Here is a 72089-nt window from a genome sequence, read left to right on the forward strand (position 1 = left end):
AAGAAAACTAAATATACTCTTAAAAGAATGATGATGAAATTTGAGATTAAAAGTTATAATATTTTTTTATCCTTTTGTAAAGTAGTTCCATATAATTTTTCTGTTGGAAAAAAATTACAACATGAGATATAGATCTAAAGTAAAAAAAATGATATGGAGAGTAAAAATTGAAGAAAGCTAAAAAGAAGGTTAGAGTTCAATTCTTAAAATTTGTAATTTCATTTTCCCTAAATCTCCTAGGTTAGGTCTATTTTGTACAAAAAAAAAAATTGATACTTATAAAAAATTTAGAGAAATTAAAATTTAATTAATATTAAATTTATATGATTGTGATTTAAAACTTTTGACAAGTTTCCTAATTTTAAAAATTTATAAGCAATGATATTTTGGTATAATAAACAAATAAATACCAATGTGATTTAAACATCTTTTAAATTATAATGCATAAATTAAGTAACAAAATCATAAAAAATTCATAATTTTAATTTAGAGATCAATTTAAATGCATTTAATATAAATATATATACATGTATTATAATTTTTGGGGGCTCTTGTTACCCGCCACCCATAGTTTTACTTTTACTTTAGCATGAATAAAGTTTTAATTTGTGGAAAATAAAAATTAAGTGACCGAAATAGAAGTTTAACACTCCTCTTTAATTTTTGGAAATGATTTTTCAAAGTTACATGACAGAAATAGAGGTTTCCAAAAAATTAAGTGATAAAATGAATAATTTATCCACTTTTTTTATATTGACATTGGCCCGAGCTAGTTAGGCCTAATGGAAATTAAGTTCTTTTGAAAAATTAACTTGCTTGACTCCGCAATGTTATTTCATACTCCATACATGATTCATATGAAAGCGAATTTCATGTTTGAACAGAGTTTGATTTCATTGGAAATTATAAGCTCCGATGCTTGGATTTCCAAACAAGACGCGTTATTGTCTCACTGCAAATTTTTCAAAAGTGGAGTTACAGACTGATTTTCATGATTAGTCCATTCAAGTTGGCTTCAATTATAAAGAATGGGAATGCAAAATTTTACTAAATGGTGTTAGAGATAGTCTAATTTTCATGACATTCAAGTTGCCTCCAACTATAAAGAATTGGAATTTAGTAATGATTAAAGAGAGAGAGAGAGAGAGAGAGAGAGAGAGAGAGAGAGAGAGAGGAGACCTTGACTTGCCAAGCCTAGAATTGTGGAATTGACTATTGATGCTAATGCATCTTGCTTTGCTCTTATCCTTCTTTTGTTTTAAGCTAAGGAATGGAATAAAATAAGTAGTTATTCTTATTTGCAACCGTGAATGCAATTAGATGTGTCGTCGAGTTACCGTTAATCCAAAAAAAAAAAAAACTTCCAATTTTTTAATTTTACTAATATGTATCTTAATTTTGTTCATTCATATCAATTTATAATATTTTGATTTTATGATTGCTTGATTAATTATAATATGAAGCATTCGAACTTTTGATTTATTGATTAATGCTTTTATTTTTTACTTAAAAATAAAGATAACCTTTTTTAATTAAAAAATTAAAAAATGATAGCCATAAAAAGTCTTTGTTTTAAATGATATATATTTGACTAACACCTTAATCCAAATGAACACTTTAGAAAATAGTCATCTTTAGCACCATGAATGAGTGGATTTGGTAAATAATTTTATTCCACTGAATCATATCATATTCCATAACATTCCACAATTGCACCAATAAATCATAAAAGTATGTTCCATCCTAGTGACTTCTTGCCACATTCTTAGTTGAATCTTTAAGAAAGGGACCAATCAATATCTTTTTTTTTTTGGGTTCACCAAAGACCAAACAATATCTACCATGATTAATCGCACTTGTTATAAGAAAAGGAACTTTTGTATTCTAATGAAATACTTCGTATAAGAGTTTATATTTACATGATATTTTCACTAGTCTAGATAGCATGAAGTTGATTATTTAATAATCATGTCGTAATTTTAAATTTTAATAATTACATCAACGCTCATCTTTAAATTTAAAAAGGTATAAGTAGATTTTAACTTAGAATAAACCTTTTTTATTTATAGTTGTGAATCCATGACAATATATTAGTAAATGAAAGATAATTTAATAAAAAATAAGTGATAATTTAGTAGTTACTTATTAATAACTTAAAAAGTGAATGATAATTTAATAATAAATTAGTCATAATTAATAATAGATCAATATAAGTTCAATAGTAATTAATTGATAGTAGTAAATAATATAATTTAGTAGTTAATCATTAGAAACTTAAAAGTAAATCAATATAATTTATTAGTAAATAATTGATAATTTAATAGTAAATTATGGATAATTTAATATAAATAAGTGATAACTTGATAGTAATTATAGATAATTTAGTAATAAATCAGTGATAATTTTATAGTAAACAATCGAAAATTAAATAGTAAATCGATTATAACATAGTAGTAAATACATAATAATATAATAGTAAATTATTGATCATTTAGTAGTGAATTATTGATAACATAATAGTAAATCACTAATAGTATAGCAGTTTACTAATAACTTAATTGTAAATCAGTGATAATTTAACAATAAATTAGTTAATCATTGATAATTTTATAGTAAATCATTGATAAATTAATAATAAATCAATTATAACTTCATAATAAACTACCAATAACTTTTTGGTAAATCACAAATTATTTGATAGTAAATCATTTAACTTAGTGGTAAATCATTGATAATTAGTAATAAATCATTAATAACTTAGTAGTAAAAAAATGATAACTTAATTGTCAATATTTAATAGTTTTTTTATAGTTGAAATTATCAAGGATTGAAGCCTAATCTAGAAAAAATGAAGGCAATAACTTTTATCTTGGGGCTAGGATAAGCCTACCATTAATTTATTTAATAAAATTTTAATAAAAAATTTTAAATTTGAATAAAGTAATAATGTTATTATACAAAAAAAAATTATCTCATATATTGTTAGTTGACATTTTATAATCCACGTTACATAGTTGTAAATGTACGACAACATATTAATAAGTTAAAGATATGTTAATAAAAATAAGTGATAATTTAATAATTAATCTCTAATAATTTAGTAATAAATCAATCACAATATAATAATAAATTAGGTATAACTTAATAATAAATCAATTTCAGTTTCATAGTAACTAATTGGTAAATTTAGTAGAAAATCATAAATAATTTAGTAGCAAATCACTAATAATTTAATAGTTAATCATTATAAACTTAAAAGTAAATAAGTATAATTTAGTAGTAAATTATTGATAACTTAATAATTAATTAGTAATAATTTAATAGTAAATCATGGACAATTTAATATAAATAAGTGATAACTTGAAAGTGAATCATGAGATAATTTGCTAATAAATCTAGAATAATTTTGTGGTGAATAATAAAAAATTAAGTAGTAAATTCATAATATAGTAGTAAATGCATAATAAATATAATATTGAATCATTGATAATTTAATAATAAATTATTGATAACTTAGTAGTAAATCATTAATAATATAATAGTAAATTACTAATAACTTAGTTACAAATCAGAAATAATTTAATAGTAAATTAGTTAGTTATTGATAATTTTAAAGTAAATAAATGATAAAGTAATAGTAAATCAATTATAACTTTATAATACACCATCAGTAACTTAGTAGGAAATTAACAACAATTTAGTAGGAAACTATTAAAAACTTATTGGTAAATTATTCATAAATTAATAGAAAATTAATGCTAATTTAATAGTAAATTATTGACAACTTAATAATAAATAACTGATAACATAATAGTAAATCAATAATAACTTAATTATCAATTATTGATAATTTTTTTATATTTAAGGTTATACAAAAATTAAACCTTAGTTATTAACAGAAATTAGACCTGATAATTTAAAATATAACACTATTACATGACGCAAACACGATATGAAAATAGGACACAAAAGTGACGACTTAAAATTTTAATAATAACTATATATGGGTTTAATAAAACTAAAAAAATATACTTCATGTTTTTATTTCAACATAAATTATGACACAATTTTTGTGTAAAACATAATACGAATACACAAATTTTATATGATAAAAATACACAAATCGCCAAGTCTAGTAAAAATGAAGCTAGAACTTTTATATTGGAATTTTAAGATAAACCCATCATTAACCTATTCAATAAAAAATTAGTAAAAAGTTTTAAATTTGAATGAAGTAATAATGTAATTATATAAAAAGAAATTATCTTATATTATAATGAAACCCGTGCTTTACAATGAGAATCCGTTGTTAAATATATAATGACACAAATTTTATAATGGATTACCGAAAGTATATTATAGGTTACCAAAATTATATATATGAAAGGTTATCAAAGTTACATCAAGGTGTTATCAAAATTTTCTTAAATATTATCAAAATTATATTAATGATTACTAAAATTATGTAATAAGTTACCAAACTAATTGAAGGTTACCAAAATTGTATCAAAAGTTATCAAAATTTTATCAAAGGTTTCCAAACTTCTAAGAAAGGTTACCAAAACATATCAAAGGTGGTCAAAATCAAAAGGATTAATGTCATAAATGGCACCTAAATTATATTAAAATGTTAAATGTAGTACCTGAACTCTAAAATTTTTTAATTTAACACCTAAACTATGAATCTACTAACTCCTATGGTGCTTACTCTTAATGTGGCTAGCTTCAAATAATAACAAATTATAGATAAATAATTCTCTAAGTACTACATTAATTTATAGATTCATAAATTCAAGTATCATATTAAAGATTCTTAAAGTTTAGTACATATTGAACATTTCACTATAGTTTAGGGACCATTCATTATATTAATCCAAATCAAAATTACATTAAAAGTTATCAAATTTTGCTCATTGGATATCAAAATGAAATGAAATTATCAATATTTATCATTATTATCATCAAAAAATTATTTCTTAAATAAAATTTTTAAAGATAAAATTTCTTTTACATCACGTACATGCTGAAAATAATATAATAGTATATTCATTGACAAAATCAATAAACAATTCAATCAAAAACAAAGGAAAAGTTCAATTAAGTCCAAATACCGTAAGATTCGATTATGAGATCGAAAGGTTCCAAGACCTCAATCCTCGTGAACAAAGTATAATTTTTGAAAAACAATGTCGTCGGCTTGGTTTTTAACGCGTACTTGTCTCATTAATTTTTCCTTTTTTAAATTATGTCAGCCACTTTTGTAAGAGTGTGATGTTAATGACACCGACATTGACCTGAGCTGGTTAGGCCTAATAGAAATTAAGCCCTTTTGAAAAATTAACTCGGTTGACCCCGTAATGTTTTTTCATACTTCATACATGATTCATATGAAAGTGAATTTCGTGTTTGAATAGAGTTTTAGTTCGTTGAAAATTATAACCTCTGGTGCATGGTTTTCCAAACAAGACGCGTTATTGTCTCACTACAAATTTTTCTTTCATGGTGCGAGGGATAGTGTAATTTTCATGATTAGTTTATTTCAATGCAGGATTTAAGATTTTTTTTTTAAGTGTCTACTTATAATTTATATAGAAAGCTGTTAACAGATTTGTCAATTTTATCGATGGAAAAATATATGTCCAGAGAATTTCTTTTTCAAATTTTCTTGTTTTATAATTTTTAAAAATGTCCAGGAACACTTTAACTAAACATGTGGATCCATCCCTAATTTATTCAAGCTAGCTTCAATTATAAAGATTTGAATTGCAAATTTTTCCAAAGTGGAATTACAGACTGATTTTCATGATTAGTCCATTCAAGTTGGCTTCAATTATAAAGAATTGGAATGCAAAATTTTTCTAAATGGTGTTGGAGATAGTCTAATTTTGATGATTAGTTCATTCGAGTTGCCTTCAACTATAAGGAATTAAAATTTAGTAATGATCAGAGAAAGAGAGGAGACCTTGACTTGCCAGACCTGGAATTGTGGAATTGACTATTGATGCTCATGCATCTTGCTTTTCTCTTATACATTCTTTTGTTTTAAGCCATGGAATGGAATAAAACAATTTGCTCTTCTTATTTGCAACCGTGAATGTAATTAGATGTGTCCTTGAGTTACTGTCAATTCAGAAAAAACCTTCAATTTTTTTAATTTTACTAGTAAGCATCTTAATTTTGTTCATTCATATTAATTATATAATATTTTAATTTTATGATAGCTTGATTAATTATAATAAGAAGCATTCGAACATTGGATTTATTGATTAATGCTTTTATTTTTTACTTAAAAATAGAGAAAATCATTTTTAATAAAAATTTTAAAAATGATAGCCATAAAAAGTCTTTGTTTCAATGGTATATATTTGACTATTACCTTTCCCCAAATGAGCACTTTAGAGAATATTCATCTTTAGCATAATAAACGAGTGGATTTTGGGTAGATAATTTATTCTACCGAATTATGTCAAATTCCATAACATTCCACAATTGCACCAATAAATTAAAAATTATGTACCATCCTCGTGGCTTCCTGCCAAATTCTTAATCGAATCATTAAGACAGCGACCAATCAATATCTTTTTTTTTTTTTTTGGTGCACCAAAGTCCAAACAATATCTACCATTATTAATTGCACTTGTTATAGGAAAAGGAATTTTTGTATTCTATGTCAAATGTTTGTATAAGAGCTTATATTTACAAGATTTTTTCACTAAACTAGATAGAATGAAGCTGATTAATTAATAATCCAATCGTAATTTTAAATTATAATAATTACATTAACACTCATCCTTAAATTTAAAGAGGTACAATATATTTTAACTTGAATTTTTTAACTAACTCTTAAACTCGACAAATAAGATATATTTCAGTAAAAAATCAATAGTTTGGTTTGAAGAAGATATAGAAGTCATATGACCAGTCCCTCATATAACATGATAAATCAAATGTAGTAGCATGCCTATGAATGAAAACAAGCATTTAGGATTACTAGTAATTTGAGTTTCATTACATGCTATTTTTTTTTCCGCAACAGTAATCCTGGTCAAGATGCTATTAGAAGCATCTGTACTTATATGTAACTTACGAAGAAAAAGCTCCAAATACTCCACCATAATTTTGTAGAAACTCGATCATGTAGGCATATGGTCACTCAATCCTAGCAAGCTTTTGTTCACTGCATCCTAAATTGAAAGCATCTCTGACTTCTCACAATGACTGCCTCAACTTCCAATGAGTAAATGGCTTTAGCCATCCATGAATCCATGAAGTCATTGCACCCCAAAGTAACATTTTAAAACAGAAATAACCAGCTAGATCAAGCAACTCTAAAGTTAGGTGGCACTGACACCCCAAATCAACTCCTCATAGGATGAGAAAAAAATCAAACACAACCTAAGTTACAATCTTTGTTTGGTGCATTGGATAATAAATAAGATAAAACGATAATTATCATATATCATATTTGATTTGTATGAAAAAAAAAAAGATAAAATTGTAAGGAAAATTAATCATTCTCAATGGCAAACGGTAGTTAGGGCAAGAGCCTTTCCCCAAATTTGAAAACCCCCTAATAGCATTTATTTTTATGTTAAATGAATTTAAATTGGCTTCCAATATTATTAGTTAATTTTATTTATTTATTTCTATAATCTAAATTTATGTATTATCATTTAAGAAGAGTTAAAATCACACTCTATTTATCTATTTATTGTAATCACAATCACTATTCACAAACTTTTAAAATCAATAAATTTATCACAAATATAAGTCATAATCATGTAGACAGAAAGAAAACACAAATTGACATTTTTTCTAACTTTTTCAACATGACTCCAAGTCTTCAACACTATCAAAACCTCTTTACTTTTGTTTTTATCAAGTACCGACTATAACTCATTTTAGTCTTCAACTTTTCTTACTAAATTAAAATTGATGATATGATTTGTTTCCTAATATATATATATATATATATATATATATATATATATATATACAGTGTGAGGATCAACCGGGAAAGTTTCGGAATTATTTAGTAGATCTCAGATTGGTCCAATTAAAAGTTTCTTTCTTTCTTTTTTTTTTTTTTTCCGTTTTCTCTTATATTTTTTTTGGGAATTATTTAAGAGTTTATATTTGAAGCACAGAATATTTAAGAGCAAATTTTAAATTTGCTCTGTGTGGCTATATGTGATTTAAAAACATTGTGCAGGTGTATCAAATATAAAATCTATATATATATATATATATATCTGTGTGTGTGTGTGTGTTTGAGAATGTACAAAGATTAACAAAAAGAGTTATGGTATTTACTAGATGGGCATTTGTTTGGGTTTTGAGCTTGTGTTGTCTGTACAATAGTTAGAACTTATATATGACTAACTCCAAGATGGGACCAAAATTTGGGCTTTTGATCCTACACATTCAAGAAGTTGGTTAAAACTAGGATCAATTACACGAGGTATTTGGGCCAAAAAAATTTACACGTGATATTTGAATTATAATCAAAATTTCGATTTGATATATAAAGTTTAAAAATTCATGATTAAACAATGCTATTTTGCCTTTGTCTATCAATTTGAATATCAATGCTGGGTTCATTGTTAGCACTGTTTTGGATGTTGCCATAATGCCTGAGATACAAGGCAATCAGAAATATTTATTAAATAAGAATGAGACTACATTGGTTATTCCTAAATTAACTTACGTACTTTGAGCTATATGAGTACAACTTTCTAAGCTTTATTAATCTATAAGAACTTTAGGAGATTAGTTTAAATATATTAAATTATAAAAAAATAACAATAATAATAATAATGATAATAATAATAAAAAATTAAAAATTTTGTATTCAGTCATAATTATTAAAAATTTTATAATTATCATTTACTAATTTAAAAATACTATATTTGATACACACTGTCAATGTATGATGTTATACACTATCAATAAACCATATAATGACACTTCATTAAAAAAATTAATTTTATATATTTAAGATTAAGTGCATTTATTTTTTATAAATTTAAAATTGTAAAATTAATTTTTATGAAGTGTCATTGTGCATATTATATAGTATTTATACACTAATAATACATTAAATATAAATTTTTTATATATTGATTAAATATGTTTTTAACGACGACTCAACTTTTGTCATATCTACTTAAAATATTCTAATATAATTGTTTGATTAATACACCGTTAAGTGTGAGTGTTGATCACATGGTGGCATAATTGAACTGTTTGTTCACGGGATGAACCAGCTTCCCTTCATTAACCATTCAATTCATCAAATAAAAGCCATTAAAACAGTCATTCTCCACAGAAAATGGCCTTAACATGAAAGTTTGATTAACGTATATATATTTAAGCATTCCAAACTAAGACACATGTCATGCTTGTTAAAGCTCTTTGAACCTATTAATTAACACAGTTAAAAGAAATAGTAATTAATAAATATATATAATGGCCAAAAATATATAAATAATAAATCATACAAAAAAAATTTGATCTCCAACCGGAAAAACTGCAAAAGATTTCGCTATTAATTAATTTGCTAAAAGTACAAATTGAAGAACAATAATATTTCACTCCTTGTTCGGAACATCTTATTCTATTCTCATACCATAAAATTTTTTATTTCTTCCCCATTGAGTCCCTTGTGTAATAATCATTTAATATTTACACAATTTTAAAATTATAATTATATTTTCACTTTCAAACTGCTATATAATCTTTTTATGTCATAAAAATTTTTATATATTTGAGATTATCGAATATTAAATTATTATCACTTTAAAAAAATTAATATTTTATTAATAAATAGGAACTATTTTGTTTCGAAGATATCCACAAAATAATTCGTGTTATTCAAATGTTCACAACTGAGAAGTATTAGATTTTCTTTTAGATTAGTCTTGAACCCGTAATGACTGTAGAGAATTTTACTAATTCAAATTTAATATTTTTAAATTAAAGCTTTAATCTCTCATTGAATAGTACAACATAAAGAAAAAGAACGTCCAAAGTTTAGGTGCAAATGACAATTTATTGGCATTCACTTTCAACCTGCAAAAGAATTTGGTCGGCTAAAACAGTCAGTAACCTTTTTCATTTTCATTAAAGAGTAACATCATCCGTGCTGATTTGTCAGCTTTTTCATCACTAAGAAAATTATTTTTAATTAATTATAATTAATTATTAAGCATAGAATGGATGGGCAAATAAGTTAATTAATTTAATAAATATGTAGGAATAAAAAGTTGATAGACTATTATATTTATATATTTATTATTCTAAATAATATATCAATAAAGTGATGAACTCCTTTTTTTTTTTTATGATTTTAAGTATAAAAATATTAAAAAAAGAAGTTGCACAAAGAAAATTTAAAGGTTTTATGGATTCTGGATGTAGTAATGGGATCAACTAGACAAACAAAAATTTAGGGGTTTTATGGATTCTAGATGTAGTAATGTGCAGTAAATTTTCTAAGGAGCAAAGAAGCAATTGCAGGTGAAGTATTTTTATTCTAACTTAAAATGTCAATTATCTTTGGAATTTCATTTGATGTTTTGAGGAATGTTTAATATATGATATTTTAGAAGTTTTCTGCTTATTCAGCTTTAGATGTTAGATATTCTCCCCTCTAATGCAAGAAATCCTCTCTCTCTTCCCCCCTTACACCCCGGGTGGAGGTGGATGGGGGGGATTAGATGGGAAGGATTCTCTTTCTATAAATTCCTTGAAATAGTCAGGGCTTATTCCCTTCTTGTGCTCTTATTTCTTTCCCTCCTTTTTCATATATTCAGTAGTATTTCATACATTGGATGATTGATTGTCTGACGATTTCATTGCAGGAATCAAATAGATTACTCACTGAAGAAAGGGGTTACATTAAGCTAAAAAATGTGCATAGGAAGCTTCGAGCAAGGCAACAATATATGATGTTACAAGTTTCATTGCTCTATCCTGTAAAAATCTTGGTTGGATCCACACGAGCAAGAACTTGAATCCTATCCAAGCAGTAGTACACTAGGTAATGTGCTAATAGTTTCGGGTTATGGATATTATGGAGTTTTGGATATCTTTTACTTACATTATATTTAATTGAATGTTCTGTATCTAAGTTCCTTTTGTTGATGCTGATGCCAAGTTCCTTTTGTTGTTGTCTTCACCACGGATTTCTTCTGTATCTAAGCCCATTAACCAAGGATTCTTGATGATTTTAGGTATGTATCTCACCATGCTTCCTTTTACAAAGATGAGTTTTTTCACTGACAAAAAGGAGATTCAGAGATCTGCAACTGCCTTAGGATATGTTGCACATGTGAGTTCTATTCCTTTGGTTAATATAAAGTTATCCTTTATTACTGAATTTGTTTTCTGATAATATCAAGCTATAGGCATCAAGTTTTGTATATACCACCTACAATCCCTTTTTACTTAAGGATGCTGCTGTTATTGTATATTCCTTAGATGGAAATATAGTATCTTGGGAAGATTCTTGATAGCTTGTTTCTCTTGCTGAGGCAATAATTTTAATTATACCTAATTATTCTTTCTTGTTTCTCCCTAATTCCTCATTTACAGGCTGTTTCACTAATTGCATCCTTTTTACGAGTTCCCTTACGTTATCCTCTGCGCTTGGGTGGTTCCCGCTCATATATTAACGACCATGCACCTTCAGTAGAGCCTGCATCTTCTGATTTGTCATGGAATACATTACTTTCTGCAAATGTAAAGCCTGCAGAATTTCCATTGTTTTTAGAAGGTCAAGACACAACAAAAGCAGCATATGCAGTATTCTTGTTGAACAAGTTGAGTTTTCAAATTTTATCTTTTTTTTGGAGAATTATTCTCCTTTTGCATTTCTTTTATGTATGTTATTGGATTCAAACCTCTTCAAAGTTTGCTTGTCCTTTACTGTTACTTAAGATGCTGTTCATCCACAGCTTTGAAAAGGAGTGCTTTTTTGTTTTCGGCCTTTACAAGTCATATTATGTTGTTGGCAGTGGCTAATCAAGCTTCATCATCATGGTTAAAAAATCTGTAGATTTTGTATTTAATTTCATCCGGTTCCATGGAATAGGCTCTTAAGACAATCTATAAATGTCACCAGCCATATCAGAGTGTAACATGAAATCCTTATTTTTAAATATGAGATGAGATGAAGGATTATCTACAGATTTGAAAAATGTGATAATAGCCACACCTTTCGTCTAAAAGAAATCTGGCACTCAAATCCCATTCCCCATAACTCACCTAAACATCTAAATGGAAAAGGTAATGACCAAACTTTTGTCTTTCAAGTTTCTGGCCCTTTCTCTTTCTCTTCCCTTGTTTCCTTACCCTGAAAATTTTTTCCAGAAGTTTATTCTTTTCTTTCCTTGTGTTTTTAATGCCTTAGGAAGAACTGCTCACTTATAATCCACTTACATTATTGTAATAAGTTTACACAGCTTCTAACTTTCTACGTGGTTTATCTTTTACTAAGTTTACTGTTGGATCTAATAATCTAATTCTTGCACATCAACGAATGTTAATTCGCTTAGTCCTTATTCTTAAATGTCCAATAGAGGATTATCGACTAATTAGGAAAAATCATGATGATAGTCACACCTTACATCCAATAGCACTCAAAATCTCCTGTCTCCTAAATTATCAAAAGGCTAATTAGGAAAGATACTGGCAAAATATTTGAGTTTCCAATTTTTGGTACCTTCTCTTTATCCTCTTATGTCCCCTTCTCTTCAAAATTTTAATCTTTGTTTTGTCATATAAAATGATTCTCTTCCCAACTACTTAATAGGAAATACTCCCCAATCCACTTGTAATTGTTACATTAGTGTATCAAGTGTGAACTACCATGTAACATTCTGCTTGTTTACTTGTTTTACCATTGTATATCTTCTAGCTGTTCTAATATCTGTAACATTTTAATGAAAGAAATTGCCATTTTATGGTAACTAACTACTGAAGTTTTTATGATGTTATTAATCAACTTCAAATATAGCAACCATTAAACCTGAACACTTAGAAGGGAGTTCAGTCAATCATTGGCAGACCAGTTTAAGTTGCTTGGCTCCATGGTCTATTTATATTTTACTGAAAATGGTAAGGCCAAATATCATTTTAGGTTAAAAGGGGTTTGTAAGGAAGAACAAAAGTAGAGAAAGAGTGGATACTTCTCAAATGAGACTAACACATACTAACCTTATAATTATCTGTTAAGGAATCTTGAAATATTAATGTTAAATTTTGTTATCTGAGCATGGAAGGCCAACATACTGCAAATGGGTTAGAAATGTATATTTGTGACCAACTTCATATTCATATGAATGTATGGGTGCGTGACAAATCTCAATGGGTTAAGCTAGCATTCATCCTTGTCTTAATTTGTTGTACTAATGTTTTAAGAGTTAGTCAATGTTCCTTTTTGCAAAATGTTTCTTGATTTAAATCAATTGGTTTATGCAATTATAAGCGACATTTAACAGATATGAGATTCAGATTTTAGTACCTACAAGTTCTTTCTCTATTTTTAGGCTACAGGTTTTTTTTTTTGTACAAAAAAATGTTTGTTGAGATGCATGACATTTTAATTATATATCTATATATATATTCAAATATTCATTTTGAAATGAATTCACAAAAGTCTTCCCTGTGTTTGCAGGATATAGAGCAACTTTTGAATTTCATCGGCATCAAGAGCTTAGGACCGCGACATGTGCTCGCAAATTTGAAGGAGCTTATGAGGACTGTCCAATCTTCAGAATTTATGAATTCATGAATTTTGATTTACTAAGGTAAACTTAATTAGTTAATTACAGTGTAAATGGACAACTTATAATTCTTCTCACACGACCCGGGTGCAAATTTTTGACCAAGCACCTTTCATAAAGCCTTAAAAAAGAATCGCAGTTTGGTTGTTACAAAATCAAGCCTAGAGTTGATTTCTAAGGAGCAGATTGTTTGATGTTACAGTAAAAATTCAGGTTCGGATGGTTCCATTTCTGGATTTGTTTTAATATATGTTTTTTTGGTGAGAATATAAGTTGAGAAGATAGGGAAATTATATTGTTGTGTATAAATGTTACATGACAAAGAAGTTCTAAAAACCGAACTAAAATTTGCAAGACAAACCTTTTGGTATAAAATGATAGTTTAATTTCTAATCGAATTTCATTGGAGTTGGATTTTAAGGGTCAGGTTTTACTTGACTTGATCTGGATTTTTTTTTTGGGCAACAATGGATTGTTTTTACGGTAATAAATATTTTTTATTTAAATTTAAAATTCAAATATTTTAGAACATATAAAAATTATTAATATAAAAATAATTTTTAATATTTTTAAACAGTAAAAATGATTGATTAGGACATAAATAGATGGGTCAGATGGATCCTAAACTTAAAAGTAAATTTGTCATTTTAAAATACGATACAACAAAAAGATATAAAAATAATATAATTTAAATTTTTTAAAAAAATTAAAAATAAATTTAATAAAATTAAAAATTTATATTTTATGTTTTCGTAAAACTGTAATATATTATTTTCATATAAAATACGATATGAATATAATATTTTACATAATACAATAACATGAAATATCAATTCTACTTAAAAGTGTCAATCAAATTTTATTTTATTTGATCCAACTTATTCATGCACAACTTTATTTGTAAGAGAATGTTATATTTGTAAAAAATAGCCTCTTTTCGTAAGGTATTGTTATTTTTGTAAAAAATGGATCAAATCGATTGTATTGAGAAGAGGAAAGGCTAGAATACCACTGAAACCCAAATCTTTTGGAATGTTCAACTCAATATTCATCACTTACCTGAGTTTGGTTCTCAAAACCATCTCTTGGAAAGTGCCACTGTTGGATTTTGCAAACTCCCCTCTTCGCCAATTCCATTCCAATCGACCCAGCAATTGACCAAGGGTCTGCAAAACTTAGTTGAGAGAGTTGAGACACCATCACGCAAGCCTCGCAACTGAAAATACAGATCACAACTTGAAGTTGTTATCACTACATTATTCTTTTGCAGTAGTTTGCTCGGCTTATGACCTGTCGATGTTGGTGGATATCCACGTTGCAACACCATATATACAGGCATTTCAGGTTAAATGATTTCCAAAACCTGTAACATACATGTAATGACCATATTATTCTCAACTGAATTCTCTTTTACCAACTGGACAACATAAAAAGAATATCAATAACATAACTGGCTTTTCCTTTTTCCCTTTTCTTTTAACTAACAGAAAAAAGAACATAAGACATGAGTTGAACTTCAACCCTATTTAAAATTCATAGACTACAAGGATAGCATACTGTGTTGGTAAAGTTCATACCGCCTACTTTCAACTAAGGTCAATAATTAAAAAATTATTATTATTATTACAAAGTACAATTACCCTAAGCTAAACGGTAGAGGGATCAAGATAAATGCCAGCCAGCTTATCAACAATCATTTACATTGATACCAAATAAAAAAAAATAAAAACAGACCCTGAAAAAGGATAAAGGAAGAAGGTAATAATTCATCATTGACGATCAAGCACACATAACAAAGGCTAAAAGGTTTAGAATAAACACAGCCACAGGTGAATTTTTGCATTCATAGTGGTAAGCTCACTCTTCTCTCATTTTTTATTCTACCTCAAATCTTCTAAGCTGCTTTGCCTCTATCACCTCAATTTTTTAGAAGGTTTTAGAAAATAACCTTGCCATTCTAAGCAAACAAAATAATTGAGTTCTCTATTTAGCTTAGTTCCCACATAAGGAGAGCAAATGTTGGAAGACTTCAGTTAGCACGGCTAAGTAACACTTCACCAGGAGATTTCAATTCCGGGAAGCGCTACATGGATTTTATCACTTCTAAATCCAGGGAGGGAAGGACAGGGAATTCAGAGAGCCACATTATAATTTGATATTCTACTTGCAATAAGCCTTTTATCCTAGCATCATGGTACCACTTTGGTATTGGATCCTCCAGAAAAACCAAAGGTAAACCTTGACGATAAGAAAATAATTAATGATACCAAAATAGATTGATGCCTTAAATGGGAATAAGGATCCAGTGAAGTAGGCGTGGAAGAGGGGTATTATAGTAATTTTGATTAAATATAATAAGGAGTATTTTTGTAATTATAATAGCATGACATAATAGTAATTTTGGTATTTCTGTAATTATGGTAGAAGGGCATTGTCATAATTTTGACTAATTATAAGAAAAAAAGGTATTTTCTTAATTATAATGTAAAAGCATTATAATAAATTTAGATACATATCAAAATCACATCAAATAAACAAAGTGGTGTTATAACAATTTCTACGGGAATTATTTTAATATGTTATTTAACATTTAATAAGAATTTAATAGGGTTATTATAGTGAATTTAAAACAAAATTTCACATGTCAAATTTTTATTAAGCAACGGCCAAGGTATTTTAGTAATTTAGAATGTAGTTAATTTTATATGATGTTAAAATTTCATATGTAATTTAATAATGATATTATAGTAATTTTTAAATAAAATATCACATGTCAAATTTTTATAAACCAATTGTAATGATATTTTAGTACTTTAATATGTGATTAATTTTATGTTATGTTAAAAATTAATATATAATTTAATAGATGTGTTATAGTAATTTTGAAACAAAATACCACATGTTAACTTCTTATGAAGTACTCATAAAAGCATTTCCATTTGAAAGGCATTATAGTAATTTTTTGCCATTTGTGGTAGGGGTATTTTTGTAATTTTATTAAGAACCATACTTTAATAATTTTAGTCAATTATACTATGAGAGGTATTTTTGTAATTATTGTAAGAGAGTATTGTAATAATTTTAATTAATTATAAAAAGATAAGTATTTTTGTAATTATGATATAAATGTATTATAGTAAATTTAGATACATATCGATATCACATCAAATAAACAAAGGGTTGTTATACTAATTATCAAAAAGATTGTTTTAATATATGTTATTAATTTTGAAACAAAGTATCACATGTCAACTTTCTATTAAGCATTCATAAAAACATTTTTGTAATTACGGTGAAAGAGTATTATAGTAATTTTGATCAATTATGAGAAATGTATTTTTATAATTATGTCAGGAAGGTATTATAGTAATTTAAGTCAATAATAAGAGAATTGATATTTTTGTAATTTAATAATAAAAAGAACATTTTTATAATTAAGGTACGAGGATATTATAATAAATAATTATAAAAGAATATGTATTTTTTTTTATTATGGTATGAGAGTATAATAATTAATTTAATAGAAGAATTTTCTATAATTATGATATGGAGTATTATAGTAAATAATTATAAAAGAAAAAGATATTTTTTAATTATGGTATGAAGGCAAAATAATCAATTTGGTTATATGTCAAATTCTTATCAAACCAAGAGAGGGGTAGTTTGATCATTTTTTAGGGGTTTATTTTCTATATATGAATAGATTTTTAAGTTAAATATTAAAAACTAAATATTTGAATTTTAAAATTTTTTAATAATTTAAATTATAAATTTATTAATTAATTTGATATTTACTTTTAATCTTATAAGTTTTAAATAATGACATGTGATTAATAAATAGCATATCATATTAATTAAAAAAATTATAATTCAAATATCCAATTAAAAATTTTTTAAATCAAATCACATAAAACATTTTAATCTTCCTCTTTTACTACTAAATTATTTTCATTAAAAATTAAAATAAGACTTTTGTAAAAAAAACACATCAAAATTATCAAATCAATGTGAAAGAATATATTTTTAAAATTATCTAAAAATAAATCCAATTAAAATTTTGAAAATATTTTTGATTATTTTAAAAGAATAAAATAAAATAAGTTTAAATTATATTCTTTGTTAATAAATAAATAAATGTATTTTCACTAAATTTAATGGTAAAAGTTTTACATTTAACAAATTTTAAGTTATAAAAAAAAGTAGTACTATAAATAAAAATTAACCATGCAAAGCATGAATTCAAAAATTTTAATTATTTTTTAAAAATTTTTATAGTAATAATCAAGTATTATATCATATAATTAATTAAATAATTAATTATTACATCATAATCAAATTACAATCATAAAATAATTAATTAACAAACTATACTAAGTCCTTGTCCGAGTAGCTAACACCCTATATTTATTATTGCTTTGAAAGATTATGCATTTAATTTCTTTATTTGATGGGATTTTCTTGCTATGAGATATATCAACTTATTATTATTATTTTTATTTTGGAATATTTTGTAACCCTATAAAAAAATAAATGCATTTTGCGATCATTTTCATCGATCAATGCTGAATTGGCTCATTTTGTAAAGTAATACTAATTTCCAAAAGACAGTGCTTCCTTCCAAACAAAACAAATACCAAAAACAGAGTTCCAACGGAGACAAAAAGCTCTGTTGAAAGTGCAAAATCATCAAAATACTCGTTCTAAGCAATCTGAGTAACCAAATCCACAACTTTTTCTACAACCATTTTAACAGAATAATCAGCTAAAAGAAATCCCTCATTTAAAAGATCAAATCACCAAATTTCTTTTGACAACAAAAATAAACTTTTTCCAAATCTTCACTACAATCAAACTAAAGGCAAATCATAAGATCTCCTATGACACCTAAACACATCTTTTGAAGATGTATAACTCAAGAAAATTGCCTACAACTGAGTAGCGACAAGTTGTGATGCAACTCTCAATGAAAGAAAACCATGCTTGTCGCCAATATGGATTTATGTATAGAACAACAAAAATTACCAATAAAACAATTACATATGAAACCAGAAAGCTCACACAAAAAACATATGTGTCCATGAAACTACCTTCTCTTTCATCATCTGCTGTAGTTGGTACTATTGTTGGTGAGTCAGTTTTAGAGCAGTTATTTTGCAGTGGAGGCCCACAAAGAAGAGGGTTTTCCTCGTAACTGCTTTCATCAAAGGTCCCAAACTGAGCTTTTGGTTCTGGAGTACTACCTGACAAGTTATTGTGTGCCACACTGAAAACCTCTAGAAAGTTCAACTCAACCAACTGTATAGGGATTCTCCCACTCAAGTTGTTGTAAGAAAGGTCCAAACTCTCAATTTGCTTAAGTTGTGAAAAGGATGAAGGTATAACTCCGACTAAGTTATTGTGTGATAAGTTTAACGAACGGATTTCACTCAGGTTTCCCAGTTCCACTGGGATTTGCCCAGTTAACCTGTTACAAGATAAATCAATTCCAGACATGTACTTAAGAATGTCACCACCGTATGAGTAGGACACACTCTTTGTTGTAAACTCTATCCATTCTTCCATGCAGCTACGAGGATGAATATGTGATAAATCAAACCAAATGTCTATTGGTACTAGTGGATCCTGTATTCGATTTGATATATACAAATGATCATCTACGACAGACTTCTCCTCTTTCATTGCCAGAGTTAAATTGCCCAAACAAGAAGGTATAGGACCAGAAAACATATTTCCAGAAAGATCTATGATGCTCAATGAATACAACTTGCATAATTGAACTGGAATTTCACCGTTTAAATGATTATCTTTCAAAAGAAGGACGCTTAAAGTAGAAAATGTGCCAATCTTTTTTGGAATATTACCGGTCAAATTATTCCCTCTAAGATCTAATGTCACTAATGTAGAGCTATCAAAAACAAGTGTCAATGGACCACTTAGTCTGTTTCTCTTCAGGTGGACATGTCTCAAATATGGTGGATTGAAACAAGAAGGAATAGAGCCAGATAAATTGTTTTCAGAAAGCTCCAAAAATTCAAGCTCATACAAGTTGCACAATTCCATTGGAATAGAACCTTCGAAATGATTGTTGGACAAAGCCAATCTCTTCAAATGCGATACATTCCCTATCCATCTTGGGAGCTTTCCATTAAAACTGTTATTACTGAGATCAATATCCTCTAGTGATGAATATGACAAATTAGTAGCAGAGACATCAATATCAGGAATCTCTCCGGCAAAATTATTGCCATCCAAATACAAATTTGACAACTTGTTTGTGTTGAACATCATAGGAACAATCTTTCCACTTAGGTTGTTATTTGATAGCCTAAGAATATCTAATGAACTTCCCATGATCAACTCTTCTGGTAATCTTCCAGACAAATGATTGTCCGATAGGTCTAAAAATGATAAAGTGTCCATGCCACTTAAACAAGGAGGGATATTACCTTCAAAGGCATTCTTAGATAAGAATAACGATTCCAAATTTGGAAAAGTTGAACATATATTTGTCGGAATTTGGCCTTGTAATTTGTTATTAGATATGTCAATTATAGACACATTAGGATTAGGAAGTTGTGGTAACAAGAGAGGACCGGTGAAAGAATTGCCCAACAAGAAGAGATGTTCTAATTTTGTGTTATTTTCTAACAACCATAACGGGACTGTTTCACTGAAATAGTTATAGGAAAGATCAACATATCTCAAGTCATATTGGTAATAAAGGAACTTAGGAGGTTGTAGGCTAAGTCCTTTATCTGTTGTACACTTTGACAAGCTGAAAACATTTAGTTGAAACTTTGGAATTGAAGTATGAAAGGAATTAGGTTCCATTACTATATTGTTTTCATCAGCCAAGAGAACCTTGAGATTTGGAAGGTTTGCAAGTGATAGGAATGGCATTGAAATTTGACAACGATTTTTTGAAAGGGTGACAGATCTAAGTGATGAAAGATTTGCTAAAGAAGTCAAATTTCCAGTAAATTGATTGTAGGAGATATCTAACTCAAGAAGAGATGTCAAGTTACCCAAACAATAAGGAAGTATCCCCTCAAATGCATTCCCTTTGATGTCCAACTTTTCAAGGTTCTTTAAATCACACCAACCTGAAAATTTTATAAATTCATGGAAGAAATTCTAATTAAATTTTAATTTCCATGTCAAATTATATAGGAGATATTAGATAAAAGAAATAGAATAAAGGATTATTAGAAAGAGATGTATTCCGTAAGTTATATTGGAGAAATTATGGAGTCTTTAATTTACCTTGATTAGGCAAGGAACCCATAAGTCCACAGCTAGATAAAGACAAAGTTTTAAGAGAAGTAAATACTCCAATGCTTTGTAAAATGTTGTTGTTGAGATAAGAACCGTCTAGAAATATTTCCTCCACATTGCTCCACACATGCAATTCTGAGTAATCATAGCATAGGAGGCATTATTAGATGTTAATCAACAAACATCTACTAATTTTTAATCCTTTTGGAATAAATTAATGACTTACCTTGATCTTGAGTAGCCATAGTCTTGTTTAAGTAATTCCATTGTAGATAGAAGGTCTTAACCGATGGGAATGCCTCTACTAATTTTAGTAGTAATGGAATGCTTCCATTGGTAAAAATCCCATTTAGACGAAGAACTTTTAACTTTTTCAAACTCTTATGCTCTGTAAATAAAAAAAATAAATGAGTGAAAATTTTCATTTTTGTAGATAAGATTATATATTCAAGATTAATGCAAAATGAATTTTTAATAGAGAAGAATATTGAATCGTTAAATATTTTTAATATAAATTTTAATATACGAAACAATCAAAAAGATGAAAATCAAACAAAACGGTAACATGAAAAGGCAAAATTTTTTAAACGATAATAAGAATACGTAGTAATCTAAAATAGAATGACAAAAGGCAAACAAGTCCAACTCTAAGACACAACAAGGTAATACAAACAAAAAGGGAAATATTTGATATGTCGTTGCAACACTTCTTAAAGAAAGCAATTATCTAATGCAAATATATATCATTTTCTAATTAGTAATCAAATTAGAATGAATTTCTTCCTTTAAAAAATCGGACATTAATTTTAATGAGAGCATTTCACCTACAACCATTATAATACAATTAAATAGCCACAATTCAAAATTACGTGAGGTCTAACAAAATTTTATATGGAGGTCACATTTATAAATAATCGATTCTTACATACTTCTTTATTATAGTTAGAGAATTGTAGCATTGTAATAAAAAGCATATAATAAATAATTAATTTCTTCCTTTAAAAATTTGAGCATTAAATTTTAATATGCTGAATTTTTTGGTCATTAAAACATCTACATCATTATAAACCTCATAAATAAAAATAGAAAATTTATTTAAATCCATACCTTTACAGCTCACAAATTCATTCAAATCATTATAACTCATATCCAGTTCCTCTAAGTTGGTAAAAGCACCTAAGCCTGGAAAAAAAGTAATGAATAAACTTCATTAAATCATCTAAATATATGAAATGTATTTTTTTTAGAGTATTTATAATAGAGTTGAAATTTTGGTTGAAAAGTAATAATTAATTAGATTATGACTTAAATCAAGCTTTTAGAAATTGGTCAATTTTAACTATCTCCCTATATCTATAAATAATTTACATAATTTTATCATTAAAGAAAAGAAATAGATGAACTTATTTGTTATGTCATCTTGAAACATGAATTAAGATCTTCTTAACAAATTCAAAATTTTTGCAAAAAAAAAAGAAATTTACCTCTGATATCTATTGATCCATTTAACCGATTGTAGCTTACATCCAAAGACTTCAAATTTGAAAGCCCGCTAAGTGATGCAAATATGCTGTCATTAATGAGATTATTACTCAACTCAAATTCTTCTAAATGGGTCAAGTTCAGCTGTCTCCCACTATCTACATAAGGTTTACATAATTTCATCACTAAAACAAGATTTACACAATATTTAATTAAATATAACAACTTAACTAATTAATCAAATATAAATGCATACCTTGTAAGGATTGAAGGCTTTCGATTTTGTTGGAGTATAAATACAACTTCTTCAAATTCATCAAGTTATTCAATTCTATGTCCAAGTTCAATTCAAATAATGATTATGTTAGCTTGGTCATTCAAATAATCTTTTATTGAATATTTTTATTGACTTTATAAAGAAATAAACGGCAAAATAAATCTAAAGCTTTAAGTGAAGAAGAAAAATCCTGAAATGTGATATGAGATTGTACTCATTTGATGAGTTTAAAGGTTCTAAAAAGAATTGAAAAAAAAAAAGGCTGCAATAGCTTTACCTTTAATATCTATTGAGCCATGCAATTGGTTCTCCCCCATATCTAAGGACTTTAGACTTGAAAACTCCCGAGGGAAGAAAAATGTGTTGTTCTTGAAAAGATTACCCCTCAAATCAAGCTCCGCCAAATTGGTCAGCCTCAGTTGTGTCTCGTTTCCTATATAAAAATATAAAATTCTATTGTTTGCTATTATCAATGAGAAATTTTATATGTTAATCACATAATTAAGAATTTAGTTAAGTAAATTAAAATATATATTTATACCTTGCTTTGATGGTCGGAAGCTTTCAATTTTATTGTCGCTTAAATCCAAGTTCTTCAAATTTGTCAGATTATTCAATCCTACTCAATGCCAATGAGTAATTAATATTACGTATAAAAGCAAATGATATGCAATACCTTTTCCTGAAACAACAATTGATTTAAACGTAAAAAAAGGGTAAACCAAGTTTATCGTGAATGTGAATAGTTCCTTCCAAGTGATTTCTCATCAAACTTAAAGTCTTTAAAGATAAAAGACCATTGATATAAAACAATATGTTATTTTTCAAAGAGTTGTATCCTAAATCAAGAGTTTCCAAATTATTGAGTCTTGAAAGCCATTGGAAGCCTGTAATGAAAAAGATTAATATTTTAATTACTATATATCATTCATAATCACTATTGGATTAATTTTAATTCTACCATTTGCTTGACTTGATCCATTAACACAAATACTCAGGAAACTTCAGGAAACAAAAATTAAAAAGAAAAAAACTACAAAATGGTTTCTCAACTGTTTCTAATTCAGTCATGTATCGGTTTTCTCACTTCAATAATAAATACTTGGTTTGGTTGTCTTTATCTTACATAGAGTTGGATTCGAATTTCTTATCCCAATCAAAAATCGAAATGACTGACTGTTTAATAAGTGACATCCTCCTTCATAACTAGGTGTAGCTTGATTTTTTTTTTTTTTGCCCAATAGGTGTAGCTTGATTCTTAAACTAATGGCTTTTTTCCTACTGGATATTATGAACAAGAAATGTTTTTTTGCAACCAAAAGTTGTCATATTAGCAACTGCAACTATCCAAGAGACAAAAGGTACAATTAGCATCTTAACTGGGTTTCATTTCACATTTTGAAAATAATATAATATTTGTTAACTTAATTAATGTAATTATATAAGCAAACATGATAATATTAAGAATTATGATATTATAATTAACACAATAAGAATTACAATACGATGATTGTAATTAAAAAGCCTCCATCGAGTAACATGTGCTATGCGGAAATCATTGGTAAAGACAGTCCTTGTGAGGGAAAGGCTAGAACTGGTTGCCCAACCAACTATGATCTCGAGGAAGCCACATGGATAGAGTTGGCAACCTCCTGTACTGGATATGTTAAAGCTCATTGTGGATGCAGTGTATAGGTTCAGAGAACAGGAAGCTGGGCTAGGTGCTGTTCTTAGAGATTCAAACAGTAACGTGGTTTTTTCGGAGTGACTTGGGTAAATTGGACTGAAAGTTCCCTTCATACAAAGGTAAGAGCGATCCTTTGGGGACTGCAACTAGCTTTTGAACAGGGTACAGAGCATGTGATAGTGGAGAGTGATTCTATGCCGACAATACAAGAAATTGAAAACACACATGGCTCGATTTGGTCGGGGGGTAATTGGCTTATGGGTGAGGTGGTGTAACTTTGAGGTGTTTTGTCTTCAGTTATATACTTTGGGTGGTGTTTTGTCAGTTTGGTTTGAATGCATAGATCTATTTGCTTTGATGAATTAGCTTTATGCTGGCTTTGTAACCTTTTGATTAATTAATAAATCCCTTTGACTCAGCAAAAAAAAATTTTGATGAGTTTAAGGCTTCTAAAAAAAATTTTAAAAAAAGTTTGAAAAGCTTTACCTTTAATATCTATTGCGCCTTGCAATTGGTTCCAACTCAAATACAAAGACTTTAGACTTGAAAGCCCCCGAAAGAAAGAAAATATGTTGTTCCTGAAACGATTACCGCTCAAATCAAGTTCCTTCAAATTGGTTAACCTTAGTTGTGTCTCGTTTCCTGTACAAAAATATATAATTTTATTAGATATTATTATCAATCAAAAATTTTATACGCTAATCACATAAGTAAGATCTTGGTTGAGTGAATTGAAATATATATTTATACCTTGCTTTGATGGTCGGAAGCTTTCAATTCTATTGTTGCTTAAATCCAAGTTCTTCAAGTTTGTCAAATTATTCAATTCTATTCAACCTCAACAAGTAATTAATTATATTATATATAAAATCAAATAATATGCAAGAGCTTTCCTTGAAACAACAATTGACTTTAATATCAATTAGAGGTAAAATGAGTTTACCGTGAATATGAACGGTTCCTTCCAAGTGATTTTCACTTAATCTTAAAGTCTTTAAAGATGAAAGACCATTCATATGAAACACTATATCATTTTTCAAAGAATTGCCCCATAAATCAAGAGTTTCCAAATTACCAAGTCTTGAGAGCCATTGGAAACCTGTAATAAACACAAGTTAATATTTTAATTACTGTTTATCATTCATAATCATAATTAGAGCAATTTTAACTCTACCGTTTGCATGAGTTGATCCTGTGAACAAGTTTCCTGCTAGATATAAATCCTTGAGAGATGAAAGTTGACTCAAAGATAATAAAATTGTATCATTGAGGTAATTGAAACTTAAGTCAAGGATCTCCAAATTTAGCTTTGCAAAACCTGCAAGAGAGTTCTTTTAAATATATAGTAAGGACTTAGTGGCTTTTCATCAATAAAACAAAAATAGAATTAAATATGAAATTGTAAAAATGAAAAAGTGATAAATGAATTTTCATATTGCAAATTAACATTGAAATAATTAAAGATGAAAAGGCAAAAGGGACCTTCACATTCAACAAAACCAGCGATGTTATTCCCTGTCAAATAAAGATGTTTCAGTTCCTTGAAAGGAAGAAACAAAGAGGCATTAAGATACCATCTTTCGTCGTCGAACCATCTTGTATTATTAAGAGAGAGTCCTATGACTCGCTTGGAGGAGGAGGAGGAGGAGGTGTTGCACTCGACCCTATCCCATTTACAGCAATCTGAACCCTTGATCTCATCAACCCAGCTGTTCAGATCGTTGTGAGAATTGAAGAAAGGTTTGAGTTGCAAGAGAGCAATCCTCTCATCCTCCCAACATGCATCAGTACTATACCATCTGCACCCTTCTAACAACAACAACAACACACTCAACCACAACCATTTGGGTTCCATCATCTCTTTTTCTTTATATATGATCTCTATAATTTCAATTCTCTCTCAACTGCTACTTCTAAATATATAACGATAAGCCTTGCATCAAGCTTAATATATATAGACAATCAAGGTGGTCCTCGATTGTTTAGACTCTGTGTTGTAGGAAAGAAAAAAAGGGAAAGTAAAAAAAATATTAAAACTTTTTTCCCCTCATCCTTTCCTTCTTACCAAAAGGAGTGTTAGTCTCTTTCTTTGTCTTTGGATGATCAGTGGTAAATTCTACTATTCTTGGAATTGAAACTTGAATAAACTAGTTACGGAAATCACTCTCTCTCGAAAGTAGCCGACATAATTTAGAAAAAAATTTTTGCAATAAGACAATGACTTTTATTTTCCACAAATTAAAAATTTGTTGATGCTATATATAAATGAGGTTTTGTCTCAATAATAAGAAAGAGGGATTGGAAGCATTAGATTTTATGATCGAATCTCATTGTATATATATTGGATTTAATTTAAATTTTCTATAAATATACTATTTTTTTTATTATTCAATTGTTCTGGTTATTATTTTTTTTTTACCAATGATCAACCTTGATAAAAAAAAATCATTCATTTCACAATCATTCTCTTAGTTGTTATAATTGGAGTACTTGTTAAACCCAGCTGCTTTCTAGGCTATTAGTCAAAAGATTTGGATTCAATCCTAAATATGATTTTTTAGGCTTGAGTTCAACTTGAGAATTTTATTATATTAATGAATAATATATTTTAATTAAATTTTAATTTTGAAGTATTAATATAAAATATTTTTAACATTTTAATAACAAATTTAATTGAAATTAGTAAATTAGTTTGGGAACATTTCACCTATAATTTTTTTATTACAATATTATAATTATTTGATTACATTAAAAAATTATATATGGGTGCACCACTTATAAGTTTGAGTTTTATACAAAATTTTGATAAATCTCACGTAATTTCAAATGATGATTAGTTACAATAATGATTGTAAATGATACAATTGATTTTCATTTTTTTATTTTGTATTTAATACTTTAGCCCATAGCATGACTTGTACATGAAATCGTGGAATTTGGGTTAAAAATTCTTTCCACGTTTTCCATGTGACTTCCTGTTACATTCTATTTTTTATTGGAAAGAAGAAACTTTTATTGTGGGTTCCATTTGATTTCTATTTTTTTTAAAGGCATTTCATATCTACTTTTAAATCAATGAGATTATAATATCAGATATAGCATTGTTTGAAAAGATCTTCAAAATGGCGTCAACCTTTAAATTCACATCGTCTTCATATCCACGATATTTAATTGGAACACATACTTGGATTCTTGAAGTACCTATATGAATATAAATTTTAAATTGAATAATATGGTAAATAATAATACTTAAAAAATAATTTTTTTCTTTAATTTTTAGTTTTTCAAAATACTTTCTTTAATATCAAATTGCACTTTTGGCTTTTATACATAAAAAAAAAATTCTAAAAAGTGAAAAAAAATAAAATAAAAATAGGAAAAACCAAATTAAAAAGTACCTATTGGTCTTTTAAAAGCAACTGCAATGTTGGTTGTTGGCCAAACCCAAAAAAAAAGTTATTGAGAAATTAACTCCAACTTGCTTGACACTTCAGTCATATCTTCAGCATTAATTTTACTTTAGCGTGAATAACGTTTTAAGTCGTGGAAAATAAAAAGTCTTGTGCTTCGTTTTACACACAAAGGCATGTACTTTATCTCATTGCAAAAATTTTGTACAGTACGTCAGCCACTTTCAAGAAAATGTGATTTTAGTAATAAATTAGTTTATTCAAGTCTCAATTCTTGAAATTTATCATCGACGAGAGAAGACAATGAAAGACACTGACTCTCCTTTTAGATAAAAAGGAAAGGTGACCAAGCAGAGTCTACACAAGGACCTTGACTTGCCAAAGTTTTTAAAGTTTAGTTCAGAGTGATTGTGGTATTATATTGTAAAATAATTTATTTTTTAATTTTATTTTAGAATATATTAAAATATTATAATATTAGTAAAATATATTATTTATATTTTAATGATAAATAAAAATGAATTGCAGAGCCCACAAAACCGAAGATTTTTAGGTTTCAACCAAACTCGGCCCCTTTTAGTCCATAGACACCTTTATTTTTTTTTTAAATTTTCAAATAATATATTTTTAGAGAATTAAGAAAGCCAATTATTTTTGCAGCTCCACAGTTTTACTTTATTTTTAAAATTTAAATATTTGATATTATATTGGTATTTTAAAAATCTAAAGATCATATTGAATATTTTACTATAATTTAAAAATCATTCATAATATTAATCATTTTTATAATTTGCCACCATAAATTAGATGTTGTCTATGTAAAATGCTATAAATGCTTTTATGATATTTTGTTATTAGACTATACTTAGTTTCATGTAAAATACTAAAATTCATGTACTCATGTCGTGGTTTATATGAAAATTACATATCATAATTCATATCGATATGAAAATATAAAATATATATTTTTTATTTTGTTAGACTTATATATAATTATTGCTAAAATTTTACAATAAAACATATATGTACCTTTGCGTGTAAACCAAGCAATAGAGTTTTATTTTCCACAAATTTAAACTTTGTTCATACCATAAATGAAGTTTTGTCCCAATAATAACAAAGATTGATTGGAAGCATTAGATTTTATAATCGAATCTCATGTATGTTGGTTTATATCGATTTGTTTATTGATTTTTCTATAAATAAACTATTTTTTATTATTCAATTATTTTTATTATCATTATTTTTTTACCAATGATCAATCTTGATTAAAAATCATTCATTTCACAATCATTCTCTTAGTTGTCATAGTTGGAGTACTTGTTAATTATTAGGTGTTATAGACCCAATTACTATCTAGGATATTGGTCAAAGACTTTGATCCAATCCTAAATATGTTTTTTTCTGCTTAAGTAGATCTGTTCTAAAGCTAGGCTATCCTCCTAGGTCTAAAAGCTCATCAAAATTTGAGGATTTAGACAAAAAAATAAAAGTATGTTAAATGGGCATGGGCAATTTTTTTTAAGCTTGTTTAACTTTCGAGCTGGATATTGAAAATTAAAATCTGAATCCAACCCAACTCAAATAAAATATTTATAATTAAAATATTATAATTATATAAGCATATATATATATATATGAATTTTTATTTTTATATCTTTTAAAAAAGGATTTTCTAATTTTTTGTTGTATAAATTAGGTTTAATGAATGGGCTTGGTAATTATTTTTTCAATTTGAGTCGGTCTTAAAAAAATTTTGAGGCTAGAAATATCAAACTAGACCAAGCCTGAGTAAGCATATAAATTATTAATATCAAGACTTGACTCGACCTAGATTAGCTTATAAACACCTCTATGCTTGAGTTCAATGCTAAGAATTTTATTGTATAAATAAATAATATATTTTAATTAAAATTTAATTTTAAAATATTAATATAAAAATATTTTTAACATTTTAATAGCAAATTTAATTAAAATAGGTAAATTAGTTATGGAGTATTTCACCTACAATTCTTTTTATTATAATTCTATAATTATGCAATTACTTAAAGAATTATGTATGGATCCACCACTTATAAATATGAATTTCATATAAAATTTTTATAAATTTCATATAAATTTAAATTATAACTAATTACTATAACAATTGTAAGTGATATACTTTTTTTATTTATTTTGTAATTAATACTTTAGCTCGTAGTGTGACTTATTCATGAAATCGTGGAGTTTGGATTAAAATATTCTGTTCACCCTTTCATTGTGGTTTCCTGTTACATTCTATTTCTTCGTGGAAAGAAGAATGTTTATTGCAAGTTCCATTTTCTTTCTTTTTTTTTTTTTTGAAAAGCATTTCATATCTATTTTTAAGTCTATGAGACTATAACATCAAATATTGTATTGTTTGAGAGGATCTTGACATTGGTTTCAACCCTGAAATTCACATTGGTGGTATCCACGTTATTTAATTGGTATATATACTGGGATTCTTAAAGTATATATGAATATAAAATATTGTGATTTGCCTATGAGTTTTTCATTTTCTTCTTTGTTTCTTTGTAAATGATGAATAAGATAGTAACAAACGATTAATAACAAAATACCAGAAGTCATAATTGTGATTGTAAAATTTACATAAGCAATTAATAAAGGATAAAAAAAAAATTCTTTCATATATCTCTAGAATAAAGCCGTCGCTTTGCATGGTTTTTTCTTTTTTAAATCAATTATAAAAAAATAATTTAAAATTGAATAATATGATAAATAATAGTACCTAAAAAATAATGCTTTTTTCTTTAATTTTTAGTTTTCACAAAATACTTACTTTAATATCCAATTGCACTTTTGGCTTTTATACACAAAAACAAAATTCTAAAAAGTGAAAAACAAAGTAAAATACAAGTAGAAAAAACTAAGTAAAAAATATAAATATCGGTCTCTTAAAAGCATCTGCAATATTGGCTGTTGGCCAGCCCCCCATAGAAAGTTATTGAGAAATTAACTCCAACTTGCTTGACACTTCACATTATTTATAGTCATATCTTCACCATTAGTTTTACTTTAGCATGAATAACGTTTTAATTTGTGGAAAAAAAAAAGTCTTGTGCTTCGTTTTACACACAATAGGACATACTTTATCTCATTGCAAAATTTTCCTAAAGTATGTTTGCCACTTTCAAGAGAGTGTGATTTTAGTAATAAATTAGTTTATTCAAATTTCAATTCCTACAATTTATCATCGATGAGAGAAGACAGCGAAACACATTAACACTCCTTTGGTAAAAAGGAAAGGAAAACAGACAGAGTTTAAGCAAAGACCTTGACTTGCCAAAGTTTTTTAAGTCTAGTTCAGATTGATTGTGTTATTATATTATAAAATAATTTATTTTTTAATTTTATTTTAGAATATATTTAAAAACATGAAAAGATTAGTATAAATATATTTTTAATATTTTAATGATAAACAAAAATGAAACGCAGAGCCCACCAAACCTAAAATTTCTAAATTTCAACCATGCTCGGCTCCTCTTAGTTCGTGAACAACTTTTTTATTTTTCAAATAATATATTTTTAGAGAACTAAGAAAGCCAATTATTTTTGCAGCTCCACGATTACTCACTTACTGCAAATAACACAATTAGGACGTTACTAGTTTTAAAATTTACTATATTTTAGGTGTTATATTAGAAATGTTCAAAATTCAAGTAGCATATTAAATATTTTATTATAATTTAAAAACCATTTGTATTATTAATAATCTTTATAATTTGCCATCATAAATTGAATGTTGGCTATGTAAAATAATATAAATATTTCTATGATAGCTTGTTATTAGACTCATCTACGTGTCAGACCATCTGCTAGTCTCAACTCAATCAAGTCTTGAACATTTTAAAGTTTTTATCAAGGTTAATTGCTTATTTTGTTCTTGTTAAACAATATTGGTTAATTTAATTTAAATATATTTAAAAATAGTAAATTATTAATATAAAAAGCTTTTTAATATTTTAATAATAAATAAAAAATGAAATGGAAGATTTGTCCAAACATAAAATTTTAAGATGTTAACCACGTTCGACTTTTTTAGATGAAGATGTGAGAAACTACTTTAGGTTTTCCTAAATTCTTTTTAATTTTATTTAATTAATTATTTTTAAATAAGTTAACTAGTATTAAGATTTAAATGAGAATTGTTTTAATCTTGGTAAGTGTATAATATTCATCAAAAGCTTCTAAATAATTATATTGGCATGTCTCTAATTGATGCCTGAAAAATCATTTTTTTTAGATCGTGCTAATATAATTTAAACTTTATTTTTTTTATATTTGAGAGTGTCAAGGATTTATTTCTAATTGAAAATTTTGCACAAAACTTGAATTCCAATATAAATTATAATTTATCTTTTCCTTGTTAAATATTGCAGTTTCTTTATAAATTCAAACTTTTAATGTATTCAAAAAATTGCTTCAGAAATGAAGAATGATATTATAAGTTCTACCACAATAAAAGTCTGCAAATTTACTTTTATGCTCTTGTTGGTTTCATCAAATTCTTTTATTTTACTATATATAATTTTATTTTGAGTTTATTTTCGATGCATTGTCAATATATATATATTATATACTGTAAATGAATCAAATAATGCTAATTCATTATATAAGTAAAGATCAACCCTTAAAATAAATATACAAAAATTAATATTTTTTAAAATTTATTTATTAATGAGATAGTATCATTTGATTCACCTCATGACATTGAGTAAATATATATGATCATATTCTCAATATATAAGATGCCTGCTCAAAGGTAACATATTTAACTTGAAAGTCTCAATTTTAAATCTCAGCAAGAAAATGTTAGGAGTAATACCTAGAGTGAGAGTAAATTACAATTTTTGTTAGTCAAACTCTATATGCTTCCATAAACACCAAAAGAAAAATGTAACACCCCTCTGCTAATTCCATTTTTTGATACATTTAAGAAAGTTTAAAGGGAAGAGAAAAACTTGAATATATTAGTTACTTTCATGGGTTCATGTTATTTGCTTTATAAGAATTTAATATATATATATCTATCTATATATCTATACTATATTAAAAACGATAAATTTTAAAAGTGCAAATAATGAACAACATAAATGTCTTTGATAACTTAATTAATAATGTTATCCTTAAATTGGTTAATATTTTGAAATGACAAATTTTAAGTGCGTATTTTAAATTGAATTTTCTTAAAATTGTTATGTACTATTTCTCAAACAAAAATTTTTTTAATTATTTATTTGAATCTAAATTGAAATTTAATTTTTTTTTAAAGAAAATTTATTTGGGATTCAATATAATTTTGATAATAAATATAATAAAAACGGATCAATTGGCTCGAGCTCTCGCTGATGCTTGGGTTTTCATTTTGTCATTTTGTAATTAGCCAAAAGTGTGATTTGTGCCTGAAATAGTGAAGTTTGGGTTAAAAACTCTTTTCACCATTATCTATGTGGGTTTCTGCTGCATCCTATTTCTTCATGGAAAAAAGAAACTTTTATTGGGTAAAACCTCATGCTACATTATTTTATTTTTTAAAGATAATATGTTGGTAGTTAGAAATTAATAAGCGTAAAATTTTAAAAGATAAAATAGTAAATGGAAACCAATTGAAGCGTTAATATAATGTATAAATTCTCTTCATAACACATTAATAACACATAATTGTAATTTATATATATAAATCTCTATAGTTACTTGTCCCTTGCAAACAGCATGATTAGGATGTTTATATTCAATAATTATTTTCCTTATTAACAAATTATTACTATGTTTAATTTGAAAGGCACAACATATAAAGACATTGAATTAGCCAATTGTATAGTTCCCTTGGATCTTAAATTTATTGGCAACCAACTAACTTTTTCATACTATAATTAAATAATCTGATAAACAAGGCTTCATTCCATTTATTTTTTTCCAAAGTTGTTCAAAATCTTCAGATTTCTCAAATTGTGTTTGGTGTCAAAAACGTCGTTGGCAATTCAGGTCATGCATTTAATGATGTTGGGTGGTCCAGATAGAAAGTAATTGGTGAAATTAACTCCAATTTACTTGATAATGAGTTTCTACTTTCTAGTTTGTAGAGTCAACAAAGTTTTTAATTTTGTGGAAAATAAGTTCTTCTGCTTTGTTTTACACGCTAAGGAAACTATTTCTTTTTTTGTTGTAGACTTTGTTTATAACGTTTTGGCTACGTTTGGAAGAGTGTGATATTAATGACCAATTCATTCAAATATTAATTCGAAGAATAATGAAATTTATCAAGACGAGAAAAAGACAACTTTGACGGGATTTGCCAATATTAATTTCCTTTAAATTGCAATTTAGTCAAGTGCAATGTTAGTATTATATTTGCATTGGAAACGCGTTTGGGTCAAAACAGCACAGCCACTTCAATTCATGCACTTAATGATGTTTGAGAGTTTCTACTTTGACTTTGTAGCGTGAAGAAAGTTTTGGTTTTGTGGAAATTAAGGTATTTTGTTTGGTTCTACACGTTAAGTAAAATACTAATTGTCTCATTGCATAATTTTTTTATAACATTTCGAACACGTTCAAGATAGTGTGATGTTAATGGTTAGTTCTTTCAAGTGTCATTTTGAAGAATATATTCTAGTAAATTACATTTTCAGTGAAGGTAAAAATTGTTATTAAAAATATAAAATTATCACTATGTAGTAAAATTTACAACTGATGAGATCAATAAGACAGAGATGCATTTGCCAAAGTTTCCTTCAATTTACAATTTAATTAATTACAATTCAAATTGGGTTTGGGGTCAAAAAATCACCGGCAATTTAGGTCATGCATTTAATGATGTTGGGTGGCCCTGATAGAAAGTAATTGAAAAAATTAACTCAAATTTGCTGGACAATGAGTTTCTATTGTCTAGTTTGCAGCGTGAACAAAGGTTTTAGTTTTCTGAAAAATAAGTTTTAGTTTTGCGGAAAATAAGTTCTTCTCTGCTTGCTTTTACACACTAAAGAAAATATTACTTGTTTTATTGTAAATTTTTTCTATAACGTTTCAGCTATGTTCGAGAGAAAGAGTGATGTTAATGACTAATTCATTCAAATGTCAATTCGAAAAATAGTGGAATTTATCAACGATGAGAGAAAGACAATCTTGACAGGACTTGCCAAAGTTAATTTCCTTCAATTTACAATTTAATTAATTACTACTTATGTTGATGCATTTGCTTTTCTCAAATTTAGTTCATCTTTATACCTTTGAGATTCAATTCTTGATATTTTGCCAATGCTAAAACTCTTCTCCTGATAGCCATATAGGAACCATTTCAGCATAGCCATGGGGATTTCATCATTATTCCTCATAAAAGAATATAAAGAAGCTAACCTATAGAATATGACAAAAATTAAAAAATAAAAAATTGATTCAAAAATATAATATTTGATTAGGATCAATTTTTTTCTTATTTGATTTGGTTTAAATTCGGATATTTAAAAATTTCTAATAACACAACTACATTGAATATATAGCGTGAATAAAATTTTAGTTTTGTGGAAAATAAGGTCTTATGTTTGGTTTTGCACGCTAAGCAAAATACTAATTGTCTTATTGCATAATTTTTCTATAACGTTTCTACCACGTTATAGAAAAATAAGGGAGAGTATGATGTTAATGACTAATTTTTTCAAGTGTCATTTTGAAGAATATATTCTAAACAAATGCATTTTTATCACTAAAAATATAAAATTGTCACTATATAGTAGAATTTACAACTAATGAGATTGAGAAAGATAGAGAAATAGAAGACCTTGACTTCACTCGCCAAAGTTTCCTTCAATTTGCAATTTAATTAATTATAATTGATAGATGTTGATGCATTTGCTTTTCTCTTGTCCTACAAATCTTGATCATTGGAGTAAATGAATGGTCTTTTTTTTTTTAATTTTTTGAGCAATATATTTGATTGCAATGAAATAATTTGTTTTTATTATTTGCCACCGTAAAGACATTGTCCAATAAAATAGCATAAATGATTCTATGATATCTTGTTATTAGATTTGTCTGTGCATCAGACTGTCAGTTAGTCTCCACTTAATCGAATATTGAATAAAATTTTTAAAGTTTTTATCAAGGTTGATTGCTTATTATGTTTTAATTAAATAATATTTGTTAATTTAATTTAAAATATATTTAAAAATGTTAAATTATTAATATTAAAATTTTTAAAAATACTTTAATAATAAATCAAAAATGAAATTGATGATTTGCCCGAACATAAAATTTTAATGTGCTAACCATATTCGATTTTTTTAGATAAAAATGTGAGAAACCGATTTAAGTTTTCCTAATTTTTAAAATTTTATTTAATTAATATTTTTAAATAAGTTGACTAGTATTAAGATATAAAATGAGAATTGATTTGATGTTGGTAAGTGTATAGAAATAGATTATTTTTGTTTTAAAGAATATAAAAAAGAATATAAAAGATAAACACTTGAATATTAATTTAACCCAATCGAATATCTTTTCCTTCAAATCTAAAATATAAATAAAAAAATTAAATATATCTTATCCTATTATTTTTTCAAAAAAATTGAATAATTTTATTTTTGAATTTTATCTTTTGATATAGTTGTTTGTTACTTTCCATTTATATAATTAGAAAATTATTATAGTTTAATATGCTTGAATTTTTTTTAGTCATCTATTTGTATTTTGTTATATGAAAAATAGATAACATTTAATTTATGATTTTTTTTTAATTTTTATTTAAAAATTTTATATTTCATTACTATAAATGATAAAATTAAATATATAACAATAAGCCTTGCATCGAGCTTAATATATATAGCCAATCAAGGAGTTAGGCGATAATAGTCGTCCGTATAAAATGACTTTTGAATATATGGCGATGAAATTGATGAAAGTTTGTCATTTTCATACTGATATATTCAAAATCAACATTAATTGACAGTGCATTAAGCAGATTAGTCATTTGCATAAATAAATTATTTCGTGAATTATTTCAATTTCTTTATTTTTTGTTAAAAAATTACCTAAATTAAAAATATTGTGACAAAATTCAACGAATTAAATTATAAGGAAAAAATTAAATATTAATCCACAGCACAATGTCAAATTTGTTTTGGTGTTTAATGTTCTATCCATTCCAGTTAATTTGTTTTTAGTGACTTTTTTTATTAAATGAACTCAACTTTAACTATTATTTTCAAAAGATTATAATGCTATAAATTTTTAAAAACTAAGACTTGAAATTCTGAATTCCAAAGTTTTCAAATTATATATTTTTGAAAATTTATTATTACATTATATTTTCAAAATTAATGGCTAAAGTTGAGTTAATTTGATAAAAGGAAAAATCAATGAGAGAAAAAAATTCTTTCCACACTTAATGTTCTATGTAGCTTCCTGCTACATACTATTTCTTCTTGGAAAGAAGAAAATCTTATTGCAAGTTCCAGTCAATGTATCTACTTTTCTATTTTCTTTAAGTCTAAAAGACTATAACATCAAATATTGACAATGGCGTTAACCTTGAAATTGACATTGCCTTCATTTCCACTATAATTAGTTGGAATATATATATATATATATAGATATATATATATATATATTTGTATACTTAGATTCTTAAACTATGAACACAAAATATGTTGATTTGTCGACTAAGAGTTTTTCTTTTTCTTTTCAAATTTCTTTATAAATTCAAGCTTTTGATGTATTAAAAAAAATTGGTTCAAAAATGAAGAATGATATTATAAGTTCTACCATAATAAAAGTTTGCAAATTTACTTTTATGCTTTTGTTGGTTTCATCAAATTCTTTTATTTTACTATATGTAATTTTTTATTGGGTTTATATTTGATGCATTAGTATATAGATTCTATATATTGTATCTGAATTTGATGATGTCAATTTATTAATGAATAAATACTAGTCTTTAAAATAAATATAAAAAATTAATATATATTTTAAAAAATTTATTTAGTAATGAGGTGATATCATCTTATTCACTTTATGATAGTGCATCCAATATATATGATCATATTCATAATATATAAGATATTGACTCGAAAGCAACACATTTAGTTTGAAAGTCTCAAATTTAAATTTTAGAAAGAAAATGTTAGGAGTAATACCTAAAATAAGAGTAATTACTTAGATTTTGTAAGTCAAACGCTATAGGCTTCCATAAACACCCAAAGAAAAATGTAAGACCACTTTGTTAATTTCATTTTTTTATACATTTCAAGAAGTTTAAAGGGAAGAGAAAATCTTGAATATATTAGGTACTTTCATTGGGCTAATGTTATTTGCTTTATAAGATTTTACTATATCTATACTATATTAAAAACTATAAACTTTAAAACTGCAAATATATAGTGAATAACATATATAATATATATATGCCTTTGATAATTAATTTATTAACTTAAATATTTTATCCTTAATTAATAATGTTAGCCTTAAATTCGTCGATGTTTTGAAATGATAAAAACTTGAAGTGTTTATTTTAAATTGAATTTGCTTAAATTGTTATGTACTATTTCTCAAAAAGACATATTTTAAAAATTATTTATTTGAATTTAAATGCAAATTTATTTTTTGTTTTAAAGAAAATTTATTTTACTTTCAATACAATTTTGATACTTTAATGCTCCCTTCATCCCAAATTTTTGTTATCTATTGACTTTTATGGAGTTTAAGAAAAAAAACTTTGACTTTAACAGATTTAATATTAACATTTTAATTTTTTTTATAAAATTAAAGTTTCATGATTTTTAATATCAAAAAGTAAAATAAAAAATAAAAATAATTTTAAAATATTCAAAGTAAGTATTTTAAATGTTCAAAAAATAAAATAAAATATAATTTTGAAACATTAAAAAAAATTTAAAAAAAGAAAGACAAAGGAAGTAATAAATATAATCAAAATGGACAAATTGCCTCGGGCTCCTACTGCTGCTTGGGTTTTCATTTTGCTATTTTGTAATTGATACTTTAGCCCAAGGCATGACTCCGTACATAAAATCGTGGAGTTTGGGTTAAAAAAGTCTTTCCACCCTTTCCATGTGGCTTCTTGCTACATTCTGTTTCTTCGTGGAAAGAAAAACCTTTTTTTGCGAGTTTCAATCAATATCTAATTTTAAGTCTATGAGACTATATAGCATCAAATATTTCATTGTTTGAGGGAATCTTGACATTGACATTGCCTTCATATCTTCATTAATTAAATGGGACAAATATATATATATATATATATATATATATATAGACACACACACACGTAGATTCTTAAACTATGAATAACAAATGTTTAGATTTTTCTATCAATAAATAAATTACATAATTTTAATTTTAAAAATTTAATTGAGATATTAATTAAGGAAAATAATTTAAACTTTAATATATCACTAGAATAATTTATGAAAAATAATTTTAAAGTGAATTATATGGTAATTAATTTTAATAATACTTATAAAACATAATGACAGCAATAATAAAACAAAATACTAATTCTGAAATATAAATTTTTAAAAGAATAAGAATAATAATAAATCCAAAACAATAAATATAAAATATTGAATTTAAAAAAAATTAAATAAAATATATTTTCACGCATTCAATTATTATGTTCGTTATTTTTTTATTTTTATTCAATGCATTATTTTATATGGTAATAATTTTAAAATTATGAAAAATAATTTTAAAGTGAATTATATGGTAATTAATTTAAATAATACTTATAAAACATAATGACAGCAATAATAAAACAAAATACTAATTCTGAAATATAAATTTTTAAAAGAATAAGAATAATAATAAATCCAAAACAATAAATATAAAATATTGAATTTAAAAAAATAAAATATATTTTCACGTATTCAATTATTATTTTCGTTATTTTTTTATTTTTATTCAATGCATTATTTTATGTTTTAAAAACAATAAATTTAATTCACATTGGTAATTAGAAATTAAATGGCATAAAATTTTAAAAAATAAAATAGTAAAATGGAAGCCAATCAGTAAAAACCCAGTTCGGTGATGAGCTAGCTTCTCTTCGCACCGAAATTGGGTTCGGGGTCAAAACGTCACTGGCAATTCAAGTCATGCATTTAATGATGATGGGTGGACCTGATAAAAAGTAATTGGTTAAATTAACTCAAATTTACTTGACAATGAGTTTCTATTTTCTAATTTGTAGCGTGAACAAAGTATTAGTTTTGTGGAAATAAATTCTTCTCTGCTTGGTTTTATACGTTAAAGAAAATATTATTTGTTTTATTACAAATTTTTTCTATAACGTTTCGATTACTTTCGAGATAGGGTGATGTTAATGACTAGTTCATCCAAATGTTAATTAGAAAAATAGTGGAATTTATCAACGATGAAAGAAAGATGATCTTGACAGGACTTGCCAAAATTTAATTCCTTCAATTTACAATTTAATTAATTACTACTGATGTTGATGCATTTGCTTTTCTCAAATGTAATCCATTTTTATACCTTTGAGATTCAATTCTTGATATTTTGCCAAATCTAAAACTCTTCTCCTGATAGCCATATAGGAACCATTTCAGCATAGCCATGAGGATTTATTTCATCATCATTCCTCATAAAAGAATATAGAGAAGCTCACCTGTAGGATGAGATAAAAATTAAAAAATAAAAAATCGATTCAAAAATATAATATTCGATTATGATCGATTTTTTTCTTATTCAATTTGATTTAAATTCAAATATTCGAATATTTAAAAATTTCTAATAACACAACTACATTGAGTATGTAGCGTGAAGAAAGTTTTAGTTTTCTGGAAAATAAGGTCTTATACTTGGTTTTACACTCTAAGCAAAATACTAATTGTCTCATTGCATAATTTTTCTATAACATTTCCATCACATTATAAAAAAATAAGGGAGTCTATATTAATGACTAGTTTTTTCAAGTGTCATTTGGAAGAATATATTCTAATAAAATGCATTTTTATCATTAAAAATATAAAAATTGTCACTATATGATAGAATTTACTACTGATGAGATTGAGAAAGATAGAGAAATAGAAGACCTTGACTTCACTTGGCAAAGTTTCCTTCAATTTGCAATTTAATTAATTACAACTGATAGATGCTAATGCATTTGCTTTTCTCTTGTCCTGCAAATCTTAATCATTATAGTAAATGAATGGTCTTGTTTTTTTTTTTTTTTAAGCAATATATTCTATTGCAATGAAATAATTTGTTTTTATTATTTGTCACCATAAATTAGACATTGTCTATATAAAATAATATAGACGATTCTATGATACCTTGTTATTGGACTTGTCTATTCATCAGACCATCTACCAGTCTCCACTTAATCGAATATTGAATAAAATTTTTAAAGTTTCTATCAAGGGTGATTGCTTATTATGTTCTACGTAAATCATATTTGTTAATTTAATTTAAAATATATTTTCAAATTATATATTTTTGAAAAGTTATTATTGCATTATAGTTTCAAAATTAATGGTTAAAGTTTAGTTAATTTGATAAAAAGAAAAATCAATGAGAGAAAAAATTCTTTCCACACTTAATGTTCCATGTAGCTTCCTGCTACATACTATTTCTTCGTCGAAAGAAGAAAATCTTGCTGCAGGTTCCGGTCAATATGTCTACTTTTCAATTTTTTTTTAATTCTAAAAGACTATAACATCAAATATTGACAATGACATCAACCTTGAAATTGACATTGCCTTCATATCCACTTTATTTAATTCGAATATATATATGTTGCGCCTGAAGCAATAATCACAACAATACAGAAGCAATAGACAACAATCAATAATCAAATACGCAGGAAAAATAAAGCACATTAAGATTTATGTGAAAAACCCTCTAGTGTAGAGGGAAAAAAAACCACGGACCACCAGAAAAATCTTCACTATCAAATAATAGGTATACAAAGTTCTTCTCTACCTAAAACTAGAGCTAATCAACAACTAGAGAAATAATTGGAGAAATCTCACCAAATAAGTGACTCAACAAATACACATTGGATTTGTTCCTAGAGAGCTTCAAACCCGATCTTCACCGTTCAGAATGTAGAACTCTGAATCATAAACCTCCTGACAAGGTTTTAACTCAATCGGACCACGGATCGACTTCCGTTCAATCAACTCTCCCTTCTCCTTTTTCCTCTCTGCTTTTTCTAGCTTTTCTTCTTTCTCTACTTGGTTTTCGACACACACTTAAAACAACCTCACCTCTTTTTTATTAAGTAGCTAGGGCTCTGTGTAAAATAAAAGATCAAGGTCCATAGCCTTTACTTGGTCTAAAATCACTTACATGAGGCTGGACCCCATTTTCCTAACAATCTCCCCCTCCAGCCCCATTAGGAGGAGATTCATCAACATAGCAGTTTCATTTGGAACTTACCTTGGCCAGGGGATTCATTCCGGCCAAGTTACTGCAAAGCTTAAGCTTTTCCCTGGGAAGTATCTTAGTCAACATATCTGCTACATTCTTATCAGTATGGACTTTCTTCAATAGCATCTGCTATTTTTCAATCACTGAACGTAACCAATGATATCTAACATCAATGTGCTTTGTTCTAGCATGGTACATGGCATTCTTACTCAAATCTAAAGCACTCTGACTATCACAAAATACCACATACTCTTTCTGATTCAACCCCAATTCAAGAAGAAAATGTTTCATCCAAAGCATTTCTTTACATGCTTCGGTTGCTGCAATATATTCAGCCTCTGTAGTTGATAAAGCAACACACTTTTGCAACTTAGATTGCCAAGATACAGCTTCTCCTGTAAAAGTGAACAAATACCCTGAAGTAGATTTCCTACCATCAAGATCGTCTGTCATGTCAGCATCAGTAAACCCTTCTAGAACTGGTTGTGAAACTTCATAAGTCAAGCATATTTTTGAGATACCCCTCAAATATCTAAAAATCTATTTCACTGCTTCCCAGTGAACCTTCCCCGGATTAGAAAGAAATCTACTAACTACACCAACTGCATGAGCAATGTCAGGCCTTGTACAAACCATAAGATACATTAAAGAACCAACTGCAGAAGAATAAGGAATACTAGACATAGCTAGTTGCTCTTCCTTAGACACTGGACAATATTTCTTACTTAGATGAAAATGGTTGGCAAGTGAACTGCTAACTAATTTAGCATGTTGCATGTTGAATCTACCAAGCACTCGTTCAACATACTTTTCCTGTGACAACCACAGCTTTCCAGCTCTCCTATCCCGGATAATTTCCATACCAATAATCTGCTTTGCTGGACATAAATCCTTCATATCAAAGGACTTAGACAATTGTTCTTTCAACCTGCAAACCATACTAGCATCTTGTCCTACAATCAACATATCATCAACATATAATAATAGGATAATGAAGTTACCATTAGGGAATTGTTTAACATACACACAAGAATCTGCTGCTGTTCTTTTATAGCTATGACTCACCATAAAAGAATCAAACTTCTTGTACCACTGTCGCGGAGCTTCTTTCAAGCCATACAAGTTTTTCTTCAATTTGCAAACTAAGTGCTCTTTCCCTTTCACTTCAAAACCCTTAGGTTGATTCATATAAATGTCTCCATGCAAATCACCATGCAAAAATACAGTTTTAACATCAAGTTGCTCAAGCTCAAGATTCAAACTAGCTATCAATCCCAATACCACTCAAATAGAACTCATTTTTACAACTGGAGCAAAAATCTCATCAAAATCGATGCCTAATTTCTGAGAAAAACCTTTTACTACCAATCGAGCTTTGTACCTCACTAGTTTGTCACCATCTTTTTTCAACTTAAACACCCATTTATTCTTTAATGGCCTCTTCTTTGTTGGAAGTTTAACAAGATCATAAGTACCATTCTTTCGCAATGACTCCATCTTTTCTTTTATTGCTTTTAACCAGTACTCTTTATCCGGAGTAGCCTGCACATCTTAGAAACTTTTTAGCTCCCCTTCACTGGTAACTAAAATAAAACATGAACTTGAATACCTGGTAGATAGCCTGCGCTCTCTAGTAGATCTCTTAGGTTGAGACTCTACATCACTTGATGTCGAAGGTAGCTCCTCTTGCTCAACACTCTCAGGTAGAGAGGATTGCTCCCCTTGCTCAAAACTAATAGCATCTGGCTCATCACCAACTGTGGCTAGCTCATTCATATCCCCAAGTTCTGTTTCTTGCTCATTTCCATCATCTGTGGCTCTTTCCTGTGGAATCTCTGTCGATGTTGAAACATCACACTCAACAGTAACTTGTGTAGTCTTCTCATTTTTTTCAAGGTCTGCTATGATTTCTTTTTCATAAAAGACCATATCTCTGCTTTTGACTGTCTTTCTCTTTACTAGATCCCATACCCTGTAGCCAAATTCCTCATCACCATATCCTACAAACACACATTGTGTAGCTTTACTGTCAAGCTTTGATCTCTGCTCTTTCGACACATGCATGAATGCTTTACACCCAAAAACTTTCAAGTGAGAGTATGAAGTATCTTTCCTTATCCACACTCTTTCTGGAATGTTAAAGCCTAAAGGAACTGATGGTGACCTGTTAAGTAAATAACAAGCTGTGTTGACTGCTTCACCCCAAAATGGCTTTGGTAATTTTGTCATCCTCAACATACATCTAACTTTTTCCACAATAGTGCGATTCATTATTTCAGCTATACCATTATGCTGTGGTTTTCCAGGTTCTGTCATTTCATGCCTGATCCCATGCTTTGAGCAATACTCTTTAAAGCCTTTAGATGTGTATTCCCCACCATTATCAGTTCGAATACACTTTAAGGGTAACCCTGTCATCCTTTCAACCATGGCATGAAATTTTTGAAAATACTGTAGTACCTGACTTTTGTATTTCAACATATACACCCAAGTCTTACGTGAAGCATCATCAACAAAAGTAACAAAATATTTGCTACCACCTAATGACTCAACCTCAATAGGACCACATACATCAGAATAAATTAATTCTAATCTATTTTCTTTTCTTTGAAAACTTTTACAAAAAGAAACTCTATGATGCTTACCAAACAAACAATAATCACATGAATCGAGAGACATACCTTTGGTCAAAGGAATGAGAGACTGCCTTGCCAAAATCTATAACCTTTTTTCACTCATGTGTGCCAGCCTCCTGTGCCACAAGTTTGCTGAAGCATCATTTTCAATGGTATTTACCTGGTTACCATTCAATTACATCCATGTCTTATATATTGTGCAGCATAGTTTTCCCTTTGCAACTACCATAGATCCTTTGAGAAGCTTCCACTGTCTATTCTTTTGTCGACTTTCATATCCCTCTTTATCAAGGACATTAATAGCAAGCAAGTTTATTCTCATATCTGGAATGTGTCTGACATCCCTCAAAGTCAACATGCAGCCTATACTAGTTTGTACAACAATATCACCAATCCCAACAATCTGCGACACACTCTTGTTTCCCATTATGGTACAACTAAAGTCTCTTGCTTTGTAAGTTGTAAACAACTCTCTCTTAGGAACACAATGATATGCCGCTCCTGTGTCAACTATCCACTCAATGTTGGGATCACTAACATGATTACAATCACCAGGTGTACAAATCAAAGTAACTGAATCACTATCTGAATTCACTGCTGCAACATTGCCATCATCTGAACTCTTGTCTCTCTCATCTTTTCGCTCTTGCTTCAAGATTTTACAGTTTCATTTTATATGACATGCCTTACCACAATATAAACACTTCACTTTACCTCTAGACTTGAATCTATGTTTAGACTTACCACGACCTTTTGAGTCCTGACCTCTATCGATGTTTCTACCCCTGTTCTCTGTGACCAGAGCTTGATTCCCAGGGTCTACATCTTTTCGTCTCACTTCTTCATTAAGCATACTGTCCTTTACCATCTCTAATGTCACCTTATAATCAGGAGCTGAATTAAGAATAGTCACAACTAGAGTATTCTAATTGTCTGGCAATTAACCCAAAAAAAATAACGCCTTCATTTCATCATCCATCTTAAACTCCATAGTAGTCATCCGATTAAATATATCTTGAAAATCACTCAAGTGTTCTGTAACAGATCCTCCATCCCTGTATTGTAAAGTTGCAAGCTTTTTAACAGGTATAACTTTATTCATACTTGTTTTTCTCTCATACAATGCTGCCAATTTTTTCCAAACAATGTGAGCATTTGACTCCTGCGCTACATGATGGAACACGTTGATATTAACCCATTTTTTGATTGTAGCCAGTGTCTTTCTACCTAGCTTCTTTCAGCTTTCATCTTTCATATCCGTTGGTTTAGCCGAATCACCCAATACTGGCTTATACAAATCTTTGCAGTATAGATGATCCTCCATCATAGGCTTTCAAATTGAATAATTCGATGCTGTTAATTTTATCATGGAACCTGTATCACCCTCCATGATCTCAAACAGAATTTACTTCTATCTTGGGTTACTTCTGTATTGATGTTTCAAAATAACCTTCGCTCTGATACCACTTGTTGCACCTGAAGCAATAATCACAACAATACAGAAGTAATAGACAATAATCAATAATCAAATACGCAGAAAAAATAAAGCACACCAAGATTTACATGGAAAACCCTCTAGTGTAGAGGAAAAAAAAACCACGGACCACCAAAAAAATCTTCACTATCAAATAATAGGTATACAAAGTTCTTCTCTACCTAAAACTAGAGCTAATCAACAACTAGAGAAACAATTGGAGAAATCTCACCAAATAAGTGACTCAACAAATACACCCTGGATTTGTTCCTAGAGAGCTTCAAACCCGATCTTCACCGTCCAGAATGTAGAACTCTGAATCATAAACCTCCTGACAAGGTTTTAACTCAATCGGACCACGGATCATCGACTTTCGTTCAATCAACTTTCCCTTCTCCTTTTTTCTCTCTGCTTTTTCTGGCTTTTCTTCTTTCTCTACTTGATTTTCGACACACACTTAAAATAACCCCACCTCTTTTTTATTAAGTAGCTAGGGCTCTGTGTAAAATAAAAAATCAAGGTCCATGACCTTTACTTGGTCTAAAACCACTTACATGAGGCTGGACCCCATTTTTCTAACAATATATGTATACTTAAATTCTTAAAGTATGAATGCAAAATATTTTGATTTGTGTACGATTCTTTTTCTTTTCAGATTTCTTCATAAATTCAAACTTCTAACATATTCAAAAAATTGCTTAAGAAATGAAAAATCATATTATAAGTTCTACTTTTATGCTTAATAAAAGTTTACAAATTCACTTTTATGCTCTTGTTGGTTTCTTTATTATATATAACTTTATTTTTGGTTTATTTTTAATGCACTGTCAGTATATATATTGTATACACCATAAATCAATCAAATAATTGTAACTCATTATATAGGTAAATATCAACCCTTAAAATAAATATATAAAAATTAATATTTTTAAAAAAAATTATTTATTAATGAGGTATTATCATTTAATTCACCTCATGACATTGCTTTAAATATATCTGATCATATTCTCAATATATAATATGCCTGCTCAAAGGCAACATATTTAACTTGAAAGTCTCAATTTTAAATCTTACCAAGAAAATGTTAAGATTAATACTTAAAGTGAGAGTAAATTACATGGTTTTTGTTAGTCAAACCCTATATGCTTCCATTAACACCAAAAGAAAAATGTAAGACCCCTCTGCTGATTCCATTTTTTGATACATTACAATAAGTTTAAAGGGAAGAGAAAAACTTCAATTTATTTATATATATTTAGTATACTATATTAAAAGGAATAAATTTTAAAAGTGCAAATGATTGACGACATATATGTCTTTGACAATTTATTAAATTAACTATTTCATCCTTAATTAATAATGTTCTCGTTAAATTGGTTAATATTTTGAAATGACAAAAATTGTAAGTGCATATTTTAAATTGAATTTGTTTTAAATTGTTATGTACTATTTCTCAAACAAAAAAACTATTTTTTAAAATTATTTATTTGAATCTAAATGCAAATTTAATTGTTGTTTTAAAGGAAATTTATTTTGTGTTCAATATAATTTTGATAATAAATTTAATTAAAATGGACAAATCAGCTCGAGTTCTCATTGATTTTTGGGTTTTCATTTTGTCATTTGTAATTAGCCAAAAGTGCGATTTGTACATGAAATTGTAAAGTTTGGGTTAAAAACTCTTCTCACCATTATCCATTTGGCTTCCTGCTACATCCTATTTCTTCATGAAAAAAATAAATTTTTGTTGCATAAAACTTCCTACTACATTATTTTATTTATTAAAATAATAAATTTAATTCATGTTAGCCAGTAGAAATTAAGTAGCGCAAAAATTTTAAAAATAAAACAGTAAAATGGAAACCAGTTGAAGCCTTAATATAATGTATAAATTTTCTTCCTAACACATTAACAAAACGTAATTGTAATTTATATATATAAATCTCTATAGTTACGCATCCCTTCCGAACAATATGGTTAGGATGTTTATATTCAATAATTATTTTCCTTATTAACAAATTATTACTATGTTTAATTCGAAAGCCACAACATATAGAGACATTGAATTAACCTATTGTATAGTTCCCTTGGATCTTAATTTTATTGGCTCCCAACTAACTTTTTCATACTACAATTAAATAACCTGATAAACAAAACTTCGTTCCATTTATTTTTTCCAAAGCTGTTCAAAATCTTTGGATTTCTGAAATGCATTATTGCATCCTGCTTTTGTACATGAAAAATCCAATTCAAACAAAAGTAAAAACCCCTTTCGGTGATAAGCTACCTTTATTCGCGCCGAAATTGTGTTTGGGGTCAAAACGTCACTCACAATTCAAGTCATGTATTTAATGATGTTGGGTGGCCTAGATCGAAAGTAATTTGTGAAATTAACTCCAATTTGCTTTACAATGAGTTTCTACTTTCTAGTTTGTAGCGTGAAGAAAGTTTTAGTTTTGTGGAAAATAAGTTGTTCTCTGTTTGGTTTTATACGCTAAGGAGAATATTACTTGTCTCGTTGCAACTTTTTCTATAACGTTTTGGCCACGTTCAAGAGAGTGTGATGTTAATGAGTAATTCATTCAATGTCAATTCAAAAAAAGTAAAATTTATCAACAATGAGAGAAAGATAACCTTTACAAGACTTACTAAAGTTAATTTCATTCTATTGCAATTTAATTAATTACTATTGCTGTAGATGCATTTGCTTTTTTCAAATGAAATTCATCTTTATACCTTTAAGATTCAATTCCTGATATTTTGCCAATGCTAGAAATTTTTCCTGATAACCATATAGAAACCATTTCAACATATAGTCAAGAGGATTTGATCATCATTCCTCATAAAAGAATATAAAGAAACTAACTTGTAAGAAGAAAAAAAACTGAAAAAAAATAAAAAATCTATTCGAAAAATTGAAACCAAAGAGTCCAACACAAGTCGATTGTATTAATATATTGTAAAATTAATATTTTTTAAATTTAATTATATAATATTTTTATAAATATTAAAATATTAATATAAATATATTTTTAATATTTTAATAATATATAAAATGAAATGCAAAAGCAGACCGAACCTAAGATTTCAAGATTTTAGCCATGCTCGGAATCTCTTCAATGATGGACACCTCTATTTCTTATTTTCAAACAATATATTCTTGCCAAATTAAGAAAGCCAAATATTGTTGCAGCTATAATAAAATTCTCCACAACTACTCATCCCTTGCAAATAACATGATTAGGATGTTTATTTTCAAGAGTTATTTTCCCCGTTAACAAATTATTACAATGTTTAATTATAAAGCCACAACATACGAAGAAGACTTTGAATTAGCCAATTGTATTGTTCCCTTGGATCTTATTTTTGTTGGCAGTCCCCCTAACTTTCCGTAGTTCAAATGCCATGAGAACAGGAATTAATTTCATTTCATTTTTTTTTTTTTTTCATAGCTGCTCAAAATCTTTGGATTTCTCAAATGCATTTTTTGCATCTTGCTTTTATACCTACATGAAAATATTAATTAAAAAAATCAAATATGTTGAAAATGAAATTTTTAGATTTCACATGTGAGTAAAATGATGATATTGTATATTTAAAAAAGAAAAATAAATTAAAAATAAAAACAAAATATGTGTCAATCTATTAATACTATCTGTAAAATTAAAAATCTATACTAAAATGTATTAAATATTAACTTTTCAAGTAAAAAATAAACAGCAAAAACTAAGTAAAAAAAGTAATTATCGGTATCTTAAAATGCAAAATGCAATGTTACAGTAATATATCTGTATTGGAAACGCGTTTCGGTCAAAACGTCACAGCCACTTCATTTCATGCACTTAATGATGTTGGCAAAGAGTTTCTACTTTGAGTTTGCAGTGTGAAGAAGGTTTTAGTTTTGTGGAAAAAAAGGTCTTTCTGTTTGGTTTTACACGCTAAGCAAAATACTAATTGTCTTATTCCATTATTTTTCTATACGACCACAAGAGAGTGTTATGATAATGACTAGTTTTTTCAAGTATCATTTTGAAAAATATATTTTAATAAAATGCATTTTTAATAGAGGCAAAATTTGTCACTAAAAATATAAAATTATCACTATATAATAGAATTTACAACTGATGAGTTCGAGAAGATAGAGAAAGAGAAGACCTTGACTTGACTTAACAAAGTTTCCTTCAATTTGCAATTTAATTAATTACAATGGATGATGCTGATGCATTTGCTTTTGAATTGTCCTACAAATCTCGATCATTTGGGGTAAATGAAAGGTCTTCTTTTATTTTTTTTAGCAATATATTCAATTAATGTAAATGATAAAATTATATATATCTTATCCCATGAAAATATATGACTAAACTGAATAAAATACAAAATAACAACAAAGTAAACTTTATATCCCATAATTTTGGAGACTAAATCTTTTTTTGTTTGGTTTTACACACTGAGAAAAATATTACTTGTCTCGTTGCAAACTTTTTTTATAACGTTTCGGCCACGTTCGGGAGAGTGTGATGTTAATGACCAGTTCATTGAAATGTCAATTCAAAGAATAGTGGAATTTACCAAGAATGAGAGAAAGACGACCTTGATAGAACTTGCCAAAGTTGATTTCCTTTAATTTGCATTTTAATTAATTACCACTGATGCAGATGTTTCTCAAATATTAGATTCAATTTTTGATATTTTGCGAATGCTAGAACTCTTCTCCTGATAGTCATAGGGGAACCATTTTAGCATAGCCATGTGAATTTCATTATCATTCCTCATAGAAGAATATAAAGAAGCTAATCCATAGGATGGAAAAAAAATTAAAAAAATTGAAAATCAATTTTAAAAAATAGTGTTCTATCAGATCAATTTATTTTTATTTGATTCGATTTAATTTCATATATTTAAGATTTTTTTTTTAAATTCATATCAAATTTCTAATCGATACATGAAAAACCAAAAATATCCTACGGTTGATCATTTGGGGTAAATGAATGGTCTTGCTTTTCTTTTAAACAATATATTCAAATGGAATGAAATAAATTGTTCTTATTATTTACCACCATAAATTATATTTTGTCTATATAAAATCGTGTAAATGTTTCGATGATACCTTGTTATGAGGCTTGTTTATGGGTTAGACTATCTGCTTGTCTCAACTTAATTAAGTATTGAATAAGTTTTGATTAGCGTTGATTGGTTATTATATTTTTCTTAAATAATATTTGTTAATTTAATTTAAAATATATTTAAAATATTAAATTATTAATACAAAAATATTTTTAATTTTCTAATAATAAATAAAAAATGAAATGGATGATTGGTTTAAACTAGATCTGTCAATTTCGGCTCTAATCCAAAAAATCCACCTAATCCACCTGAATCAAAATCAGACCCAACTTGATTGACCATAAAAAATTAACAATCCAAACCCATTCAATCCGAAACTGAAACAATATGAACCCAAATCAACCCAAAATTGAAATAGTTTGAACCCAAAATGACTCAAAAAATAAATCCGAACTAACTCGAGACTAAATTAAACATTTTATTCAAAAACATTAATTTAATAAAAATAATAAATATAACACAAATAAATATAATAAATATAATAAAAATGATAACTTATTAAAATGATTGAAATTATGAAATTAATTTATATTTTTAATATCAAACCCATATAAGTTATATATGTATGTTATGTTACTTATAAAATTTCTTATAATTTATAATATGATTTAAAATAAAGTATATATTTTTAATTATTTTTGGTATACATATCATTGTATCATTTCAAGTAAATTATACAATCTCTTATAATTATATATCTGGGTATCAATTATCATGTGGTTAGACTAAAGTATATAAAAGAAACCATTGATTTGTGTATATATGTTATGTTTATGTTTTAATTATATTACTAATTTTTAATCATACAATTTGGAATAAATTATATTACGAGCTACAATTATACTAAAATCCATAATAATAAGCTATTAAATAATGAGCTACAATTATATTAAAATGATTATTTATATTGTAGTTATATTATTAATATAAATAATAATTGCATATTAAATGTGTATCATAAATAAATATTTAAAATAATTTTTATATGATTATATTAAATATATAATTGTGCATTGTAATTAAAAGATTAAAATAGTTTTTATATATTTATATTAAATTAAAATAAATATAAAAAATTATTAAACATGTCAAACATGACAACCACAAATAAATTTCCTATGTCTAATATGTATACTCATATGACACAATTTAATTAAATATGTTTTCTATATCTTACACGTGTCAAAATTCATGTTGAAATGGCTAAATATGAAACACATTTTTTTGAAACCCATATGATTTTTCTTATATTATTTTAGTATTATGTCATCATATTATATTTAAAATTTTCAAGTCTAATAAAATCACATATTTTTCATTTATATAAAAATTAACTTTATTTTAAAGTATACAAATTACAATATTTATATTTATTTTTAAAATATTATATTCTATGTTTTAAAAGAATTATAATAAAAAATTAACTCGAACTTGATCAAATAATCTATTTAAATTTAATCTAATTTTCTAAAAATTAATAAATTAAATCCAAAATGATTTGAATACAAATAGCTTGAACCTAAATAACCCAAGTGTTAAACCCAAAATACCCATATTGAAATAACTCGAATCTAATTAGCCTGACCTTGAAATGATATGAACTCATAATGGCCTTAACCCGAAATTGTCCAAACCTAAAATAACTCGAATTCAAAAAAAACTTAAAATCGAAATGGCATAACCCAAAATAACCTCAATTTTTTTTTAAATCGAAATGATTCAAACTGAATTGCTTGATTCAAAGCTAGTTTGACCCACCCATTTGACAAGCCTAGTCCAAACTTAGCTAACCATACTCAACTTTTTTAGATGACGATTGGGGAAAATGATTTAGGTTTTCCTAATTCTTTTTTTAATTTTATTTGAGAGTTTCAAAGATGGAACTCTGGTTATATAAACTACAAGTTTAATACTCTACTAATAAATTACACGATTATTAACACATTTTATATAATTCAAGAATATATAGATAGATTATATTTTTTAAAAAATATAAAATGATAAACACTCGAATATTGATTTAATCCAATGGAATCTCCCTTCTCCTAAATCTAAAATATAAATGATAAAATTAAATATGTCTTATCCCATTATTTTAGAAAAAAATGAATAATATTATTTTAGGTATAATACTCAAATAAGCCCTCAAACTTTACCTTGAATTTAAATTAACTCTCAATCTTTTATTGCATGAAATTAAGGTTATAAACTTTTATTTTATTGTGATTAGAACCTTGACTGTATAAAATATTTATTTTTTGTTTTTTTGAATTAGATGTTTAATTTGGAAAAGATGCTTACTTAGATACAATTAAATGAGTTAAATGAAAATATTTAAGGGAACACTATTTTAAAAATTCTATTAATTGGACATCATTCATTTAATTTTAAGATTTAAAAATATAATTATAATAAAATAAAAGTTCATATTCTTAATTTCATATAATAAAATATCGATGACTTATTTGTATTTTGAAATAAAGTCAAGAGTTTATTTGGATATTAAAAGTTCTTACTAAAGGTGTAACCGAAAGCAAGGGTGCCATTTTTTATTTTATCATTTAAATGTAAAATTTTCTTATACTTGTTTTTAATAGTTATATACCATGTCTTATAATTTTTCTTAGATAAGATAGTTGGTATAATTAATTTTAATATGTTGAATTTGAAACTATCAAAGTTGTTCTATTTTGATTTATATATTAATTCCGGGCTTCTATGTTGCTAAATACTATGGTTTATTGATCTTTGAACTCTTCTATTCAACCTATCTTTTAATTATAAAGAATGATAAGGGCACAATTGTTTCATTTTGGTATGTATTGATCCTCAACTGTTGCTAATGTGAAATTTTTTTTAACTCACCCTAAAGCTAAAATGGAATTGTTTGAATCTAAATATGAAGGAAAACGAGCTTGTTTATGGAGTTTTGGCATTTTATTTGAAATATTTGAAAATAAAATAAAAAGTCAAGAGCTTCATTTTGGAGGTCGATTGAAGAAGTGAAGAACTGAAGAATTAAAATTTGGAACGTACACTTTTATCCAAGATAGAGTGTCATAAAATTGCAACGTGCATGGGTTTTAAATGTTTTACCATTGGACTTTATTTATTTTTAAAAAGGTTGAAAATATGAAGAATGATAAGGCTTGTTCAGTGTTAGTAGAAACAAGAGAGAAATTGTAGAAATATATAATGATATTTTGCAGTGGTGAATGTCGGGAAAAAAAAAAACTTTTTTCTCATTGCCTAGCTCAATAGAGGTTTTGTGATCGGTGTCAATAGCACTTTAAAATTGGATGAGTTGGCTCAGATTTGAATTGATTTTCATCGGATCAAGTCAAAGTCATTTTAAGTCGAAAAAAATCATTTCGGATCGAAAACAATTCATGTTGTTTCGGGTAAGAATAGTTTCAAATTTGTGTTATTTTCAACCTCATGAAAAAAAATAGCATTTTACAATGAAAAACTTATTTTCAACTATCAGTACTTGTTTAGCTTGAAATAAAATAAAAGTTATGAAAATAAATAAAAAAATTATTTTTGATAAAAATAAATAACGTAAAAGGATTTATAACTATATTTTAATATGATTTTTTTTTTTCATACCGTCGACTTCAAAAGTATGACATAACATTTAATTTATTATTTCTATTATAGTGCTTGTTTAGCACATTTTATAAATTAATGCTAGTTTTAGAAAAATAATTAATATTAAGTATTAAATCTTGAAAATTATATAAAAGCTGAAATTGTAAATAAAAATAAAAATTCTAGAAAAGGCAAGAAATGAAACAAGAGCTCACAATGTATAAGTTTAAAACCAACTTTTTTAGGCATCAAAGAAAATAAATTGGAACAGGTTTCCAGGATTGACATAAAATTTGGACAACACAAATGAATCCAACCAATAGAACTTTAGAAATTTTCTAAGCAAGCTACTAGTATCCTTTAGACTTCTGATTTTTTTTTTCTTGGTAGGCCACTGCCAGCAATCGTTGCCTTTGTTACTTACTGATATACTACAATCTATACCAGAAATCATTCACTAGATATTCAAAATTAAGCTCAAAATAACATTAAAAAGAAATAATTACTCAAATATTAAAATTACATTAAAAAAGATTAATTAAGGCAACATAAGATGCACATCCTATATCAAGAACCTTTAGAAGTAGAAAAATATTGCACCATTTGTCATTGTATCAATCTTTCATTTTTTGCATCCTAGATTGAAAAGGTCGGTTACCTAAAGGACATCTCGCTATTTCTCAAATTATCATATGAAAAAAACTATAAGACGTAAAATTCCCAGATAATCTGCATGACTATCACATCTGCAAAAGAGTACTCCCTGAACATTAGAATGGTCAGCTCCATGAGTTTATATTATGCAGCCTAGGGCTAAATGACCGAGCTGCCTAGGGTTCAGTACTGCAACACATAAAGGACTCAGCATAGAGCCCTGCCTATTACAATTTTCCCCTTGTTGATATTACAATTTGCATCCTACAATTTCTTGATCACAGAAGCTGGATGGAAAGAAAAGCAACGATGTATACAGATAGCACAGAGATAGAATAAATCAAGTCAGTTTCAATGTTTTCTCTAGTCAGCAAGCACCCTATGTGAACAACATTGACAGGAAATGAAAAAGTGTAAATCAAGGTTTGTCTGCTTGGATTGGTATAGGTAACAAGTATTTGGAATACAAAAGGATTAATATTTTTTTCAAGAAATTATGCAGTAACACCTTTCATGTATTTATCTCATGTTCCATCGTATGGTAAATGTGGTTTCTCTCCTACCAGAAAACAGATGCAAACCCTAAAACAGACACATCACATATCTTTATTCATCATGTTGCGATCTTCCTCATTCACCAAACATGTACAAATTGAACACAAAAATACTTAATTTCTTGTGTTCCAAAGAATTGGACAAAATATTCCCTAGGGTCAGGTTCTTGCTCCCAATCTTCAGGCCGGCTAATCTGAAATTCATAGCCTATAGAATCTACCTCAAAAACCAACGGTAAACCAAAATCACAACAAACCAACCGAGTTCAAAGTAACAAAACAATAAAAACAAAAAAATAAATTGAAAATCCCTCACTAAATTTCTGATGACACTTTCTAGGATCAAATCAATCTAGCATGCAACGAAAAAAAAAAAAAATACACACATTTGTCCGAGTTTTTTTCAGTCCAAAAAAAAAGAACTTGCATAGTTGCATTAAGTAACCCAATTGCTAAACAGGCAAAGTACCAAACCTGAAACACTTAAAACACAATCAGCTAACATAAGCATGGCAGAACTTTGAACTCCAAAAATAGGCCTTTCACAAAATAAAACAAAATTTACTAAAGGAAACAAATTGAGCATAAAAGCAACAAATAAAATACAAAGTAAGACAATATAAGCATAAAATAAACTTACCATCAACATGCAAAACTTCTAAAAAAAATCCCAAACTCATCATGGATTTATTCAAATACAAATAAGCATATAAGAAATTAAGAATATAATCATCAAAATATAAAATACCCATAACTCAGGATAAAAAAAAGGTAACAATAATAATAAAATAAAAGGGAAGAGAAAAAGGAAGAGACCTTGGCAGGCCAAGCAGGGAAACCCTTGACTTTGGCAAGAACAAGATCACCTAAACTTAAATTCTTAACTTTTGATTTGTTCCCTCCCCTTTTACGAGTCCCAGCCATCAAGATTAAAACCCTAACAAATCCTCGACGCCCTCGTTTTCGATCGTAGTAGTTATTCCTTTTTACGTAATCAAATCCAAATTCAAAGATAATTCCAGAATCCAATCGAAAAAGACAAACCAAACCGGAAGTTTAGTGCCACAGATATCGCCGGCGGCTACAACGCGCCCTGTGGAGTTCCGGCGAGAGAAAGTGGCTAGGGCATCTAGAGAGATAGTGAGAGATATTGGAAAATAAGTGAAGAAAAGTCTTTTTTTTTTGTTCAAAGTAGAGAAGAAAAAATGAAAATCGAGACGTTTGAGGAGATGAGCGAAAGAAAGAGGAGATTTTTTTTTGGGGGTCAAATTTTGGTTGAGGGATGCGTTTATTTGGTGCTCGAGACTGAGCTGTGAGAAAACGGTGGGTGCGGGGGCGGAGGGGAGAAGTTTTGCCGTTTGCGTTTTGCTGTTGTCGGCGTTTCTAATTTAAATATTAAAAGTAAATATTCGAATTAAAAATTTTTTTTATATAATTTTAAATTATATATTTATTAATTAATCTATATTTATTTTTAATTTTGTGAATTTTAAATAATGATACATGATTAACAAAAAAAATCATATTAATTAATAAAATTATAAATTTAAATATTATATTAAAATATTTTAAAATTTAAATATTACATAGAACATTTTAATCCTACTCTTTTATTGTCACATTATTTTTGTTAAAAATTAAAGTAAAACTTCTGTGAAAGACATTTCAAAATTATTAAATAATATAAAAGAATATATTTTTAAAATTACTTAAAAATAAATCCAAGTAAAATTTTAAAAATATTTTTAATTATCTTAAAAGGATAAAATATGTTTAAACTACATCTTTGTCGATAAATAAATAAGTAAATTTATGTATTTTCACTAAATGTAATGGTAAAAGTTTTACATTACAAGTTCTAAGTTAAAAAAAAAAAGAAAAAAGTAGCATTATAAAAAAAAATTTCTAATGGTACGGGTATGAAAAATAAAAACAAATTCATGCATCCATTAAGTTTGGTTTTTACTTATAAAAGAAGCATTCCTATAGTGCCAAATAAAAAATCCCTCCTATTAATTTTATCAGTTATTAGTTGATAATCATTGATCATCATCTTAATTCTTAACTTTTCTTTTGGTGATTTTTTGTATTTATCTAACATCATATTCATCTAACCCTTTTTTTTTATAAACATATAACCTTATTTTTCTTGCATACACTTTAAAAAAAATCAAGAATAGCAATTGATCATTTGGCTTAAAAGAGTTTGAATCCTTCTTTCCCAAAAAAAAGAAAAAATCAAGAGCAAAAACATTTTTTGTTTTTTCCAATTTCCATTATGTCTCCTTCATATATCATTCCATCCCTTTTTACAAAAAGTTACTTAAAAAGTTCATCAGAAAACAAATTTTTACAAAAATACAAAAAAAAAAAAGAAAAGAGAGCAAAATCTTAATAGGAAAAAAAAAGGAAAGGCAACCCAAATTATTTTTGGGGCTTTCTAAGCCCAAATTAATAAAAAATGCCAATCCAAAATTTGTGAAAAAATAGCAAAAAGGAAAAGAAGAAAAAAAAAAAAGCATTGGTTGTTTTCTTTATTTGCCATGAAGGATGTATTAGGTGGCACTCTCAATTCCTCATGAAATGTCCATTTTTCTTAGCAATGGCTCCAAAAGAAATCCCTTCTTAAATCAAAGACATTTTCCCAAATAACTGATGGCTTAGTTAAAAACTTTTTTAATAAGAAGTCATATAATATTTAATTTTATATAAAAAATTTATACTATATATTTTTTTGGGTTTCACTAACATCATAATGATCCTAAAAGTAAATTTTTGAAAGTCAATAATAAAATACCACATTATAATTTTTTAAAAGATTGAAACTAATATCATGCTTCTATATATGAGAGCGAAACCAAATTAATCCATAATAATCTTTAATCCTTAATTGACTTATTTATTTTTATTAACTTATTTATGCATGAAAGTGAAACCAAACTAATCTATAATAACCTTTCTCCTTAATTAACATATTTAACAAGTAGTAACTAACAATTAATTGAAAAAAAAAATGAATTAGGGCTTTAATGAGGAAATGAAGAAGCTCTAGGAATTTTCTCCTCTCTTTTCTCATCTTCTCAATTTTCTCGTTAATTTTGATTAAAAATTACCTCTTTTAGATTAGGTTATACGTTTTTAATCAAAAATGGATTGAAAACTTCTCTTTGTTATTTTTTTTTTCTCAGTCAACAAAATTTTATTGATCAGAAACAGTCTTTGCACCTGATAGCAATATTTCCAGAAACTACCTATTCACTACAGGAAATCTTATCATATTACAGCCATGCATAAAACAAACTAAGACTGTCTACCCCCTTCCTTGCCAATGAATCAGCAAAGTAATTGGCTTCTTCAAAAATGTGTCCAAAATTAACCTTTTCCTATGATTTCCACTAGCTTATAAGTTTCCGCAAATATCAGCCATTGTTTCCATGGTCTGGCATTCTTATTACGCACCCAACTCACTGCTACTTTTGAATCTGATTTCAAAACTAGAGCAACCTTTCCCAGCCAAGGTGAAGAAGAAAACATTTGAAGTGCAGTCTTAATGGCCAAAACTTCTGCAGTATTTGACTCCTGATCACCATGAGGGCCATAAAACAAACCTCTAATATTCCCCTCGCAGTCTCCTAGAACACCACCGCACTGATATCTCTTCCATAAATATTTATCATTTTTTGTTAGAAGTTACAGCCATCTATAGCAAACAACAAAAGAAAATGGAATCAAATCTTCATTGGGAATTATTTTGTTGAGTTAAGTGATTAACTTTTCATCTTAGGTTTTTATCAACTTTTTTAGATGAAGATTTGAGAAAACAATTTAGGTTGTCCTAATTTTTTAAATTTTATTTTAATTAATTATTTTTAAATAAGTTAATTAGTGTTAAGATTTACAATCAATATTGATTTGATGTTGGTAAGTGTATAATACTTATCAATGATCATTCTAATATAAATTTAAACTATTAATTTTTTTATATTTGAATATGTCAAGAATAAAATTATGATCATAAAAATTAGGAGTTTAATGCTATATTAACTACCAAATGACCACAAGATTATTAGCACTATTCAACAATATTTAAATAGATTATGTTTTAAAAAAATTATAAATGATAAACCCCTCTAACATTAATCTAACCCAACCTAATCTCTTTTCCCCAAATCTAAAATATAAATGATAAATTTAAATATATCTTATCCCATTATTAGAAAAAAAATGAATAACATTATTTTATAATTGCTAATCTCTATATATAATTGTTTGAGTGTATCCACGTACATAATTGGACAACTATTATAGTATAATAGATATGATTTTTTTTTTAGTCATTTTACTTGTATTTTGTTTTATAAAGTAGATAAAATTTTATTTGTATTACTTTTATTTTTATTTAAATTTAGTGGAATCAATGTAGAAAAAAAACCAAAAAGTTCTATGAATATATATATATATATATATATATATATCTATGCCCCTTACAAAACCAATCAATGCCTCATGGATGCAAACGCTATATGATTTTTTAGGATAAGTGTCATTAAATGAAATTAAGTAATTCAATTTACAAATGTTAAGTTGATGTTCTGGATCCTTAGTAGTAAGGTATAAATTAATTTTAATCTTTTCTCCTTCTCCATTAATCAATGATTTAAAAATAAATATTTTAAAAAATTAATATAATCAATTTTATTAGAAATAATTAAATGTGTTTAATTTTTTGTAATCTTTGTATACCAATTATTAATTATTTGTAGACCTGGTGTACTTATTTTATGATTATTTATTGATTTATATGTGATCAAATTTACACATAAGTTCTTTGCGGTGAAAGAGGATGAGGCTTTTACTCCATTATTTCATTTTCTTTCATGGAAATGCTACAGTTAGATATGAGGTTATTCTTTTTTTTTAATTGTTTTTTCCTTTGATACCTTTGCTGTTTTATTTTTTTTATTTTTTATGTTTTTAAAATTTTTTTTGAATAAAGTAGTATGAGGATTGTTTTTTTAAAGAGAAACTCTTTGAACTTTTGAAATCATTAATTATATGGTATATATTATTTAAGTTTTTTTTTTTAAATAAAAATTAACCATGCAAAGAATGGATTCAAAAATTTTAGTTTTTTTTAATTATTATAATCATAATCAAGTATTACATTCATTTAATTAACTGAATAATCAATTATTATATCATAATTAAATTACAATTACTGAATAATTAACTAATAAATTATAATATAACTACTAAGTCATGATCTCATTGGCTAACACCCTTTATAACACAACTATTAAGTCATGATCTCATCGTTACTTTGGAAGATTCTACATTAAATTTATTTATTTGATAGGATTTGCATGTGTATGAGATATATAAACCTAATTTTTTAATTTTGGAATAATTTGTAACCCTATAAAAGAAAATAATTGCATTTCGTGATCAAAATGATATTTTCAACAGTCAATGCTTATTTGGTCCATTTTATAAACTAACACTAATTTTCGAAAGACAACAAATATTAAGTAATTTTAAATAAAAATAAAACCTCTATAAAAGAGCTAGAAATGAGAAATTGAAAAAAAAAAAAAACACATTCTTGAATATTTCATATTACTTTAATATGATAGAATTAGTATTGTTTTTGTTTAAAATCTAATTTTTTAAGCATCAAAGAAAATAAATTGAAAAAGCTTTTTACGATCGATATAAAATCTGGTTAAAACAAATGAATCCAACCAATACAACTTTAGAAAGTTCTTGGTAGGCCATAGCCAGCAATCTTTGCCTTCGCTGCAATTTATGCCAGAAATCATTTACTAGAAGCTCAAAACTAAGCCAAAACTAATGAGGAAAAATTTGCCAATTTGAATAATAACTTGGAAAAGATATTAATAATAACTTGTAGATGATGGAGAATAGAGAATTGAATATTTGTGTAGAAAATAAAATCAACAAGACACAAAGCTACAGGCCTCCTTCAAAACAAAACAAATACCAAAAACAGAGTTTCGACAGAGACATAAAGCTCTGTTGAAAGTGCAAAATCCACAACTCTTCCTAAAACTATTTTAACAGAACAGTCAGCTAAAAGAAATCCCCCATTTAAAAAGATCAAATCACCAAACTTCTTCTGACAACCAAAATCAACTTTATCCAAATCTTCACCACATTCAAACAAAAGGCAAATCATAAGAGTTCCCATGATACCTAGGCACATCTTCTGAAGATGTATAACTCAAGAAAATTGCCCACAATTGAGTAGCGAAAGGTAGTGATGCAACTCTCAATGAAAGAAAACCATGCTTGTCGCCAATATGGATTTATGTATAGAACAACAAAAATTCCCAATAAAACAATTACATATGAAACTAGAAAGCTCACACAAAAAACATATGTGTCCATGAAACTACCTTCTCCTTCATTGTCTGTTGTAGTTGGTACTGTTGGTGGTGACTCAGTTTTAGAGCAGTTATTTTGCAATGGAGGCCCACAGAGAAGAGGGTTTCCCTCGTAGCTGCTTTCATTAAAGGTCCCAAACTGAGCTTTTGGGTCTGGAGTACTACCTGACAAGTTGTTGTGTGCCACGCTGAAAACCTCCAGGAAGTTCAACTCAACCAACTGTATAGGGATTCTACCAGTCAAGTTGTTGTAAGAAAGGTCCAAACTCTCGATTTGCTTAAGCTTTGAAAATGATGAAGGTATGACTCCAATCAACTTATTGTGTGATAAGTTTAACGAACGGATTTCATTCAAGTTTCCCAATTCGAGTGGGATTTGCCCAGTTAACCTGTTACAAGATAAATCAATCCCAGACATGTACTCAAGAATGTCACCACCGTATGAATAGGACACACTCTTTGTTGTAAACTCTATCCATTCTTCCATGTAGCTATCAAGGTACCTACGAGTTTTCGGCATTATCATCACAGTGTATGTTGATGCATCATCAGGTATACCTATTCCATATTGACCATCAGGTATCAATGACTTATCCTTTTTCATTGCCAGAGTTAAGTTACCCAAACAAGAAGGTATAGGACCAGAAAACATATTTCCAGAAAGATCTATGATGCTCAATGAATACAACTTGCATAATTGAACTGGAATTCCACCGTCTAGATGATTGTCTTTCAAAAGAAGGACGCTTAAAGTAGAAAATGTGCCAATCCATTTTGGAATATTACCAGTCAAATTATTCCCTCTAAGATCTAATGTCACTAATGAAAAGCTATTAAAAACAAGTGTCAACGGACCACTTAGTCTGTTTCTCTTCAGGTGGACATGTCTCAAATATGGTGGATTGAAACAAGAATGAATAGAGCCAGATAAATTGTTTTAAGAAAGCTCTAAAAATTCAAGCTCATACAAGTTGCACAATTCCATTGGAATAGAACCTTCAAAATGATTGTTGGACAAAGCCAATCTCTTCAAATGCGGTACATTCCCTATCCATCTTGGGAGCTTTCCATTAAAACTGTTACTACTGATATCAATATCCTCTAGTGATGAATGTGAAAAATCAGTAGCAGAGACATCAATATCAGGAATCTCTCCAGCAAAATTATTGCCATCCAAATACAATTTTGACAACTTGATTGTGTTGAACATCATAGGAACAATCTTTCCACTTAGGTTGTTATTTGATAGCCTAAGAATAACTAATGAGCTTCTCATGATCAACTTTTCTAGTACTCTTCCAGATAGATGATTGTCCGATAGGTCTAAAATTGATAAAGTGTTCATGCCACTTAAACAAGGAGGGATATTACCTTCAAAGGCATTCTTAGATAAGAATAAACCTTTCAAATTTGGAAAAGATGAACATATATTTGTCAGAATTTGACCTTGTAATTTGTTATCAGATATGTCAATTATAGACACATTAGGATTAGGAAGTTGCGGTAACAAGAGAGGACCGGTGAAAGAATTGCCCAATAAGAAGAGATTTCCTAATTTTGTGTTATTTTCTAACAACCATAACGGGACTGTTCCACTGAAATAGTTATATGAAAGATCAACATATCTCAAGTCATATTGGTAATAAAGGAACTTAAGAGGTTGTAGGCTAAGTCCTTTATCGGTTGTGCACTTTGACAAACTGATGAAATTTAGTTGGAACCTTGGAATTGAAGTATGAAAGGAATTAGGTTCTATTACCATCTTGTTTTCATCACCGAAGAGAACTTTGAGATTTGGAAGGTTTGCACGTGATAGGAATGGCATTGAAATTTGAAAATGATTTCTTGAAAGGACGATGAATCCAAGTGATGAAAGATTTGCTAAAGGCGTCAAATTTCCAGTAAATTGATTGGAGGAGATATCCAATTGAAGAAGAGATGTCAAGTTACCCAAACAATAAGGAAGTATCCCCTCAAGTGCATTCCTACTGATATCCAAACTTTTAAGGTTCCTTAGATCACACCAACCTGAAAATTTTATAAATTCATGGAAGAAATTTTAATTAAATTTTGATTTCCAAAACAGAATATATATAAAAGATATTAGACGAAAGAAATAGAAAAAAGGATTATTGGAAATAGATGTATTCCAGAAGTTATATTGGAGAAATTATAGAGTCTTACCTTGATTAGGTAAGGAACCAATAAGTCCACAGTCACTTAAAGACAAAGTTTTGAGAGAAGTGAATACTCCAATGCTTTGCAAAACGTTGTTGTCAAGATAGGAAAAGTCTAGAAATATTTCCTCCACATTGTTCCATACATGCAATTCTGAGTAATCATAGCATAAGAGGTATTCTTAGATGTTAATCAACAAACGACTACTAATTTAAGTCCTTTTGGAAAAATTAATGACTTACCTTGATCCTGAGCAGCCATAGACTTATTTAGGTAATTCCATCGTAGATAGAAGGTCTTAACTGATGGGAATGCATCTACTAATTTTAGTAGTAGTGGAATGCTTCCATTGGTGAAAACCCCATTTAGACTAAGAACTTTTAACTTTTTCAAACTTTTATACTCTGTAAATGAAAAAAATAAACAAGTGAAAATTTCAATTTTGTAGAAAGATTATATGTTCAAGATTTATGCAAGATGAATTTTTAATAGAGAAGAATATTGAATCGTTAAATATTTTTAATATAAATTTTAATATACGAAACAATCAAAAAGATGAAAATCAAACAAAACGGTAACATGAAAAGGCAAAATTTTTTAAACTGTAATAAGAATACATAGTAATCTAAAACAGAATGACAAAAGGCAAACAAGTCCAACTCTAAGACACAACAAGGTAATACAAACAAAAAGGGAAATATTTGATATGCCGTTGCAACACTTCTTAAAGAAAGCAATTATCTAAGGCAAATATATATCATTTTCTAATTAGTAATCAAATTACAATGAATTTCTTCCTTTAAAAAATCGGACATTAATTTTAATGAGAGCATTTCACCTACAATCATTATAACACAATTAAATAGCCACAATTCAAAATTACGTGAGGTCTAACAAAATTTTATATGGAAGTCACATTTATAAATGATCGATTCTTACATAATTCTTTATTATAGTTAGAGAATTGTAGCATTGTAATAAAAAGCATATAATAAATAGTTAATTTCTTCCTTTAAAAAATTGAGCATTAAATTTTAATATGCAAAATTTTTTGGTCATTAAAACATCTACATCATTATAAACCTCATAAATAAAAATAGAAAATTTATTTAAATCCATACCTTTACAGCCCACAAATTCATTCAAATCATTATAACTCATATCCAGTTCCTCTAAGTTGGTAAAAGCACCTAAGTCTGGAAAAAAAGTAATGAATAAACTTCATTAAATCATCTAAATATATGAAATGTATTTTTTTAAAGTATTTATAATAGAGTTGAAATTTTGGTTGAAAAGTAATAATTAATTAGATTATGACTTAAATCAAGCTTTTAGAAATAGGTCAATTTTAACTGTCTCCTAGTATCTATAAATAATTTACATAATTTCATCATTAAAGAAAAGAAACAGATGAACTTATTTGTTATGTCATCTTGAAACATGAATAAAGATTTTGTTAACAAATTCAAAATTTTTGCAAAAAAAAAAAAAATTACCTCTCATATCTATTGATCCATTTAACTGATTGTAGCTTACATCCAAAGACTTCAAATTTGAAAGCCCGCTAAGTGATGCAAATATGCTGTCATTCATGAGATTATAGCTCAAATCAAATTCTTCTAAATGGGTCAAGTGCAGCTGTCTCCCACTATCTACATAAGGTTTACATAATTTCATCACTAAAAAAAGATTTACATAATATTTAATTATATATAACAACTTAACTAATTGAGCAAATATAAATGCATACCTTGTGAGGATTGAAGGCTTTCAATGCTGTTCCAGCTTAAATCCAACTTCTTCATACTCATTAAATTATTCAATTCTATGTCCAAGTTCAATTCAAATAATCATTATGTTAGCCTGGTTATTCAAATAATCTTTTATTGAATATTCTTATTGACTTTATAATGAAATAAACGGCAAAATAAGTCTAAAGCTTTAAATGAACAAGAAAAATCCTCAAATGTGATATGAGATTGTACTCATTTGATGAGTTTAAACGTTCTAAAAAGAATTTAAAAGAAAAAGTCTGCAATAGCTTTACCTTTAATATCTATTGAGCCATGCAATTGGTTATCCCCCATATCTAAGGACTTCAGACTTGAAAACTCCTGAGGGAAGAAAAATGTATTGTTCTTGAAAAGATTACCCCTCAAATTAAGCTCCTCCAAATTGGTCAATCTCAGTTGTGTCTCGTTTCCTATATAAGAATATAAAATTCTATTATTTGCTATTGTCAATGAGAAATTTTATACATTAATCACATAATTAAGAATTTAGTTGAGTGAATTGAAATATATATTTATACCTTGCTTTGATGGTTGGAAGCTTTCAATTTTATTGTCTCTTAAATCCAAGTTCTTCAAATTTGTCAAATTATTCAATCCTACTCAATGCCAATGAGTAATTAATATTGCATATAAAAGCAAATTATATGTAATACCTTTTCCTGAAACTACAATTGATTTAAACGTAAAAAAAGGGCAAACCAAGTTTATCGTGAATGTGAATAGTTCCTTCCAAGTGATTTCTCATCAAACTTAAAGTCTTTAAAGATAAAAGACCATTGATATAAAACAATATGTTATTTTTCAAAGAGTTGTATCCTAAATCAAGAGTTTCCAAATTATTGAGTCTTGAAAGCCATTGGAAGCCTGTAATGAAAAAGATTAATATTTTAATTACTATATATCATTCATAATCACTATTGGGTTAATTTTAATTCTACCATTTGCTTGACTTGATCCATTAACACAAATACTTAGGAAACTTCAGGAAACAAAAATTAAAAAGAAAAAAACTACAAAATGGTTTCTCAATTGTTTCTAATTCAGTCATGCATCGGTTTTCTCACTTCAATAATAAATACTTGGTTTGGTTGTCTTTATCTTACATAGAGTTGGATTCGAATTTCTTATCCCAATCAAAAATCGAAATGACTGACTGTTTAATAAGTGACATCCTCCTTCATAACTAGGTGTAGCTTGATTTTTTTTTTTTTTTTTTGCCCAATAGGTGTAGCTTGATTCTTAAGCTAATGGCTTTTTTCCTACCGGATATTATGAACAAGAAATGTTTTTTTGCAACCAAAAGTTGTCATATTAGCAACTGCAACTATCCAAGAGACAAAAGGTACAATTAGCATCTTAACTGGGTTTCATTTCACGTTTTGAAAATAATATAATATTTGTTAACTTAATTAATGTAATTATATAAGCAAACATGATAATATTAAGAATTATGATATTATAATTAACACAATAAGAATTACAATACGATGATTGTAATTAAAAAGCCTCCATCGAGTAACATGTGCTATGCGGAAATCATTGGTAAAGACAGCCCTTGTGAGGGAAAGGCTAGAACTGGTTGCCCAACCAACTATGATCTCGAGGAAGCCACAAGGATAGAGTTGGCAACCTCCTGTACTGGATATGTTAAAGCTCATTGTGGATGCAGTGTATAGGTTCAGAGAACAGGAAGCTGGGCTAGGTGCTGTTCTTAGAGATTCAAAGAGTAACGTGGTTTTTTCAGCAGTGACTTGAGTAGACTGGACTGAAAGTTCCTTTCATACAGAGGCAAAAGCGATCCTTTGGGGACTGCAACTAGCTTTTGAACAGGGTACAGAGCATGTGATAGTGGAGACTGATTCTATGCCGACAATACACGAAATTGAAAACACACATAGCTCGCTTTGGTCGGGAGGTAATTGGCTTATGGGTAAGGTTGTGTAACTTTTAAATGTTTTGTCTTCAGTTATATACTTTGGGTGGTGTTTTGTCTGTCTGGTTTGAATGCATAGATCTATTTGCTTTGCTGAATTAACTTTATGCTGGCTTTGTGCCCTTTTGATTAATTAATAAATACCTTTGACTTAGCAAAAAAATTTTTTTTTATGAGTTTAAGGCTTTTAAAAAGAATTAAAAAAAAAAAAACAAAGGTAGTAAAAGCTTTACCTTTAACATCTATTGAGCCTTGCAATTGGTTCCCCTGCATATATAAGGACTTTAGACTTGAAAACCCCTGAACGAAGGAAAATGTATTGTTCCTGAAGAGATTATAGCTCAAATCAAGTTCCTCCAAATTGGTCAACCTCAGTTGTGTCTCGTTTCCTATACAAGAATATATAATTCTATTATATACTATAGTCAATCAAAAATTTTATATGCTGATCACATAATTAAGATTTTAGTTCAGTGAATTGAAACATATATTTATACCTTGCTTTGATGGTTGGAAGCTTTCAATTGTATTGAAGCTTAAATCCAAGTTCTTCAAGTTTGTCAAATTATTCAATTCTATTCAACCTCAACAAGTAATTAATTATATTATATATAAAATCAAATAATATGCAAGAGCTTTCCTTGAAACAACAATTGACTTTAATATCAATTAGAGGTAAAATGAGTTTACCGTGAATATGAACGGTTCCTTCCAAGTAATTTCCACTTAAACTTAAAGTCTTTAAAGATGAAAGACCATTCATATGAAACACTATATCATTTTTCAAAGAATTGCCCCATAAATCAAGAGTTTCCAAATTACCAAGTCTTGAGAGCCATTGGAAACCTGTAATAAACACAAGTTAATATTTTAATTACTGTATATCATTCATAATCGTAATTAGAGCAATTTTAACTCTACCGTTTGCATGACTTGATCCTCTGAAGGAGTTTGCTTCTAGATATAAATGCTTAAGAGATGAAAGCTCACTCAAAGATAATAAAATTGTATCATTGAGGTAAATGTCACTTAAATCAAGGATCTCCAAATTTAGCTTTGTAAAACCTGCAAGAGAGTTCTTTTAAATATATAAAAAGGACTTCGTGGCTTTCATCAATAAAACAAAATTAGAATTAAATATGAAGTTGTAAAAATGAAAAAGTGAAGAATGAATTTTCATATTGCAAATTAACAATGGAATAATTGAAGATGAAAAGGCAAAAGCGACCTTCACTTTCAACAAAACCAGCGATGTTATTCCCTGTCAAATACAGATGCTTCAGTTCCTTGAAAGGAAGAAACAAGGAGGCATTAAGATACCATCTTTTGTTGTCGAGCCATCTTGTATTATTAAGAGAGAGTCCTATGACTCGCTTGGAGGAGAAGGAGGAGGAGGTGTTGCACTCGACCCTATGCCATTGACAGCAATCTGAACCCTTGATCTCATCAACCCAGCTGTACAGATCGTTGTGAGGATTGAAGAACGGTTTGAGTTGCAAGAGAGCAATCCTCTCATCCTCCCAACACGCCTCAGTACTATACCATCTGCATCCTTCTAACAGCAACAACAACAACACACTCAACCACAACCATTTGGTTTCCATCATCTCTTTTTCTTTATATATGATCTCTATATTTTCAATTCTCTCTCAACTGCTACTTCTAAATATATAATGATAAGCCTTGCATCAAGCTTAATATATATAGACAATCAAGGTGGTCCTCGATCGTTTAGACTGTGTTGTAGGAAAGAAAGAAAAGGGAAAGTAAAAAAAATATTAAAACTGTTTTTCCCTTGTCCTTTCGTTCTTACTAAAAGGAGTGTTAGTCTTTTTCTTTGACTTTGCTCATCGGTGGTAAATTTTACTATTTTTGGAATTGAAACTTGAATAAACTAATCACTGAAATCACTCTTTCTCGAAAGTAGCCGACATAATTTAGAAAAAAATTTTGCAATAAGACAATGACTTTTATTTTCCACAAATTAAAAATTTGTTCATGCTATATATAAATGAGGTTTTGTCTCAATAATAAGAAAGAGGGATTAGAAGTATTAGATTTTATGATCGAATCTCATTGTATATTTGTTGGATTTAATTTAAATTTTCTATAAATATACTATTTTTTTATTAATCAATTGTTTTTATTATTATTTTTTTTGCCAATGATCAATCTTGATAAAAAAAATCATTCGTTTCGTAATCATTCTTTTAATTGTTATAATTGGAGTACTTGTTAAACCCAGCTACTTTGCAGGCTTTTGGTCAAAAAACTTGGATCCAGTCCTAAATATGATTTTTTAGGCTTGAGTTGAGAATTTTATTATATTAATAAATAATATATTTTAATTAAATTTTAATTTTATAATATTAATATAAAATATTTTTAACATTTTAATAACAAATTTAATTGAAATAAGTAAATCAGCTTGGGAACATTTCAAATGTAATTTTTTTATTACAATATTATAATTATTTAATTACATTAAAAAATTATAATATTGTCTATGAGTTTTTCATTTTCTTTTCTGATTTCTTTGTAAATGATTAATAAAATAGTAGTAAACGATCAATAATATGATATTAAATTTCATAATTTGAATACTAAAAATTTACATAAGCTATTAATAAAGGATAAAAGAAATTTATGCTTTCATATATCAATAGAATGAAGATTTCGTTTTGTATGGGATATATTTTTAAAAAAATCATTTATAAAAAATAAATTTAAATTGAATAATACGGTAAGTAATAATACTTAAAAATTGTTTTTTTTCCTTTAATTTTTAGTTTTTCAAAATACTTACTCTAATATCAAATTGCACTTTTGGCTTTTATACATAAAAAAAATTCCGAAAAGTGAAAAAAATTAAAATACAAATAGAAAAAACTGAATTAAAAAAAAAAAAAAAACTATTGGTCTTTTAAAAGCAAATGCAATGTTGGTTGTTGGCCAAACCCAAAAGAAAGTTGTTGAGAAATTAACTCCAACTTGCTTGATACTTCAGTCATATCTTCCCCATTAGTTTTACGTTAATTAGCGTGAATAACGTTTTAATTTGTTGAAAGTCTTGTGCTTCGTTTTACACACAAAGGCACGTACTTTATCTCATTGCAAAATTTTTGTAAAGTACGTCGGCCACTTTCAAGAAAATGTGATTTTAATAATAAATTAGTTTATTCAAGTTTCAATTCCTGAAATTTACCATCAATGAGAGAAGACAGCGAAAGACACTGTCACTTTTTTAGGTAAAAAGGAAAGGAAACCAAACAGAGTCTACGCAAGGACTTGACTTGCCAAAGTTTTTTAAGTTTACTTCAGATTGATTGTGTTATTATATTATAAAAAAATTATTTTTTAATTTTATTTTATAATATATTTAAAAATA

General features: G+C 27.4%; 2 protein-coding genes and 2 pseudogenes across 2 annotated transcripts; 1 reads left to right on the forward strand and 3 right to left on the reverse strand.

Annotated features, from left to right (window-relative positions):
* Positions 1-11266: 11266 nt before the first annotated feature.
* LOC149511060 (vacuolar protein sorting 38 pseudogene) lies at positions 11267-13795 on the forward strand (annotated as a pseudogene).
* A 4794-nt stretch (positions 13796-18589) lies between these two features.
* Positions 18590-26431, reverse strand: LOC111279540 (cuscuta receptor 1-like). Its single transcript, XM_089756703.1, has 13 exons — positions 25991-26431; positions 25683-25826; positions 25452-25607; positions 25259-25336; positions 24995-25150; positions 23363-23440; positions 23099-23254; positions 22801-22875; positions 22547-22702; positions 22170-22244; positions 21289-21450; positions 21051-21197; positions 18590-20890 (listed from the first exon to the last, which is right to left on the reverse strand). Exons 1-13 carry the CDS (start codon positions 26364-26366, stop codon positions 18672-18674), a joined length of 3978 nt encoding a protein of 1325 aa, XP_089612829.1. The 5' UTR covers positions 26367-26431; the 3' UTR covers positions 18590-18671.
* Positions 26432-62570: 36139 nt separating this feature from the next.
* On the reverse strand, positions 62571-63449 carry LOC111280020 (cuscuta receptor 1 pseudogene; annotated as a pseudogene).
* LOC111279529 (uncharacterized) lies at positions 62683-67172 on the reverse strand. The gene is made up of 7 exons (XM_089756678.1): positions 67023-67172; positions 66726-66800; positions 66472-66627; positions 66097-66171; positions 65218-65379; positions 64982-65128; positions 62683-64825 (listed from the first exon to the last, which is right to left on the reverse strand). The coding sequence occupies exons 1-7, from the start codon at positions 67060-67062 to the stop codon at positions 63735-63737; spliced, it is 1746 nt and encodes a 581-aa protein (XP_089612804.1). The 5' UTR covers positions 67063-67172; the 3' UTR covers positions 62683-63734.
* Positions 67173-72089: the final 4917 nt, after the last annotated feature.

This window comes from Durio zibethinus, chromosome 27 (assembly GCF_047325235.1).
Source record: "Durio zibethinus cultivar Kanyao isolate XHJ-2024 chromosome 27, ASM4732523v1, whole genome shotgun sequence".
In the NCBI taxonomy this organism is placed as follows: Eukaryota; Viridiplantae; Streptophyta; class Magnoliopsida; order Malvales; family Malvaceae; genus Durio; species Durio zibethinus.

Excerpts from the sequence above, each read along its gene's own strand:
- LOC111279540 (XM_089756703.1), bottom strand. The coding sequence starts at position 26,366 with ATGATGGAACCCAAATGGTTGTGGTTGAGTGTGTTGTTGTTGTTGTTA. Across the intron at positions 25,337-25,451 it reads AGGAACCGTTCATATTCACG|AATTGAATAATTTGACAAAC; the intron begins GTAAACTCATTT and ends GAGGTTGAATAG. Across the intron at positions 22,245-22,546 it reads TGGATCAATAGATATCAGAG|GCTTAGGTGCTTTTACCAAC; the intron begins GTAAATTTCTTT and ends CTTTTTTTCCAG.
- LOC111279529 (XM_089756678.1), bottom strand. The coding sequence starts at position 67,062 with ATGGGGGATAACCAATTGCATGGCTCAATAGATATTAAAG. Across the intron at positions 66,628-66,725 it reads AAGCCTTCAATCCTCACAAG|ATAGTGGGAGACAGCTGCAC; the intron begins GTATGCATTTAT and ends AACCTTATGTAG. Across the intron at positions 66,172-66,471 it reads TGGATCAATAGATATGAGAG|ACTTAGGTGCTTTTACCAAC; the intron begins GTAATTTTTTTT and ends CTTTTTTTCCAG.